Source organism: Ambystoma mexicanum, chromosome 4q, assembly GCF_040938575.1.
Source record: "Ambystoma mexicanum isolate Mex_15411 chromosome 4q, UKY_AmexF1_1, whole genome shotgun sequence".
Taxonomy (NCBI): domain Eukaryota; kingdom Metazoa; phylum Chordata; class Amphibia; order Caudata; family Ambystomatidae; genus Ambystoma; species Ambystoma mexicanum.
Window position 1 is genome coordinate 360,366,987 of NC_090928.1, and position 72,089 is coordinate 360,439,075.

The window sequence follows — 72,089 nt, forward strand, 5'->3', positions numbered from 1 at the left end:
AACATAGAAGAGGAATGTTGAAATGTTCCAGGTACGATATTAGAGGGGAACCAATTGGATTCAGTATGTGGTGAAAGAGACAATAACAGCTCTGGTTCCTGCCTGATTTCCGTGGGAGATTGTGCCAATGTTCTTGGAAAAAGCACTGCACTGCAAAGGAACATCCACCCTGTCTATTTCTGGGGAACATGCGTGAGCAGAGCAGGATTTGGAATGCTGATCTTACTTTCCTGGTGGGATTACGACTCTTGCAGCTAGAAGTAAGGTAGCATGGACCTTTGTTAGTTAGGCGTGTGTACCTAATGTGGAGGGATGTGCAGATGACTCTGTATTCTGCAGGCATCAATGTCGGCGCTGTATGCAAGAGGACATTTGCTTCAAGAGGCAGGCCAGGGAGGTCAGCTGTGGGAGGGCGGGACCAAATCATATGACTTCTGTATTTGAAGGGTTGAGGCAGTGATTATTGTCAATAGTCCAGAATTTAAATGTATGGAGGAAAGGGGGATGGTTCAAGGTTGTTGGGTCCTGTCGGTAGGTTGAGCATCTTCTGGGGATCATCAGCCTATATATGGGAATAAGGTCCAAAAGAGTGTATTAGCGTTGCCGGTAGGGCTCACATGAACGTTACACAACCATGGGGCGATTTTAGAGCTCTGTGGGACGCGACAAGGACGATGAACCAAAGCTCACGTGAAGTCTCCCAGTGTGACCTGACAGAAGCAATGATGCATGTACTTTCGGAGCCATTTGACAGCCAGATTATCTAATGTCAGTGCAAAGTCTGTTGTTAAGGATGTCGTGATTGACACTGTCAAACCCCACAGAGACACCTAGAATGATAAGGGTGGCCTGGGCATTCCTGTCAAGTGTGGCTTCCAGGATTTTGTTTCTCATGAAGAGGAGTCTGGTTTGCAGACAGACCCATTGTTAAGGAGCAGATTGTTGATTTCACAGTGAGCCATCCGTTGGGATGACATGATTTCCTCCTAAATGTTCCCATTAAAGAGAATATTAGAGATGGGCTGTGGCAACTGCATTGCATGCTTTGGCTTTGTTGAGAAACAGAGAAACAGAGGCTAATTTGAGAACGGTTGGGACCATACTGCATCGATGAACACAAAGGGCAATAATTGGATCAAGACTAGACTACTGCAATGCCCTCCTTGTAGGGACCTCCTGTAAAAACTTGGCTAAACTCCAACTTGTTCAAAATAACGCCCTTAGGGCGGCCACATGAACATCAAGAAAAGACATCTCTGAAGTTAGAAGGTAGGCTCACTGGCTCCCCGTCAAAGAGAGAATTGTTTTTAAAACCCTATCCCTCACGCATAAATGCCTCCACGATCTGACTTGCTCCAAAGAATTACCAAACACACCTCTGCTAGGCCTTTGAGACAGGGATACACCAACATGATCACCACTGCCAAGACACGAAGAGTCTGTGCTCGGGGCACCAGCTTCCCCACGATAGCTGCTTCTCACCTAAGGATGATTGATTCCCAAGTAGCATTCTGCAAAGCTATCAAAACAAAGCGTTTTGTCTGATTGTGTACTTTGTACATCTCGCCGTACTGTGGCCAGATGCTAGCCCCTTCTGAAAACGCCTTCAAACACTATTGTAATGATAACTGATGTATGCTAACTAATAAATTCCTTTTTCACTTCTGTTGTTATCACCAATGTATATGCAATCATGAGAGCACCTGTGTCATTTGTAACCATTTAACCAAGCTTACTTACAATTTCCTGTAACAGCACCTCAATGCCTCTGGGTTGCAAGTGTCCTATACAAATATAAATAAATAAAAAAATAAATAAATAAATAAATGAATGAATAAATAAGTCTGAAGCGCCACCTTGCCTGATTGTGTTTGTTTCAGCAGAAAGAAGACATGGCATATTATACTGGGTTTGAAGATCCAGCTGTATAAGAAGCGCTGTAGCCCTTGCTGGAAATGGCACAGCAAGTAATCAAGTGACTTGTGGTGGCATCACATTTATTTCAAAAGATAAGAGAGACTCAAATCAAATGTAGAATGTTCTCTGGGTGGGCAGAGCAACTACTGCAGCCTTTTCACAGACATATTGAATGACATATCTACGGGACTTTTATGGCACTTGTTTTTTTTTCTCCAGAACTGTGTGCTGTAATAGAGGAACAAAAACTCTATTCTAATCAAAAAGACTTGACACCAAAACATTAAAAGCCTCGACCGCAGAGAATTATTGAGCTGTGTAGCCTTTAATCATTCTAAAACCATAAAGCGTCCTGGTGGGTACGACTGCTACGTGCTACTTTACACTAAGAAGAGCAACGTGTACACGTGAAATCTAATGAACACTCATTAAAAATCCGTTTCACCCCCTGGACAGAAATGAATATTACTGTTTGCCACCCTTTTAATATTCTGATGAGCAGCAGATGAAAGGTTAGTACACCGGTGATTGGCTTCTGGGGAACAGTCTGCATTGAATTCAGTCCTGAAGCCGTTCTGTCTCATAGTAAAGAAGAGTGCTGCATTTGGTCGAGGAACGCTGGGGAGAGGTCACGCATACGAGCTGCATGCTCCGTTTGCCTTGAGGCACGTGGATTGGGAGTGTTTAAAGGTCAAGAGACGAATGGTGGCTTTGAAATATGTTTGAAGGAACTATGGCCATGGTCAGAAAAGGGAGAATAGGGCAGTCAGCATCTTTCTCCCACTGGTAGGATAGAAACAAACATGCATTTTGCTTTTTTTTTTACTCCTTTATTTTGTAATTTATTTATTTTATCGTAATTACATTTTTGTCCTACCAAGGAGTCATTTACAAAGTTCAAAAGGGAGAAGGTAAAACCTAAATTACACTATCTTCAGGATAGGATATGACGATCAGGATAGACAGAGGGTGGCATAGATTTGTTCTGAGAAAAGAGGTTTTTTTGAGGCTGTTTAGGAAAGTGAAAAGGTCGAGTGAGGTATGGGTATGGCATGGTAGGGCATTCCACCCTGTGGGTGTCAACTGGATGAATGCTTTCTTTTTTGTGCAGGTTAGTTCGCGGAGTAGAATGTGTAGGAGATGTTGATTGTTGTGTCTAGTGTTAGCAAGGTGATGGATTTCAGTTTGTTGTGATGGTGCGTTGTGGTTATGAAGTGGACGGCTGTGTACATGATGCAGAGTCCCTTGAAAGAGATGATTTGGGGTACAGGGAGCCACTGGAGTGGGCAGAGAGCTGGGGTGATGTGTGAGTGCTTGGGTTAGTGCAAGATGAGTTTTGCCACTGCGTTCTGTATGGCTTGCAGAGGGGGGAGAGTGCTGTTGGTGAGTCAAGTGAGGATAGTGTTTTAGTTGTCCAGCTTGTAATATGTAAAGTGTGTCTAAGGTAGGCGAAAAATACATGACAGAAAATTTGACAGCTTGGACAGGACTATAGTGTGCACTGCAGGCCTAAGTCCTCATGGGAAAGAATGTGTCCTATCTTGCTTAGTTGTAGGTGTCATGTTTTGGTAACAGCAGCTATGCGATGTGTGATGGATAGGTGCAGAATGAGGCTGAATCCTAGGGATTTGACAGATGGAGAATGGATTGTCTGTGGCAAGTTCTTTGATCTAGGGGGTTAGGTCTGGTTTGTGCATGGGGTGGAGATGAGTAGGTAGTCCATTTTGAATGGGTTGAGTTTGAGGACTCACTATGAGAGATGATGGCCACCATACCCTGAACTCAGTTGTGGCTTATATTTCCAATTTAGTGTGCCACCAGGACAGCATTTGCAATGTTATGTCGTTTTTGGAACAGGGGTTCTCATTTTAAATGCAGCCCCTGTGTTGCAGAGACTCGGTTGTCACTGCAGCTGTCAAAGGGCACCTGTAACCACATAACCTTGTCTGGGACACTTTAGAGCAGGTGCTGCAGATCAGATTACTGATGCAGCTAGGCAGATGTGTACATTCTGCTTTTGGTTTCGAGCTTTGAGAAAGGGGGTCCTAGTTAGCATCAAGGTAGCAGACCTGGTAATCCACAACCAGGGGTGTTTCTGGGTCTGGAAAAGATCTGGGGCTATGCTAATGTTGCGACTGTTGGGACTCGGGGCTAGCCAGCCTTTTGGTTGTAGCCCCTGATCTTCTATCCGGGGCAGAAATCAAAAGATCTGGGGCTATAGCCCCCTCAGCCCCTCCCTAGCAAGGCCTCCGTCCACAAACCCTAATACCCATTTCTTTTTCACAGAACCCTGCTTTATGCCACCTCACACCACTGCTTTGACATTCCAATTCCACACAAGTATTTCAGTGCGCAATGGATTCTGAAGTAATTGCTGACAGTGGTGAAGAGCAATCCACACCTTATTGACTGAAAGCGTTAGTAATCTTCCTGTAAGATCGTTGGCCTCATATTACCATGGAAAATATGTCCCCAAATGTGCGTCATTTATATAGATAAATGTGAGCTTCCTAATGCCTGCCAGGAATATAATAGGAAGTGCTTTCTAAAATTCCAAGTGCATCATTTCTACAAATGAGCACGCTGGGTTTCATTTGCGTCCTCCCGAATTCATACGAAGAGAACATTGAGTTCAGAGCTGCGACAGGATGTCTCTCTGCAAAGCCGCGCTTTCAACATGCTGGCAAGATTCATTTGGCAAGGAAGGGATGTGCGACATTGCTAAATGTATATCATATCCCCTTTGATTAAAATGTGATTTACTACAGTGCACGTTTACTCAAATTGTAGCAACCACTTTTCACATCATTTTAGCAGTGCTTTGGTGAATGCATTTGCTGTCATTATGGGTCACTCATGCGCGCACTCAAAAGTCATTATTGGTCATTATTTGCCAAAAATGAGTGCACCATTTTTCAGTGTGATCAACTGTTGAGAACATTTAATTTGATTTTTAAATGATGCACTAAATGCGGAGACGCCAGGGACAAACCACTGCAGCAAAAATGCGTGTTCATGGTTTCTGAGCAGGAAAGCGCCGCCAGCCTTTCTGAATAGCTTTTACTTTCAATATTTTTCAATTTTGTTGAGAAGTTGGAGTTAAGAGGCAGAAAGAGAGAGGATAAACGAAAGGCCTTTCCCTTTTTTTATTTTTAAAAAACACATTAGGTGCCAGGCAGGCTGGGGCTCAGCCATAACAAGGCATGGAGAATTTGAAACTGGTGACAGTTGGACATGACTCAGAGCCTATCATTAAAATGAAGGAACGCCTTTTTGCTGCTGTGATTGCTGAATAACTCAAGCACTGGGTAGCCAAGGCACAACTCTCCGCAAGTCACGTGGGACATCGGAAACACAATATAAAGACTTTGCTATCTTGAATACATTACTGCTTACTTGTCTTTAGGTAAGTGTGACACATATCCATAGAATCGGTCAAGCATTTCACATTGCCTGATGAAAAGAACTATTTTGGAACAACTGTTAGATCAATACCGATTGACTTGGGTTAAACACCAATACAGGAGCCGAAGAGAAGCACAGAAAGCCACATTTCTCCTGTTTGGGCTGTACATCCAAGCTCAGTACATAGTTCAGCTCTTGTTAGCTGTACAATGATCACAAAACAGCAGAATCCTTTGGAAGGTTCTCAGTTACTACTTTTGTGGCTGGAGTGACTTGAGGATCATTTCTAAGGGCACAATGGTCCTGCCCTCAAAGAAAGATGTGCAACTGGAGTTGTTTGACAACAGTTGTGTTAGTTGCAGCTGGTAAACCTATTCAGAGAATAGGTCAATGTTACAAGAAGGAACTCACAGTTCAGACTCTAATGGAACCTTAGTCTGACCCTGGGATCTGAATTCACAATGTAGCAATGCAATGTGCCAACAATAATGCAGTTAGATGAGCAGAGTATTCAGTAACTGCCAGTGCATCCATTCAATAACGGCTCATTCTTAATGTTTCAGCCTGATGCTCCTCTTGGGTATTTCGCGGTTGGGTTTCCTAGGATCTCTTTACCCGGTCCAGTGTTCAAAGCGTTCCCGTCACTGCAATAGCAAGTTTCTTTCGCAAAATCATGTAGTTGCGTGCCCGTTTAAGCTGTTTCTGAATCAATGGTTTCTTTTGATGCTGGTGTGTGCCACAGGGAAGCTAGACTTTTGGCGGCCACCCAATAACTGGTGGGTGCCACATGCAAATAATCCCAAACAGCTTGCCATGCTTTCACTCTCACGAGGATTCATTCTCCTGCTGAATCCTGATAGGATGTAGATATCCTGCCAAATTAGGACTAGTCTCTGAAGCACTTGCTCATCTGAGGCAGGCAGAAGCCATGGCCATGCATGGCATTATCTGTGCCCACTCACTGTTCAAAATGTTAGATTGCTGGACTCTGCATTGAATTCTACACCCGTAGCTGGTAGGGACACTCAGAGAGTGCAGCAGGGTGTCCCCCCACTTACTAAAACACATGATAGTCGGTCACCAACTTGTGGATCCAACACTTGCACAGGAAGACTCACAGAGGGAACAAGGTGCATGTGTGTCACTCTAATCCATGAAAGCCATAGGTCCTTCTGGGGCACATACAGGATTAATGTCCCTGATGAGGCATTAGATGAGGACTGAACAGGGACCAGTCAGAATAGATGAAGGAAAACCTTCATTGACCACTTACAACAGGTGAGATTTAGTACTATTGACCTGACAATGGTGTTTATGTTACATTATGTAGTGCTTATGGTTCTTTCTATGGTGTGTCCTTTGCTATTTTAATGCTATCTTGGTGCTTTGGCTCTTGCAAGAAAAGCGTGGAGTTTTCAGGGGAGAAGTAAGAGTATGGGGAGCAGAGCAGAATTTGCTATCTGATTGCCTGTGCAAGATTGGCTGGGTATTACAGTTCTGTGCGTGTGTTTGTGTTTTTGACTGTGTGTTGGGGTGTAGCAGCATTGAGACCTTTGCCTTTCTGTGGCTTTGTGAAGGTGGCATATTGTGGTAGTAGGAATCAATGGTAGATGTCGGGAGACGTGCAACAGTTGATTGTGTGCTTGTTTTGGAGGATGCATACTGCATGAGAACATATTTTTTTAGAAAGATGAGATCAAAATCCGTTTTGATACATCAGAAAATATGCAAAGTGAAGATGTCACAGGGTTTAGGAATATGTTGGCTTTTGTCCCCCAGATTTCTCCATGGCCTCAGAAGTTCTCACATATGAAAAGAAAATGATTTGATATAGACATACGAGATTATATGACAATAAAACAAGGGCAACAATTTAATGTAGCTCTTGATGAATAGTCAGCCATGAAATCTCTGAAAATAGAACATAACTTTTCTGTTAAACCATCAGATAATGGGACAGGCAGAAATATAGCGATCCTCAATGTAAAATATGATCAGCTTGTATGTTTTTATGCACTTATACAGAACTTCCTATGATGAAAATTAGACGCCACTGGTCAAGCAATAACAAAATGCTGTAATTCTAGAATGAAAATGTAATTCCTGAATGCCACTATTCCATTCGACCTAGTGTTTACATGAACCCAATCTGCACAAGCTGTTATCGGACCCCACCCCGATAACCCCCTCCCATCGCCCTCCCAGATGTCCCATTGTCTTTGAATGGGGGTACATTGGTTTCTCCAACAGATAGTGTAGTAGATCGTTTTTTTTAATTGGATTCTCCTAATATCACTAATGTGGTCACTTTGAAATTGTAATGCTTTGGATATATAGGTTATATTAGATGGTGTGGCAATTAATAGAATATTTCTCAGGATCAAGCCATAACAATGCAAGAAAAAGCTCTAGAAGAAATACCAACTCCACACAAGATCTCAACCAAATGTATCTTCAATGTAATGATTGCCTTTAAGAGAAAACATTACACGGCCACAGGTAGTGGGCGTGTAGTTATGGTTAAGTTGCTGTTTCCATAGGAAGAGCACTTTTTGGGCAGCTTATAACTTCGCTCCTCCTGGATGAATCCTCACCAAACTTTGAAAAAAAAATATATGGGCCACTCTGAATTTTTTTGCAAAGTTTGGTGAGTGGAGTGAGGCGTGATGTGCATCAGATTGTTTGGATACGCCCGACATCTTGGATCCGCCTACAGCGTGGCGGCAAACAGGCGAAATGCAGTTTTGGGGAGTGTTTTGGTGTGCCAAAGTGCTTGGGGAGGTTTAGAGAGTAAGAGATGGGTGAAATATTGTATTTGTTTAGACGACAGTTGCTAATGATGTATTATTTGCCATGCCCGTGCTCTCTGGGATGTTTGTAGTTACGGAAAATGAGGGGTCTCGGTCTCAAAAGGATAGCATTTCCATCTGTGCTGTGTGCAGGCATGTTGAAACTGTTCTAAGGACACGCGTGGTATTAGCGGTCATTAAAATTGAGTACATGCCACAGTTAACATTTTTGATTCTATGGGTGTGGTACTGAGTTATAAGCTGCCATGGGTGTGATATGATGTGGTGGTTGTGGCCAGGGCCTAGAGTCTTGGGTACATGCCCGTAGGCCATCTGCCATACACCCAAGACTCTAGGCTCTGGCCACAACCACCGCACCATATCACACCCATACATCACACCCATACATCACACCTATACAATCGAATATCTATCTGGTAGGTGTGGGCAGGGCCTAGAGTACTGGGTGCAAATTGAGTATATGTTGAAGTTAAAATGTTTAATTCTATGGGTGTGCTAATGACTTATAAACCACCATGGGTGTGATCTGCTGCAGTGGTTGTGGTCAGGGCCTAGAGTCTTAGGTGCATGGCTGCAGGCCGTAGGCCGTAGCCCATACATCCAAGACTCTAGGCCCTGGCCACAACCACCGCAGTATATCACACGCATACATCACACCCATAGAATTGAATATCTATGAGGTGGTTGTGGGCAGGGCCTAGAGTCTTGGGTGCAAATTGAGTATATGCCGCAGTTAAAATGTTTCATTCCATGGGTGTGACAATGAGTTATAAGCCACCTTGGTTCTAATATGCTGCGGTGGTTGTGGCCAGGGCCTAGAGTCTTGGGTTCATGGCCACAGGCCGTAGGCCATAGGTCATATACCCAAGACTTTAGGCCCTGGCCACAACCCCTGCAGCCTATCACACCCATAGATACACCCATAGAATTGAATATCTATCAGGTAGTTGTGGGAAGGGTCTAGAGTCTTGGGTGCATGGCTGAAGCCCATGCACCCAAGACCAAAGTTATAAGCAGTGAAGTTATAAACCAGCATGGGTTTTATATACTGTGGTGGTTGTGGGCAGGATGTAGAGTCTTGGGTGCATGGCCAACACGCACCCAAGACTGAAGTTATAAGTCAGCATGGGTGTGATGTGGTGCGGTGGTTGTGTGCCTGGCCTAGAGTCTTGGGTGCATGGTGCTACGTAGCTCATGCCTTCTTTAAAGACTGTGTTCCCAATATCTATCAATGCTTTGTCTAGGGTAAGACCTTGGGATTTATGAATGGTGACTGCATATGCAAGAGTTAGAGAAAATTGTTCTCTACGTACATACATGTCTTTGAAGAGAAGGAATCGAGCTGTTGAGCGCCCTATCCTTTTTACTTCTGAAAGTTTGTCAAAGAGAATTTTGACAAACTGAATGTTGTTGTCATGTAGGTATGTTTGAAAGCCAACAACTTTACCCAGTTCTCTTAACTAGTCCTTGCTCCACTTCAAGGTTATGTTTAAGCATTACTGTACAATTTAAGGATAGTTTTAATATTTTTACCAACCCAGCTGTGTTGGAGATTGAAGTTAGTAAGGTATTTAGTTTGTTGTGGCTTGTTGACACATGGTTAGTGTCATACCATATACATCCAGTTTGTCTGTGGAGCAAATTTAAATTATTGGTTGCATTTCTTTTTTTAACATTGTATAATTGAATTTGGAGCAGCTTGCAAGAGTTGGCATTAAGGCCATACAATTGAAATTTTGTGCGCTAATTGTTGCATAACATCAGTAGCACATGCGTTATCGCCATAAAGTGAATGGATGTGCCGGGTTTTCAATATTGTTTGTACTTCTTGAGATAGTACACCAACTCCAATACTTTTTAAAATGTTGGCGTAAGTGAGGTCTGAAGATTAACGCATGTTTTCTGTTAATTCTCTGTATTGGAAATTTTGCCAAAGGTTGACATTTTCTATGCTGCCAACAGTTTTACGGCACAGTTTGTGTCCTAAGGGTTTAAAAATAGGTTCACCTTTTACTGGTGTCAATTGCAGAAAATCTCCGAAAACAATGGGCCTCATTACGACCCTGGCGCTAATCGCCCGTCATTACCGCCATCGCGCACGAGCATTACGCCATGGCGGTAATGCAATCAACGCCATGGCGTAAAAGGCCCCTACCGCCATCGTTGAGTGAGCAAGGCGCCCTTCCGCCAGCGTAAGTAGCGTCCACCGTAGTTTGCGGCCACCGTAATTAGCGGCGGCCGTAAATTACGTTGGCCGTAAAAGGCCAAACCGGAAATAGCGTCATCGCGCCGGAACGGGAAGCATCCCGTCGGCCATCTTTAAAAACACAATCCATTGCCATCCTACCAAACAACACCAGACCCAACCCTGACACCTGTCCCAACCAAACAACCACCCATCCAACTCCCTGAAAATGCCGAAATGCGTCAAAAAAGCATGTGACCGCCAGCGCCAGGAGCGATTCAGCCGGGAGGAACTCTGCATGCTTGCAGAGACCCTGCAGGACAACGCAGGTGTTGTGTTCTCCCCTGAAATGACCAGGACAGCAATCGGGAAGAAGAAGGCCATCTGGGCCCTGGTGGCTGAGCGCGTCAGCGCGGTGGGGACCGTACCCCGCACCCCACAGCAGTGCCGGAAGCGCTGGGATGACCTGCGCATACGGGTCAGAGCGGTCATCTCAGCAAACCGCAACCTTGCCCAGGGAACCGGTGGAGGGTCGGAATCCCCCCTGAAACTCCAACCGTGGGAGGAGATCTGTGCTACCACCATCGGCATGGAGTCCATCGAAGGTGTTGGAGGGATGGAAAGGGGAGCCCCGACATCAGGCGATGAAGGTAGGTGCCTCTGACAAGACATGCCACAGTCACAGCAGTCCAATCATGTGTAGCACAAGGTTGCCCTAGAGTGTAAATGCAACACATATCAATACTGGCCATAGCCACATGCGAGCACCACCCTGCATACACTGCTGGCACCCGCATACCTGCGTCCACACACCACACTAGAAGGAGACACCCTGCATGGCACTGCCTGTAATCTGCCTCATCCACTGGCCAAAATAATGTCAACCATTGTCATTCCAAAGTCCGTAGACCCATCAATAACGGCCTCCCACCTTTGCTCCACCACAGGCACTGAATCACACCCAGAGGACCAGGACACCCCTGCGCCGAAGAGGGCGAAGTCCAACATCAACGTCCCTGCACCCTCAACCTCAGCTGCAGTGAGGCAGACCCCACGACAAGCAGGTCCCACTGCAGGCATACTGGAGGTCCCACCGGCAAGCACCCCTGTCGGCAGCAGGCCAGCAGCAGCTGCTCCACCTCCATCGACATTGCCTGCCACAGAAGGCAGGGGGTCAGCGGCCAGCAGCAACATCGGGGAGACAGCTGCAACAGCTGCATGTTCTGACTCGGACATGGAGCAGGAGGTCAGAAGCCCCACTGACCAACTACATTCCCCCTGTTTCTCTGACGCCAGCCCCCATGAGGGTGACACACAGGGGCACACTGAGGCAGAGGAGTGGCCTTCCACCCCATGCCCTGTCCACACTCCACAGGAGGGGAGCAGCCCCTCCATCACTCCACCTGCACTGGCCATGGGCCAGCACGGCCAGCACTCCCTAGAGGAGATCACTCAACGGCAGCATCAGCTGTCGGCAAAGCTGGATGAGCATGCCGCAGAATGTGTGGGGGCTGGGCCCAGCATTGAACAGGCCACGGAGACCCTAAGGGCCGAAGTGGCGCAGAGCACTGCCACCCTGAGAGATGCCATGCAGGCCATGTCAAGGGACATCTGTGCCGAACTTGCGGGCTTGCGTCGTGCGGTCACTGACCTCAACCACACACTACAGGAGCAGCATGCACAGGGGCAGCCAGGGACATCCTCCACTGCCAGTTCTGTGCAGAGCAGCCCCGTGCGACGGTCCGGACGCAACCTGCGCTCCACAGCCAGGGGTGCCCCGGGGGCCGGGAGAGGGGCCTTGTGAGGGACTGTGGACACTGTCACAGGCATCTGTAGACACCTACATGGGGTGTGTTGGGGTGTGCAGGGGGGAGGGGGGAGGGGGTGTGTTGGGGTGTGCAGGGGGGAGGGGGGAGGGGGTGTGTTGGGGTGTGCAGGGGGGAGGGGGTGTGTTGGGGTGTGCAGGGGGGAGGGGGGAGGGGGTGTGTTGGGGTGTGCAGGGGGGAGGGGGGAGGGGTAGTGACACGACAGTTTGTTTTACCAATACACTTTTTTCTTTCCTAAAAAGTAATGTGTGGACATTTTCATTGCGTATGTGTGCTTTATTGGTGTACAGTCCACAGTGTCCATGTACCAGAGTGCCCCAAGTGCAGTCTCCATGCGATGAACACCAGCCGTGTGTGCTAGAAGCAGTGGTCGATGCTACTTCGGCGCATGGCAGGCCCCTCCTGTGCATCGCCTCCTCCATGTGGTGGCGCCCCATCTGCACCCTCCTCATCCTCATCGTCAGGTGGTTGCAGTTCTGCGTCAGGGGGCAGGGGCACATTCCGTCTGACGCACATGTTGTGCAGCATGACACATGCCATGACGATCTTTGCCACCTTCTCATGGCCATACAGGAGTGGCCCACCAGACCTGCTGAGGCTTCGGAACCGTGCCTTCAGGAGGCCGAATGTCTGCTCTATGGCCACACGAGTACGTGTATGTGCATGTTTGGAGTCCTCCTCGTGCTGGTTCTGCGGGTTCCGGACTGGTGTGAGGAGCCACCTCTTCAGGGGATAGGCTGCATCACCTGTATGTAGGCGAGAATGATTGTGTCAGTCATGTTGTCTGATCAGGAACATGGTGTTCAACCCTGGCTGGCATCGAACTGTTACCTTGGCTAACTTCTACATGCACTAATTGATTCACACAATGCAACCAGTATATGCTCATTGCTGCCATGGCCTGTTTTGCATGCCATCACCCTATGCATGCAGTGGGGTTGTGTGCATTGTGGGTGCCCTTCCTCTGTCTCCGTTCTCTGTGTTACTCACAGCCAGGTGGAGTATGCATCATCCCCCCCCCTTTCTGCCAGGTGGAGTATGCATTGGTACGTCATTCCCATGCCCACTTCCATGACATTGCACTCACCGAGTAGCCAGGATTTTGGGCCTGCATGTCGCTCCATGTAGCGTGGTATTGTGGAGTTCCTCAGGACCATAGAATCATGGGTTGATCCGGGGAATCTGGCACAACAATGTGTGATGATCATGTTGGAGTCACAGACCATTTGCACGTTGATTGAGTGGAACTGTTTCCGGTTGCGGTACGGTACCTCCATGGCACGTGGAACCACCAATTCCACATGGGTGCAGTCGATGGCACCAATGCATCCAGGTATGCCGGCTAGTGCATGGATACCCACTTTGGTGTTTGCTATCTCCTGGCCAGTCCGTTGTATTGAGATGTGGTCGTCTGTGTGCTTGAGGAGGGCATCGAGCGCTTGGATGAGTGTTCGTGAGAATAATGGTTGTGAAATGCCATGCAGGTGCCCCACTGTGTGCTGGTAGGTGCCTGTGGCCAGGAAGTGGAGTACAGCCACTACCTTCAGTAGGGGGGGGATGGCGGTTGGACTTGCTATCATGCTGACGATGTCGTCGTGCGTCATGTCTACGATGGCAGTGATGGTGTCCCGGTCCAAACGGTACAGGGTGTGGATCTGCTCAGCAGTGAGGTTGTTTGGATTGGCTCTGATGCGTGGGATTGGGGGCTGCCTGCGTGGTGGCACTGGCTGTGCTGGTGGGGCTTGCTGGCCCTGCCTTGCCCTCCTTCTCCTCCTGCGTCTCCTCTGTGCTGCCTGTTGTTGTTGTTGCTGTTGTAGTAGCACATGCATTGCTACCAGGTCCTCCAGCCCCAACATTGCTAGTCGTATTGGCATCATTGTGGAGTGTGACTGGGTGTGGTTAGGGGTGGGGTGTGCTCTTTTTGTACTCCCCTGAGTCTGTATTGCCTTCACCTGTGCTGTTTCTGTGCACCTGTGGCAGCTGCATACACTTGACATGGCCCTTTACGGTTGGTTCGCGATGGCGTTATTTGCACCATGGCGGTAAGGTACTTAGCGGCCTCGGTGATGGCGCTAGGTGCATGTCCGCTTGGGTCGGCATTCGCGTACCTTTCCGCCATGGCGCTAAGTACGGTGTGGGCGGTCGCGTGCGCGCACCCTTGGCGCAGTTAGCGGCAGCGTTAACTACGATGCCGCTATTGGCATCGTAGTTTACGGTCACGAGTCATGATCGGACCTGGCGGAAAACGATGGCGGTAACCAGTTACCGCCATCGTTTTTCACTTAGCGCCAGGGTCGTAATGAGGCCCAATGTGTTTTCCTCCAAAGAGTTCTTCGTAGTTTGTTTTAAGTACTTCTTGCAATCTGAGGTGAATCAAAGCCAACATTAGGTTGGAGATCATGCTCACTTCATCTATTAGTAGCATTTTCATTTATTTTAATACTCTGCGCAGTTCCATTGCAGCGGCTGTAGAAAGTTTGTAATAGTCTAATTTGCTATGGTGTTCTACTGGAAGGAGTAGTAATCGGTGTAAAGTGACAACGCCTATGTTGTAGGCAGCTAAACCTGTGGGGGCAGTTACAACAGCTGAAAGTTTGTTGTTTGTCAATTGTTGAAGTAACTTGCTGATGATTTTGATTAAGAATTTTTTGCCTGAACCAGCTTCACCACTGACGTACAGCAGTATAGGTTTGTAATTTTGACAGGTACATTCTTTATTTTCGTGTTGTACACCATGTGCAATTTCTTTTGTTACTTCTTCAAAAATGGTGCGCTGGTCTTTGTTAAGTTTTGATTGTAGTACAGTTAAGCCTTCTGTATCTTCTTCATAGTGACACATGGTGTTTTCTACTTCTGTCATAGCTAATTCTGCCTCATTTGCTATTAGTGGCTGTCCTAGTGGTTGTTGGCTTCCTGTTACAGAAGGTTGACTACTGTCGGAAGTGTCCTTATCTAGTTGGGCCTGGAGTTCTTCTTCGTGTTGCTGTTGTGCAACATTGTTTTGTACTGCGTAAAATTAACATTGGTGATAGTGCTTTCATTTGCTTTGAAAGCTTCTTCATAGCAGTCACAGTTATCTGGTATCTCTTCTTCTTTTCTCCATGGTTTAAAAAGTTGTAGCAGGGCTATGTAATATAGTTCTTTCTGTTGAGGCGTTTTTAATGACAATTTGACATGATTAATTAAGCTATGTTTGGTAAGTTTCATTAAGCTGCCTTCACAATCTGTCACTCTATATCTACCTTTGTTTTCGTCAGGTTTTATATTATTTCTGTATGCAAAGTTTTGGGCTACGTGGTATAAACGCATGGTTTCCAAAGTGGTACTCCTGTTCGGGTAGCATGTGACTAGTAAATTGTTTTTCAAAATGTCTTGGCTGTTGGGATCATGTTTGGCTATTGTTTCTATGTCCTCATATGATTTAGCAGGACCAAGACTTAACCATACTATATTTTCAGATTTTCCATACAAAGCAGTACCGGTTAAACCATCTGCAGCTTCATAGGCGCCACATTCTCTGAGAGAGCATTTTTATGCCTAGGCTGTAGAATTTCTGAGATAGTGTTTTGTCTGATGATAGGTCATTCCAGAGGTCTTGAAGCTCTGTTCTTTCGGCTTTTGTTAAGTAGGCTGCAACATATCGTGCAACTGCAGTGAAATTGTCTGCAATGTACTGCACATCTATGTTTGCATTCCATAAGAGGGCAATGATTGCATTGTAATCATTGATATATTTTGATTCTTCTATTCTTTTTATGTAATACATGTTCTTAGGTGATTTACTTTTAACACTATATTGAACTGAAGACAAGAAGTGGTTCACTTCACCTGTTTCTGTAACTGGTCTGGGGAAACTTAAGCAGCATTTGGTGTAGTATTTCCCTTTGTTTTTGTATTTGTGACAACAATATTTGCCACATTTGTGTCTTTGAAATTGTACAATTTGAAGCCCTGCAGGTGTAAAGGGCAGAGGCTGTTTGTGGCTGCGAGTGAGGACTTGTGCTGGCTCTGTGGAGCTTTGAATTGCACCACGACTTTGAATTGTGCTGAACGGAGAGTTAAACAGAGCGGCGGCTGGCAGTAAAGAAACGCTGACCCTTTTACAATGCTGCAGAGGATTGGCCACGCTCCCTCTGCACGCGCTATTTCAGAAGCAACAGCTGACCCTTGTGGCGTGAAGCCCTACAGGTGTAAAGGGCAGGGGCTGTTTGTGGCTGTTTGGCACGGGGGCGCGGGTGTTGAGAGTACCCGTGACGGGTTGCTCTGTAGGGAAGAGCCTGCTCGAATCCCCTAACATACCCAAAATATGCTTCAGACTAATGTGCCCCCTGGAACCTTGTTATCATTGAGGACCGGCACGCGTGTAAAAACACGTGCACTAGTAAAACAAGGTCAAAATCTAGAACTACCAACCCCTAGTGGCAAAGCCCCCGACAGAAAACCTCAATCCCGAAACAAAGCTGCCCGAGATGCCAAACAAGAAATGCCCCTACCTGCTCTCCTACCCTCATTGTGCCCTCCAGTGAAGCGATTCACCAGAGGGCTGGATTGGATCGGATCCTCGCAATTACAGCCGGAGGACGCCGAAGCATCCGAAGAAGGTGAGAGTGAGAGCGTGAGTGAGAGCGAGAGTGATTGCGAGGCTGACATGGAGGAGGAGATGGTTGGCGGTTGTGATGCCAACAATAAGGAAACCCCTTCAGTAGAAGCTCAAGCAATACTTCGGGTCGCGGCAGCAAGGAGTGAACAGTGGGGAGGTGGAGGGAGGGGGGAGTTGCTGTAATGAAGTTTATTGTTCTGCCTTGATTCACCGAGACCAAATACCAACAAAGAAAATGTCCTCTGTTGTGACTAATTTGGAAGTTAAAGGTTCACATGAAAAAAATATGTATCATCTAGGAGCAAGTGATATGCGTGGCCCAATAACAGGAGATTGTCATGCCCATGAGCACAATCTGGCAGAGCAAAGAAATAAAGGACATAAAACTGGATCAGATGCTCTGAACAGTGAGGCTGAGAATTTTTCATATACTTCAAACCCCATAAACTCTGCGAACTGTTGGCCTAACTACACTCAGGTCGAGCAGGAGGATCCTGAGTTGTTAGTCGCCCCCTAGCCGCTCCCCCAAAAGGACTGAATACATGCACAAATAGTGAGCCTATAAAACCGGTCTCTGCCACTCAAACGAGGAAGTCTGAAGAGCCAATGAGACCAGGCCCTACATTAAAACTACTGGCTTGGCTAAGGGTTGCCGAAATGCACAAGCCAGTAGCGAAAAGAAAATGTCATTTACCTACGAGTGCTCTTAGGGACGATCAATCAGCATTAGAGAGGCTCGAGATAAACTGCAACCAAATATTGGACCCAGGAAATATCAGCAATAGACATGAGGAGATAACAGAAGGAGGAGTCATCATTCGGGGTCATTCTGAGGTCTGCAAAGAGAGTCCGCCCGACTCAAACGTAATACAACCTCCGCGTCGGAGGGACTCAATTGGCATTGCAGATCAGGTGATAAAAGATCTGGTGGAGTTTAACAACAGAATAACGAACCCAAGGAAGCCATCGCAATCGAGTGTAAAGAAAAGCGCATTACTTCAGCCTGAGCTGGCGAAAAATATAGAAAGGGAAATCCGAGAAGTAATGAGTCTCGAACGTAACACACCAATGTTTGAGATCAGAAATGAGGAGATTTTGGCCTCGCAAAAAAGGATCAGGTGTACAGTGAGCTCTGAGGAGGAGTTTAGAAGCAACTCCAAATGCTTCAAAGGTGGTAAAATCAGGAGTGCTACTGAACCTGAAGACGAGGTCGATCCTTTACCATCCAAAAAAACAAGGGATGGCTCACTTGGCTCAACCACATCTGTATCAGAGGATAGTGCCTGCGCCACAGCAAAAAACAAGAACAAAGGAGTTCAAAGGACATAGCTCCCCACCTAGATATGATATTCGCAAAATTAAGTCCTATCTTGATGTCGGCTTCAACGATAGCGGTGGCCCCTTTACTAAAACTATATGAGACCCTAAACGAGAACTTCAAAGACGAAACGACCTTGATTGCTCTACTCAACTCCAAGATTGCAAAACTGGAGATGGATTTGAAAGAAATTATGTCACAAGTTGCAGTGACGAGGAGAGGTAATGATATTTCGTTAGTAGCCCTGAATGAATCTATTAAAAACAGCTCTGAAGACAAGAGGCTTCTGGCAGAAGTCACAAAACAGGCACTCCTACTGCTACAAAAAGATAATGAAGGAGCGAGTAGACACGATCGGAAACGACCTTCTAGCGACAATCACCCAATCGCTGAAACAGTGATTGAGTTAGAATCACTGAGTATCACAACAAGAGCGAGGTGCCAACAAAATCCGCCTGAAGACACAAGAGTAAGATGCATGATAAACCCATGCAAGAATTGCTGTGACGAAGAAGACCTTGTGATCATCTCAGACGCCTCGAACACACCAATAAAGGCGAAAGCTCAAGAAGAAAAGACAAATCAAGCTTGTCCAAACATTTCTAATGCTCCAAAGCCACAGATCGCAATAGAGGTCTCTTTGGCCACTCATTCGACCTCTGAAGAGATTGAGTTAAGCACTCACCCATTAACTGTAGAAATAGCCGGACAAGGAGCCAGCATTTCGCACAGGCCCCCTCAGGAAAGTTTACCTGAAGTAAACACCAAAAAAAGCAACGATGGAGAGTGGTTTGACATCTTTGAAAAACCCAAATCACAGAGAGAGGCCTCTAAGTTGCCAAAAAACGCAACAAACGACATAGCTAATGGCAAACAAAATAAAAAAACAAAAAAACAAAGAATCAGCAAATACAAAAGAACAAAAACCCTCGAACCTCTGCAAATTTCTTCAGAAATATCAAAGCTCTAAACATCACAGTGAATGCCACTGAACCAAGAACTTAAAAAAAAAGAAGAGGCAACGAGAGAGCCGGGGCTAAGTGATCGATCGAGGGAAGCAATGAAAGTTAAGTCTGGAGTGGGCTTGGAGGCTGCCACAGTTGATGAGCATGAAATTGAAGAGCTACTAGATATGTCAACCTACAGCGTCTCTGGTGAAGACGCGTTAGAGGACGAATGCTCAAGAAATGCAAACAAATCAACTGAGAAGAACATCAGTCACGGGACTCAGGGCGATGACCAACAACCCTTATGGCTATCGCCGCGAGAAGAGGTGAAGGCTAAAGGAGAAGTCCTGAAAGGAAAAAGGGTCTTCATATGGCCCGAATCACCATGGAAAGCTACCTCCCTGACGATGAGTGAAAAAGTCAAGGGTATCGAAAACTAAATATTCCTCATCCTTAAGGAGAAACGGGAGCGGAGCCTGTGGAATATGAAAAAAGCAATAACTTGCTGAATAAAACACATTTGAAAAACGTGGAAGAAAGTGAGCAAAATATAATGAATGACAAGTCACGGAAACCTGAGCAGAGGACTGTGAAAGAGTCAGGTGACTCAATCATGAAACCAGCAAATACAAGTGAAGGTCAATCGGATAAGTCAACGCTCCTCTCTCAGAAAGCTCCATCCCCGAATCAACCTTTTAGAATTCTTGTTGAAAAAATTGAGAACAGGAAAAGTGACACTCCATTGAACAGATACTCCATTCTTCAATTGTTTGGAACAATTCCAGTTCTGAATTCCATACAGAGCTCTCAAATGGACAGAGTAGAGATCATATCCGACACAAAACAAAAATGTATGCTGCTACACTTCGTCGAGAAAAAAGTAGTTTTAGCAATTATGATGTGTGAGCGTCAACTGCTGAATGCAGGATATCAAATCTATGTGGCTGACAATGCTCTAGTGTAGGACAAATCTGGAAATGCAAAGAATATAAAATCACTGCAAAAAAAGGAGATGGACTCCAAATTTCTAACGTCCCCTGCAAAACCAAAAAGAGCGGAATGGAAAGCCAATGCAAATCTGAATACAGAAGCGACTGTTGATAAAACTTCACTTGCTTTTGAAGAATCAAGACTAAAGGAAATCAAAATAACAGTAGAAAATGTTGAAGGCGGGTGTGCAACGACTCCAAAGAATGAAGAAAAAGAAAGCGATCTGGGCGAGAGCTACAATTGGGCATGGATAGCCAAATCTTTAAATGCAGCAAAACAGAGCTAATGCCATGGCCAAAAGTCAAACTTAGTGATAGCTAAGTGGAATACGAGAGGCCACTCTCCTCTCCTGAAATCAACGCCAGAGGCTCTAGCAAATGCAGATGTGATATGCATGCAAGAAACCTGGCTCTCAAAAGTGCCATGTATTGAGGGCTTTGAATGCATATTTAATCCAGCCATCACCAAAACTAAAGGGCACCCGATGTCAGGACAATTAATCCTCATTAAGAGAAAATGTGGCCTAAGAGTGAAGCTAGCAGAGTGTCTGTCACCGTTCCTACAGATAGCATTCATCGAACCAGTGGAGAGAAACGAGATGGCGAATTTTGCATTCCACCTATTAAAAGTATATTGGAATACTACACCAAAAACCCATCAAAAATTTGAAGATGACCTATTTGATGCTATTGATAAAATTTTAATAGAAGACCCGAAAGCTCTCATAATTTTATGTGATGATTTCAATATGAGACTAATAGGAAACAATAACCTAAAAGTTGTGTTAAACTACAAAGAGAGGCCTAAATGTGAAAGTTGGATAGAAGAAATGACATACAGAAATTTAATTATGCTGAATGGAGCTACAAAGGGCGACATCCCCGCGAAATCAACTTGGACAGGAGGCCTCCAAAACTCGATACTAGATTACATATTCGTCTCTGAAGTCCTACTGAAAGACATTGGGCCTCATTACACGGTAGGCGGTAAGGGTTTACCGGTACCGGTAAGGGCACCGGTACCGGTAAACCCTTACCGCCTTACTACGAGGTCCCTTTATGGGACCCGACCTTAACGGCTGGTGTAGACCAGCCGTTAAAGTTGGGACCCGCAAAGGGACCTTGGTGCTAATTACGGTACCGCAATTTGCGGTACCGTAATTAGCTCCTTCCCCATTCCCATTGAGCCCTATGGGGCAAAAATGGGAATGGGGAAGGGCCATGGAGAAAGGGGGAATTACCGCCCCGCCAACCTTGGAATGGGGTGGTAATTCCCCTTTTCTTCATGGTGGTACCGGTATGGTACCGGCGGCAAATAGCACCATGGTTTACCGCATTACGTGTAATGAGGCCCATTAACTCTTTGAGAGTGAGCATGGCCAACCAAAGTGATCACAACATCGTATCACTAGAGTGGTGTAGGCCGAAACCCGCTAAACGAGACCAATGGAGGCACCAATTCTCACTAGAACCTGGTAGGAATAGGCTACGTCTAAAGAATGAAGACATCACAGCTGTAACAAACCTTTTAAGATTGCAAGAGTGTGATGGGAAGACAGACTGGATTGAATACCAACACCTGTTAGAAATATACAAAACAAAAAAGAAGACCGACCAAAATAAATCTAACTATCAAAAACATCATTATGACCCGGAGGTGACTCAAAAAAAAAGAGACATAAGGAAGTCAATAAGGGGTATCATTGTGTCAAAAAACCCAGAATGCAAGACGATGATAAAGAAAGTGAAAAATCGATATAATAACTGGTGCAAAGAACGTAGAGGGAGAACGGAACAGAGGGACGCTGAAATAATGTTGACGGCACTGAATCAAAAGAACTCAAGAGGTTTCTGGACAATTATAAATGAGTCGATGAACCAGGAAAAAGCATTACTATCAAACATGGTACCTGAAAAAGAGTGGGAAATCCACTACACAAACCTATTTTAAAAAGTGAAAAAGTCAAGTTACCAGAATGTTCCCGTAGCGAGTCCCTGGGAAATAAAGTTTGATCGTGATGACATCTGATCCATCATCAAACAAAGCAATGCCTCAAGGGCAGCAGGACCAGATGGTCTGTCAAATGCAGACTTGAAAGCAAATATCAAAGAGTGGGTTGAATTTTGCTATACTCTGTTCCATCTAATAATCACTGAAAGACGGATATCCTCATCCTGGAAATCAGGGATCATTGTCCCAATCTACAAGAAAGGACCCCGTAATGCTGCTGTAAACTATCGGCCCATAGCCTTATTAGACGTTGTGGGGAAAGTGTTTGCTAGTTTTCTACTTATCCGACTTACATCATGGATCAAAAAACAGAAAATCTACGACGAGCGAGAATCTGGCTTTATCAAAGGAGTTGGTTGCAGTGTGAATCTCTGTATCTTGAATCTACTGAAAATTGACGCCATCAGAACAGGGAAAAAGGTGTAGTTGGCGTTTATAGACATGGCAAACGCATTTGATGGTGTCGCTGTGGTCCAAACTCAAAGAACGAGGATGTAACGAAAGTCTAATTCAAGCCATCAAAGAATTATACTCCGAAACGTACATCAAAGTCCTACTCGATAACGATGGAAACCTAACAAACCCTATAAGAACGGAGAGGGGAGTGAAGCAGGGTTGCCCCCTTGGAGCAACGCTCTTCAACTTCTACATATTAGAAGTTGGAGCATCCCTGACAAAAGTGGTTTTGTTTCCACCGCTGATAAACGGAGTGCAGGTACACCATGGGCCTCATTACGACCCAGGCGGTAAGTTACCGCCTGGGTCGTACCTTTACCAACATGGTGTAAACTACGTTTACGCCATGGTGGTTGGTGGACTTACCGCCCCATTCCGAGGTTGGCGGGGCGGTAAGTCCCCAATCCCCATTTACCCTTCCCCATTCCCATTTTTGCCCCATACGGGAGTGGGGAAGGCGTTAATTACGCCACCGTAAATTACGGTGGCGTAATTAACAACAAGGTCCCTTAGCGCCATGGATTTTAACACCTGCTAGAAGCAGGTGTTAAATCCTCCATGGCGCTAAGGGACCTCGGAATCAGGCGGTAAGGGTCGGCGCTGTTTACGCCGCCGTAAACCCCTTACCGCCTGGGTCGTAATGAGGCCCCATATATTATATGCGGATGATATGGTCATCATGGATTGTGCACCCATTGGCCTACAAAGAACATTGTCAGCATTGGAAACCTTTAAAAAAAGATCTGTGTTTAGAGATAAACGTGACAAAGTCTGAAATCCTTGTCCTAGAAAGCAAAAGGGGAAGGATGAAAAGTAATCAAAGACTAAAATGGGCTCTCGGGCCAAAGAAACTGACAGGCCGATTCATGGAATTAATGTGCACTGAAATTTTTGGTGCAAGCGTGTGAAAGCGTGCGAAAATCGCATCGAAACCCGCGCACAGCGATTCATGGAAGTCCGTGCGCGTGTAAATCCCAGGATGTGCGCCAAAATTCTGCATGGCGCATGCTGTCCCACACATCTCCAAACAGCGTGCGCTAAGTAGGCGGAACAGGGGGTGTGACACGCGAAATGGGGAACAACGCGTGAAAATGTGGGTGTCACGGGGGAAGTACAGGAGGCAAATGCACGGAACGCCCCCACGCACGTTCAAAACACGTATTCATGGAATCGAACGGGGCAAACGCGTGTGCCAAAGAAGACGTGCTAATCCGGAAACACGTATGTCAGCAGAAAGCAGGCGTACATGGACCTGCGCAGCATAAAAGTGCGCGCAAACAACAAACAAGCTCAGACGCCAGCATGAATATACCGTTCCTAGGTCGTGGGATACCGCAGGAGGAGGAGGAGGATAGTCAGGCCCAGAATTTTTACACCCAGAACCAGCCTTTTTGGGATGCCTGATGACCAGGTGTATGGGAGGTACAGGTTTCCACCTCACATAATACTTGAGCTGGTCAGTGAGTAGGAGGATGACCTCACATCACCCACCCTGTGTTCCCAAGCACTCAGCCCCCTGGAGAAGGTCCTCAATGTACTGCACTTCTTGGCCACTGGATAATTTCAGCGGACAACTGCTATAGTGGGGGGGTGTCACAGGCCACGCAGTCACGCTGCCTAGACCAGGTGTTGGCCATCATGACTGCACGCCCATCAGTCCGCAGGCACATATACGTGCCCAGAACACCTGCAGAAAGGCAGGCTGCCATCCAGGATTTTTACGGGGTGGCACAATTCCCCAAAGTGCTAGGTGCCATTGATTGCACCCATGTGGCTCTACGTCCCCCCAGGGCATCTGAGCACATCTACAGAAACCGCAAGTACTGGCTTCCATCAACGTCCATGTAGTATGTGATGCCAAGGGAATCATCACCTCAGTATATGCCAAGTATCCAGGGTCCACCCACGACAGTTTCATTTACAGAATGTCAACCCTAAACCGGGACCAAGAAGCTGGGCGGCATGGCGATACATGGCTGCTTGGTGAGTAGAAATGCCTCTGCACGTGCATGCATGTCACATACTGAGTAATGTCACAACCCCACTAATGATACCCATCATCACCTCCCCAGGGGAAAGTGCCTACCCTCTGAGCACCCACATGATGACGCCAATTCGGAACCCCGCCACGCCACCTGAGGTAAGATACAACACAGCCCATATTGCAACCTGGGGCATAGTGGAGCGCACATTCGGAGTGCTCAAGTCACCCTTTCGCTCCCTTGACCGTTCTGGTGGGCAGCTACTATACGCTCCACCAGTAGTGTGCAGGATCATAGTGGCAGCATGTGTCCTGCACAACGTTGCAACACCCCAGGGCCTGCCGGTGGACATGGTGGTGCCCGCACATCCCCAACCACATGCACGCCCGCTGTGCATGGGAGGGGAAAGGGCACGTGGTGAGGCAGCCCGTACGCAGCTGGTGGCTAATTACTTCACCTAAAATCACACCCCTGCGGAGTGCACACAGCCCTGGCACATACCAGCTGACAATCAATGATGATGACATAATGAACAGTCAATTGTCACTACCATACCAGCCTGAGATTGGTCACCTGGAAGTGCTACATTGTGTGCATCCCTACCTACCTAAAGACAACCAATGATGAGTGATAAAAAGACACACATATTCCTGCTGCATTAATGACTACCCCCTTGCAAAATACAACATGAAACTAGTGCCATGTCACCCAACCCCTCCCCATCTCAGCTACCCAACACACCATGGCATGTCATGCAATGTGAAAGCAACCAAATGAATGCACAACACATGACACAAGTGTCACAAAGTGCACTGTCCGAAATGGAAACAGGCCACAGACAATATGCTCCCAGTAATCAATAAGAAAAAGCACACATGAACAAATACTTACCAGCAACACAATACAGAAACACAGTTTGAAACAGTGGCAAAATATGACAGTACAAAATCAAAGAAGTGCAAGTCTTACAGCCTGAATACGCCAGCACATCGACCCCTTCCAACTGTACAGTGTTACTGCCACGCAAATGTCTCAGTGTACTGCATACAACATGAACTCCATCTGCAATGTAGACGGCCTTGTGAAGACATGAGGAAGGAATCTGCAAATTAGGAGGAAGACATGGATGCACAAGCACATATCACTACACCATGCAGTGTACAAAACAACAAAAATGTCCACTAGGAATGTCTACACAGTATTGACTACAGACTGCCCACACAGCTCATCGGAGCCCAACGTCACTGTGTAATTCACTGTCACTTGGTCACAGCCTTTGCAAGCCCATGGAAACAGGAAGCAGGAGGGGTGTGTGTCTCACGAACCCAAGCATCTAACCCAAACTCAGGACAAGGCTGCATGTGCCCAGCCGGAATACAGTGGATGCCCACGGGAGCCACACAAGGCAACACACTGTAAACAAAAAAAACAAAAAAATCAAAAATGGCCATGTGGGGGCCATGGGGGCTGGGGGAGGCCACCCAGGAGGTTCGAGGACAGGGTGGATGTTGTGAAAAAAAAAATACCTCCTTGGGCTCATGGTCTGCACGGCTATGCCATTGTGGGAGAACTGCTGTCGCTCTCCTCACCCTCTGCCGCTGCATCAGGAGGTGGTGGCACTAAGGGAGGCAGCCCACGCAAAGCCCTGGTATGGTCCTCCATGGCAGTAAGCATGCGGGTCTGGAAGGTCTCATTCTGGAGGATTAATATGCGGAGATCCCCATGCAGCACCTCACAGGTTGCCTGCATTTCTGCACGCATGGCCTCGCGTGATCAGCTGAGAGCGAACGTGTGAGCTGCTCCAGTTGCTGTTCTGCCCTAAAATTAATGGAAGCCTCAAGGTCAACCAGAGTCTGCCTGAGGGTACGTAGCTCTTCCCTCAGGGCTTCCCTGTGGGCTGGGGACTCTATTGATATCGATTGGTGCAGAGTCTCCAGTGCCACCCATCGGTCCCTGTTGGATGCCAACATGTCTTCCCTGTGTGATTGGCAAATGGAGTCTGTTGCCTGCTGTTGTTGCTCCATCTGCCTTACAGGAGGCAGAATGGAAGTGGCCACCCTCTCCATTGCCTGAGCCAACATTTCTACTGATGCTGCCTGTTGGGTTGCAATACCGTACATGGAGTTTTCCCATACAGTATTGCCTGGTGGCGCACGGCCACCGTGTCGACAGGCACCACACCTGTTTGGGGCAAGGCGATCTGCACCTTGCTGTGCTGGCACTGCCTGAGGCTGCAGGACTGCATTCCCCCTCTGATCTGCTAGCCTAGGAACAGGATCAGATGCTGTGGAGTGTGACCCTGCATCCGTAACCACCAAAGGCGGACCTTCCAACAGTGACATCCCCATAGAGGGTTCTACCCCTGGTCCAGGTGGGTTGGACAGAACAAAATCCCTGCCAGAAACACTTACCTGCGACTGCACATAAGTCTCATCATCCGACTAAGCACCTGAATAGAGGTCTGGGGAGGTGCACCCAGAGGCACCCCTGGACAGTATGGTCTGCAGTAACATAGGGTTTTCACCCACCACCACACCACATCCCCCACTGGTGCCCGGTCGTGCCTGAGATTCCTCCTGGGTCTGCACCATCTCCTCAACCTCAACAGCACCAAGTGCGTCATCATCTGCAAAAACATGAGAGACAACAAATGGAAACAGGCATGAGCACCTTAGCACACACAGAGGCCGTGACAAGCCAGAGATCCAGTACATGAATTACACATGTCCCACATGACTATAACCCTGCATGCATGCACTGTCAAAGAGTTGGAAGTGGAGTCAAAAAGGCAGACACTGGGGAGAGCAATATGGATATGCAACACATTTGCAGCATGTTGGGTAGCACTGGCATCACACATCAGGCTGTGAGTGGCATGTCCAATACACATACATGACACATGCCACCACACAGATGTCATGTAGCATAGCCACGGTAAATTACAAAACTACAGCAATATGACAGTGAATGAGAAATGTCACACATCCATGTCACATCGACATGATGCGAAGATTGATGCTGAATAGTGTTGCAAAATATGCATGTGCCACACACTGAAACACATCCAGTGTCCAATAACACAGTCATTGTGGGCTGATGAATGGTTGGTCCCTTTGATATCACAGGAAACACCTGTCATCTTCCACATGCAAACAGGCCCTTATGAAAATGTTGAATGGCCAGAATGGTCTAATCATTAACATAACCATTTGAAAATAGTGCCCCAATGTGGGCTGTGAACAATGACCGAAACATAGAACATATGTCGCAATAGTGCAGAAAAATGTCTAGCAAAAAGGGGAGAGTGGAAACAATCAGCCTGAATGAATACTTACAAAATGTGAACTATGTAGTTGCAAGATCACATTTTAAGGTAAAGTGCACTAATGTGTGTCTAATTGGCAACTGTGGGCCGAAGGGATACAGTCATACCCAAATCCAAGGCACGTGAATGTATGGGAGGAAGCAAATGGGTGACCCATAACACTCAGGAGTACACACCCTCACCTGGCACTGAATCAGAACCCGTCACCCAAACAACAATACACATGGATTACACACACACGCATGGCCACTCACCGGACAATGCTTCATAATCAGGTAGATCTCCCACACCTTGGATCTGTTCCTCTGTGACGAAGGTCCCAGCAACAGACACATGTTCAGTGAGTTTGTTGTCGGAGACCCACCGCCAGTCACCAGAGTAGCGGTATGATTTGAGGCCAGCTTGTTCTTTGCTCTGCGTTTCAGGTCATCCACCGCTTGTAGCAACCATCAGCTGTGCGCCTCACAAGTCCAAGGGCACTTATGCGGTCTGCAATGGCCTGCCAGTGTGCCCTACATTGACCCGGTGTGGTCTTGCACCCCGCAGTCATCAACATTTTGCGGCTATGTGCCGACACATGGGTCACAAGTGCATCAAGTTCCGGGTCATTAAAGCTAGGCTTCCTTGACGTGCCGGAGTGTGTAGCCATGTCTGGGGTCTCAGCCTGTTGTGCCAGAGCACCCTTCTTCCTCTTCTTCAAAGGTGGAGCGGATCCTTAGCGGCTTACGCCATTCTGGTCAGTAGGGGCAGAAGCGCAGGTGGACTGGGTACTGGGAGTGTGCGAATGCACAATGACCATAGGTCTTGGTGTAGGCATTGGTTGCAGGGTGATGTTGGCAGGGGGAACGTCAGTTTGATGGACCTGGACCGACACTGTCCTGGCTGGGAGAGTCAGAGCTGGGGCGGATGGAGCTGCAGCTGCCCCTGCAGCCTCCCCACCCTGCCTACTTGGGGCAGCAGATGACATAGCTGCCCCAGATCCATGTGGCTTGGTGACAACAACTTGCATCGCCACACGTGGCCTAGACTTGCTGACCTGGAAGTCAGCCTGGGAGTCATCCTGTGCCAGGTCAGGCGCCACAATGGGCTGGTCCATCAAGGGCTGAGCTGGGATGGTGTCAGCCACGTTTCCTTCAACCGTGGGGGGGGCATGGGTGTCCCTGATTGGTCCTCCACACATGGGGGTATAAGGGCACCCTGCAAATCCCAGCCACGTCCCCTACCGTGCCCAGCAGGGCCACCTTTTGAAGGTCATCCACCTTTGCCTCCCTTACCGCTTGGTCGCCTCCCAACCATGGCACTGATGTTGTTGTGCGTATGGGAGTTGCAGTAAACAATTGTCCTGGGCAATTGCGGTTCAAAGGGGTAGGGTACTAGATGGAATTCGTACCCTAGTGCTCTAACAAGGCTGTCTGTGACCCCTGGGGGAAGATGACGGGTCACGCAACGCACAGGCAGCCCAAAATCAAAAAATAATGTGCACGCAACCCCTCCTAGACCACGTGCATGAAAAAATGGACCCGCACTACGCTGTGGCACCCAGAAACACAAAAATAAGCGTCCGCGTAATGCACACAGCCTACATTGACCTCTGAAGGGGTACATGACACACGGGGCAAGCACAGTTGTTAAATACGTGCGCGACTCACCATCTGCCTGGAAAAAGAACGTGAAAAATACGCGCATGTGCGCGTTGGCAACACCCCCACCAAAAGAAGAATTGTACGCTGTCTGAGGAGACAGGACAAAAGAAGAAGTGAACGCTGTTTGAGGAAACAGGCCCAACAGAAAATCAGAGAAAAGCTGTCAGAGGTAACAGGGAGTACGAACTAGAAACGCTGTGAAGTAATCGCGTGTGAACTGACAAGAAGTACAGATTTCACCCACTCGCTCTCCACGAAAAGCACGTACAAGGAAATGGTGTCCTACACGTAGCTTTTAAACCGGCCCACATGTACACGTCACATACGCGTGTAGGCGGGCCCTTTCCTTCAATTTCACGCGATGACACTCGGACATGCAGTTTTTCCACGTGTGCTCTGTCATCACGTGCTATGAGGGAAACACCCACGCGCGTAATGTAACTTACGCGCTTACGCGCTAAGGGCCTTTGGTCCAATGAAATCGCGCATACGTGTGCTGACACGCTTACACGCTAAGGCCCTTTCCTCGATTTACACACTGACGTGCAATTTTTTCACATGCCAAATCACTTCGTATCAAGCTGGCCACGCAAAAACACACGGAAGACCACGCTCCTGCCCTGAAGGCCGAATTACTGCCCCCCAGAGCCCCGAGCACGCTCCCACCTGCCATCTGCTGCTGCCTGACTGCCTGCTGCCCACATGCCCTTCCATTTGCTGCCTGTTAGGGAGAATTCTCTGTTTAGGCTGAATTTCCTAACCTAGTGAGTCCCCCAGCAGCTTTGCTGGATTTCTGGAGTTTGTTTTTTCCATCCTGCCAAGAGTGAGACTCTTAGTCTCCCACTCTTGGACATGAATGTGTGTAATTCCTTTGAATGTCAATGTGTTCTATGGGCTATGGGGTCTTTTACTCCATAGGGTCTCATATGTTTTGCTATGTGTGTTACACCGCACCCTCCGTGCCGTAGCACTGGGGCGTCCTAGCGGACCTCCATCATAGACTCCATACCCGGGGACTGACTACTGTCTCCCCGGTCATGTAAAGTCACCATTGGCTTTACTAGACCTAAATTTACTAACAGAACTAGTCCAAACCATCCTATTGTGGACGTACTAGTTGGGGTAATTCGATTACTCCTAGGTCTGTTATTCCAGGGGGCACTGTCCCATCCCCCCGGGTCGAGTTTTGGCTGGTGGCAGTGGAAACTACTTGTTATATTCGACCCCGAATATAACCCTATGGGATTCTTCCCATTGTTGGCGATTGATACTGTCTTGATATGGGCAAAATCTTCCTCGGGGCCAGCCCTTTGAGAGCAAAAAATACCCAATTCAGCCCAAAATACAGGTTCTATTGTGCTGAGCAGTGATCTCATGCTAGTGACAAATGACACCTTCAATAAGTTTTAGTATTTATTCTAAACAGTGAATTTCATATACATTTGGTATTCAAGTTAGAGAAGATTACAAAGCACAAAACTTGGAGAAATGCAAAATATAGAGAAACATAGAACTTAGATAAACAGAGAAACATAGAGAAACATAGAGAAACACAGTTTTACGCCCCTTCAATCAGCACTGGGAACCCTGGCCCTCATAAGCTAGCTGTAACAAGCCCCGCTCAGAGGACAGCGCTGTCGGGATGCCGTCAGAGTTCCAAATTCCGGGCACTTGATCTTGCTCGAACCAAGTCCACAGGACGATCTCCCACCCGAGTCATGTGAGCATGTATATTTTATAATCTCGTGCTGCCCGTCCGTGACGCACAGTTCCAGAACTTTCCCTGTGCAAAATATAGGCTGGCTCATGGAAAAAACCCAACTCTGTTAATTTCCACTGCCCCTTCTTCTGAGCCCCTCCCTGGCTCCCTGGAGCCCATCTTCCAAAGCTCAGAAATGTCTTATCAGTGCCTTCCCAGAGAAAAGGAGATTAGCTTGGGGCCATGCAGGGCTACCGTTAGTGAGGCAGAATATTCTAAGGGAAGCAGGGATGTATTAACCCCATCTGCAAGCTCTAAAAGGCATGCACTCATAGCTTAGTGTTTATAGCGCTTCAGACTGGCTATCTAAGCGCTATATAGGTGCCATAATGTTCCAAACACTCCAAAAATACCTATTAGCTACAGAGCTAGGGCCCTCTCCCTGCCTGTCTATCAACAATGCATAATGTGACCTATCACTCATACTAGGCTTGCATATTCCTTGTAGCTCACTACTGCATAATGGAAGTGCTACAACAGACTACTGTCAGCATTTTTAGCACATACTTTGAATACACTATTGGCTTTCAGCGGCTAATGCTGTCATCTAAAGCCCTGATTGGCAAGGTTGCAATTTTGTGTATCACTACATTCCACCCCTATTCAACGTGTGTGCGACAAATGCTGACTAATACACATCAATATAGTATTTCGTGCAGTGATAAAGACCTTGGGGCTTTGCAAGAGGTTTAAGCAAACTACCTTCTAGCGGTTAGTTAGCGTGGCATGCAAGGTTAGTAAAAAACACTACCTAAACAAAAATGTACACAAAGTGAACAGTGACATATACCCTTGCCAAAACCTGGCCTACACAAAAATACCTACACAAAGTGAACATGGACATTTACTCTAGCCAAAACCTGGCCTACACAACAATACCTAAATAATTTTGTCAGTTAAAAAGCAGCATGCAGTTAGAATGTCCAGGCAATCCAGTGTAGTCTAATCGACAATGCACTATTGCATTTATGTATGGTTACCAATTCTAAAACCTGGCAGCCTTTAACTCTAAGGGCCTACCCTCCCCCTGATCCCAGGGCATTCAAACGTGACTATGGGCTGTGTGATTAGACACTTCCCCCATGTATGTGGAACCCAACCAGAAACCATCTAATTTCGTGAACAAGGTGAACCCATAGGCACCAGGTTATCTAAATAAAAACAATTCTACTAATTTACATCAAGCATGGCATGTGTTATTCATGCAATCAAAAGCAAGCAATTTGATCCATATGTATGCTGGTAACTGTAGCTCTGTGTGCCAGTGTGTGGAGGATGGTCGCCCCCACTCAGTAAAAAGCCAACACCTGCTGATTTAACAATGTTTGCCATACAATGCATCATGTGTATTTAGCAGTCTTGTTGACCTGCTCTATGGCAGAAAAAATGTCTTCATACCTAAAATTCTGCCATCTCCAGTGGTTGCCAATACTTGTAGCAGTGTTGGGCGCATCAATGGGCCCCACTAGGCCAAAAGTTCTATAGCAGAGCTGGCATCAGAACCCATAGTGGCTAGCTTATTGTGCACAGTTTCTATGTCACAAACATATAAAGCTCCTGCAATTAATGAATCTAGCTCCCTAGCTACGCGCACTCTAGTGATGGGACATAGAAATGGACTCCATTTGTAGCAGCTTGGTAGTACTAAGGAAACATTGCCTCATGATAAATCTATGTCTAAGTGTATCACTGTAATAATGGAGGTGTGCATTGCCAACCTATAATTTAAATGTTGCCTTACTACTGGACAATCTAACATGTTCACAGTGTCTACCTATTGTGACTTGGAGAATACCCTTCTTCAAGTGGGATATCTACCATATACTATATTAGTTTTTGCTACAAACACCATACTACCCTCCGGCAGTGGCTGTTTCATCACACCATTATGTAAAATGCATTTAGTCAAGTTATAGTCCATAAAATCTTGGCGAGAACACTCGCTGCATTTCTTCGTCAGAAAAACCACATTAAACAAATTAAACAAATCGTTGTATCCATTCACTGAAACATTTGGGCCTATGACTTCATAGACACCAGTCATATGAGTCAGTGACAAAAGATGTCTGACAATGTGCCAGGCCAGTACGCTAGCAATTCCATGTGGATACTCATTTGTAGCGCTTTTCCAAAGAATTATTCCAAATGTCTACAATCAAAAGGTGACTCTTTGCATTAGTGTGCTGAGACAGCTGTCCCCACAAAAACATGAAACTGGTTGGTTTAACAAAAACCGTGTCACACACTGTGTCACAAAATCAAACATCAAGTCAGTCATGGTTTCATTTACCTGCCTTAAGCTGGCTGTAAAAGTATCCAGTGTTTCAAAGGTTACCATCTCAAATTAGAGCTCACACACTTGGCAGCATTACTTCAATTAAGGATCTTAACCTACGCACAGGTGACTTTGATGTGCGCACTCATCTTATCTCAAAATAAATTACACTCCTGCTTGCATATTTCTGCTGCCCCAACAATTCATAAATCATGTTCCTGCCTACGTGCAACGTAGAAGTTTTTCTTTTTCAAAAAGCAAAACATCTCTGGTTAAAGCAATTCAGTTGGAAGAGCAAAACCATTTCGTTTTTTCAGATTCATCTCAAAAAGTGCATTTAAAAACCATTTTTCAATGTGTTAGCATTCAAGTGCTGTGTCACACAGCTGTTTGTGGTGCATGATCTTACAGTCCACAACTCATTGTCCACAGTCCTTTAAACAAGAAAGGCAAGACATGTCAATTAAGTTATTTCCAGCAACTGAATCATTTGAATGTGCAGCATCAAATATTTGATAACTAGCCAAGTCTGCACCGTGCAGTTCAGCAAAAGTTATGACTCTGTTGGACACCTTTTGCAGGTTGCAGAACAAATGTCCTCATACGTCATGCATGTTAGCAGCATTGAGTGCGGTGCAGGACACGTTTAAAGTTGACTCGCTTTCTCTGAGCACAGTTTGCTTGACTGATCAGTGTCACCCACAAATTGAACACATCTATTTCTGTTATTGTCTTGCTTTTTTGCCTAGGCAAAATACAAACAGATATGTTAGGATTTCATCAAAACTTCAATATCAGCGTTATCCACCCCTTCCCATAATACCACCCCCATCTTCAGACTTCTCATCAGGTACCTATACACTTTATCATTGCTACTGCAATTATTTATCACCCTTCTGCATGTTTTCTGGGGGCTTATTTACACTCAACCATACGGGGTGTAACTGCCTAATCACAAACTCATTTGTGCAATGCGATCATAGTTGGTCAATGGTACCTCAGACTAATCTGTGCTTTTACATAAGCCATATGATAAGTACCCAGGTCGCACAATGCTTTTCTTTTTCACCAAAGCGATCACGAATGCCAGGCGCCAACTTGCTTCCAGTGTCTCATGATCTTGATTTAGTTTGCCCTGCTGGCATCACTCCATTTTTCAAAGGTAAAGTCTTTCAGTCCAATATCGCCTGCAGTTGCACAAGCAGCTTTGTTTATTTTTCTCCATACAGCTAGTGTCTTCCAAGCCTCTGGTTGTTTCACTTATCATTTTTCTCAAAGGGTGTTTGCTGATTTCTTGGCCCACCCCTTTGAGCGCGATAGTCTAAGTCAGTTTCTTTTGTTGCTTCAACAAATCATTCATTCTTGCACTAAGCCGTGAGGCTTCTGGATCATGGCTAATGTGCAGTGTTCATGTTGTACTCCAAAGCCCCGCTCTGCATGTTGTCTCTTGCAAAACGGCTAAGCGCTTTTGTCAGTTTTGCTTCCATCTGGAATGCCATAATGTCTTTGTCAGTTACTCCAGCCCTGGCAATGTAGCTTGCATTTTGCCAGCTGTGTATTTTCTTTTCTCAAAGCGCCTAGAGGATTCTTCTCCAGTGCATAGCGCTTTACTTCAGTTCACATCACATGGAGCACTGGGATGCAGCTTGCACAGCAATAGCGTTTCACTTCACATCACATCACATGGTGCATGGGAATGCGGTTTGCATGGCAATGTCTGTTGGAATGGGCAGCTGTCTTTTCTTAGCCCATTCACAGATGCACAGGTTCCCCAATGTTCAGATGTAATGTGCCCATCTGCCATCCTGCATGCAGCCTTTGTTTTCCTTCCAGTGTTACTGGGCAAATTCTTTACTTCTGATCAGCTCTGTTATTGCATGCCGTTAGAAAGCATGCGTACATCAGCATTTCTGTCTTTGCACCCCCTCTCCTCAGTTTTTTGCTCACGCTGCGGTGTCTCTCACAGGGGATGGAATGCAGGAATGTCATTGTTTATCTTTCGCGCAGCAAGCTTATCTCTTTGCCTATAACTCTTACACTGTGGCAGCTTCAATGGAAGGCACTCGTTTCAGACAGTTCATCCAGATTAACTCTTTCTTGCACTGTTCCAGCAACTCAGAAAAGCTCCCATATCTGAAACACCATTTCATTAAACAGGAGTGCAGTATTCTGCTTTTGTTTGCCTTCCTGCACCTCGCCCAAGACAGCTTTAAGGCACAAGCTCTGCACACACAGCAAGACTCTTATTTTCAAAAGAGGCACTTTTTATTCTCATCAGATTCTACTCCATGTAATTTTGCAAAATGTCAAAGCGTCTTTTAACCCTTTTTTAAACTGATTAATGTCTCATTAAAAGCATACGTTTTTTTTTTCTTCTTCTTCCTCGTAACCTTGTAGTTTGGCTTCACGAGCTCACTCCAATGCAATGTGCGATCTTTCAAAAGAACCCGCAACCCACTAAAACTTTGTGCTATCTTATCACACACAGATTTTTCATTCTGTTGTACCATTGCCAGAATATAACCACTTATTTCAGTGCATTTAAAAAATGCCATGTTTAGTGCAGCTCCCTGCACGGTTTCCCTGCAAGAGCAACCCACACTCTATATTGCTTGTGGGCTGTTATTGTGTCAACAACATTTTTCACCATGTATCACAGTCAACAGGTCACTATTTCCAAACATGCATCACTTATAAGGCAACAGTACAAATCCATGGCATAGCGTGGGAACAGTCAAAAATACTCCAGGGGCAATTTAGAGGCAATTTAGAAAAATATAAATTGTTTTTTCCCCCCAAACCATTGCAAACTGATTCTGCAATTTCAAATCAATACACAAAAATCGAAAATCCAAATAACATTCACTCACTTTCTTTTTTAAGTGAGTCTCTCACCCATTATAAGCATGGCACAGCTTAAAATGGAATATAGTCGTTTTAGTGTGTTTCCTTTAAACAGAAAGTACCACCACTAGCACATGGAATTTACAGTTGCCAAAAGAAAAACAAACCCTTTAGGCTCTCAGCACAGATGTTACTCTTTCTCCTAAGCACGGCTCATTCCCCACGTTATTTTTTCAGGAATGTCAACACTTCAAAAGCATACATCAAAAAAGCGAACCTTCGCCTCCGAACATTACAGCCCCCCACTGGCTAGCACACTGGGGCTGAGTCAATGGTTAAATTACTATTCACAATTTGCATGTCAAATCCTTGCAACTATTTTTCCCTGCCCTCATGACAGAATAGAGATGAGAACTCCGTCTCACTTTGCATTTCAAATTACAACTTTAAACTGGGGAAACCGCATGATAAAATTCTTTCCTAATTGAACATATATCTTTCTTGACCATTCATCAGAGCGCTTTAAACAAAGCCATTTCCCGCTTGTTTATCGCCTTGTACTCCCTGGCTCCATTCCCAAGCAATAAGTCAGTCACGACTGATTTACTGAAGGGAGTCTTAACCACACAAGCTATCGGCCACGGCAAGCCGACACAACACTACTGTCTTTTGAAGTCTCAGAGCTGCAGTGAGACCACCAAGGAAATGTGACAGCCTGCTCCTCACTCTACACTGTGTTCTCTCACACAATTTGTCATTTCACAGCAAGGCACTGCTCTGCACAAATCCCACAAAGCTGCCACCAAATGTCTTGATATGGGCAAAATCTTCCTCGGGGCCAGCCCTTTCAGAGCAAAAAATACCCAATTCAGCCCAAAATACAGGTTCTATTGTGCTGAGCAGTGATCTCATGCTAGTGACAAATGACACCTTCAATAAGTTTTAGTATTTATTCTAAACAGTGAATTTCATATACATTTGGTATTCAAGTTAGAGAAGATTACAAAGCACAAAACTTAGAGAAATGCAAAATATAGAGAAACATAGAACTTAGATAAACATAGAGAAACATAGAGAAACACAGTCTTACGCCCCTTCAATCAGCACTAGGAGACCCTTGCCCTCATAAGCTAGCTGTAACAAGCCCCGCTCAGAGGACATCGCTGTCGGGATGCCGTCAGAGTTCCAAATTCCGGGCACTTGATCTTGCTCGAACCAAGTCCACAGGACGATCTCCCACCCGAGTCATGTGAGCATGTATATTTTATAATCTCGTGCTGCCCGTCCGTGACGCACAGTTCCAGAACTTTCCCTGTGCAAAATATAGGCTGGCTCATGGAAAAAACCCAACTCTGTTAATTTCCACTGCTCCTTCTTCTGAGCCCCTCCCTGGCTCCCTGGAGCCCATCTGCCAAAGCTCAGGAATGTCTTATCAGTGCCTTCCCAGAGAAAAGGAGATTAGCTTGGGGCCATGCAGGGCTACCGTTAGTGAGGCAGAATATTCTAAGGGAAGCAGGGATGTATTAACCCCATCTGCAAGCTCTAAAAGGCATGTACTCATAGCTTAGTGTTTATAGCGCTTAAGACTGGCTATCTAAGCGCTATATAGGTGCCATAATGTTCCAAACACTCCAAAAATACCTATTAGCTACAGAGCTAGGGCCCTCTCCCTGCCTGTCTATCAACAATGCATAATGTGACCTATCACTCATACTAGGCCTGCATATTCCTTGTAGCTCACTACTGCATAATGGAAGTGCTACAACAGACTACTGTCAGCATTTTTAGCACATACTTTGAATACACTATTGGCTTTCAGCGGCTAATGCTGTCATCTAAAGCCCTGATTGGCAAGGTTGCAATTTTGTGTATCACTACAGATACTTTTTCTTGTTAGTCTCTAACATACCACCGGTCTACTTATCTTAAATAAGTCTATCGGATGGTATTTTCTGCCAGAACTCAGATTTTTAAAATGGGGGCTGTGTTCGTCTCTGTGACTCCTAAACCAAAGGTTGAGCCCTTTGTTCCAATTTTGGCGGGCTTCTGTACAGAGACCCTCCAAAGTGGTGCCATTCTGTCTGGGTTACCACAGGGGTGTGGGAGGGGGTTTAGGCACCCTGGACCGAGTTGCCTTGCCAACTCCGGTCGCACTCTGGTGTGATTGGCCCAAGTGGTGAGCCTCCCCACTCACCACTTAGCGTGTTTGAGTGACAGCTAGGCTGAATGAATGGGGGTTTTCTGCATAAAAGCAGGGTTTTTGGGACTGGATCTTCAGAAGTCGCCACAGGACCTAAGAATCCGACGAGGGTAAAGCTGAGCCGACCTGCAACGATGACACCTCCGGTAGAGCCCTGCTGAACCGACTCACCACTTCCCGACGACAGAGGAGATCTCCCTGCCGGAGAGTCTCTTCCCCTGCCTGGTGGGAACAACCAGTCCCCTTCGCTTTTCTTCGCCTCAGGACGCAGTGGTCGAATTGCCCGTGCAGAGCACCTCGGCAACCGGATAGCCACTACCAATGTACTGCGACCAAAAGGTGGTGCCTTGTGACGGAGCACTCTGCGGCTGGTCTCTTCCCTGGTGGTGCAACGATCTTCAACTTTCCTTCGACGACGAGATCATCTCTTCTCTTGGCAAAGACCGGACGTGCATCCACCACCAGGAACAACTGCCCCCGCCGGAGCTGTCTCTCCACAATCAAGGTACTGTGTCCGCCTGGCTTCCCTTGTTGCCGGATAGAGTGAGGTGTCTTAATCCTCGCCTCTCCATAGGGTCGCCTCCAAGCTTTCTCTAGCGTATTGTTCTGAACTGGTCCAATCTGCCGATAACAATTTGCTACAAAGACTCGAACGCATTTCCACTACGATACTTTTTGGGACATATCGCCTTTCCTCTCTCTGAGTGGGCCTGGCCTCTGAACTTTATGATCTACAGTGGTTCTTGTCTTCTTGCCTTGCATTTGTCCGTAAAGTATTGGGACCGTGTTGATTTCATAAGCTGCCTTATTTTTCTCTCTCGTCCTAACAAATACTAGAGTGCCATCTAGGTTAAAGCATACACCTCTGTCTGCAAATAAGTGATGCTGGCAAACCTAGACTTGTCGAACTATTGTTAGGGGGATTGATCTTTTCTTTCTGCGTAGAGTAATTGCAATTGAAGTGTTTGCCGTATTAGTGCCAGAGTGTTTTCAATAGATGTGTCATTATAAATAAATACCTTTATATCTTTACACTGAAGCCTTGTTCCGTGTTTGCTTGTTCTACTGTGTAGATTGCCCTATTGTGTATACTCCACATACTGCCTAACTCTTCTTGAGGGAAGTCTGACTGCTCAGCCACAGCTACCAAGTGAATCTGTGTGGTACAGACAGCTACCAAGTGGGTTTACTGCCAAACACCTGTAGTCCTAAATCTTTTGCAGTGGTCCCAGAGGGAACTGCACAGGTTTCCGCCTAACACTGCCTGCACGTCAGCCAGGGGTGCAGTTGCTGTGACCACCCCTGCTGGAACCGAAGACTCCTGACTGGGATTCCATCGCTCCACAGCCCAGCCCCAGGACCCAGTTTCCCACCCACTCCTGCCTCTGGGATTGCCATGTCCAGCACAACACCATCTGGCAGCACTGGCAACCCCCAGCCAGAGAGGCAGAGGGCCACCAGATTCAGTGCCAGGGAAGTTGGTGTCCTGGTGGAGCAAGTCCTGGGACAGTATGATGCCCTCTTTGGAAGTTTGTGCGCCGACAATGAAGGACGGACCAGGATCTGGATGGGCATCGTGACTGCCATCAACGCGGAGGGGGTGGCAGTCTGCGACTTACATCATGTCACGAAGCGCTGGGAGGACTTCAGGTCCAGGACCCTCAACAAGGCCCGGCGCCTCGCTGAGGCAGCAGATGCCAAGGGGCGCCGGGGCCAGCTGCCGGACCACCAAATGAGGGTCCTGGAATGCATATGCCCAGCGCTCTACGTCCAGATCCTTGAGAGACAGACCCGTCTGGAGTCGAGCAGTAAGTGTACATGCATGGTGATTGGATGCTGTGTGTGTCGTGGTGTGCCAGTAGTGTGAAGGTTGCACATGTGTTTTTGTAGGTCCATGTAGGGATGTGTATGAACATGGGCGTGAGGCTGCCACATGTGAGTCCTCTCAGGTGTGAGACACATTGATGGTGTATGTGTTGGTAAGCATGCTGGGCAAATGCAGGTGTGGGAGCACACATGTTTGAATTTCTGTATATGTACATTGGCATGGTTGTGGCATGGATGATGGTTCATAATGCATGTATCTGCACTGTGTACATGTGCATCTATGTGGATTTGACAAGTGTGCAACTCTGATGCAACATGGATGCACGTGACACTGATATGTAGAAGGCTGAATGTCCGATGTGACATGTATGGCGATCTCATCACTGCGACAGTTGGAGGAGATGTACACATGCATGTAAGTGTGCTGGCGTGTGTGCATGTCAAGCTCACCTTTGGCTGTACATGCTGTTGTATGTGTATGTATGGTGCTGCCTGGTGCAATATTGCTGTGGAAATGCTCATGTGTTTGAGTTAAAATGACATGTGTGTCGTGGAGTGTGATGCTGTGTCTGAAGTTTGACAATGCCACTCATGTACAACTGTCATGTGTGTATCAGTACAATGTACTGTGCCCTGATGACTGTGTTTTATCTCTCCCTGTCTGCAGCATCGACTGATGAAGAGGGCGGAGAGGGTGCTGTGGAGCACAGCGGCAGGGATCGCACTACCAGCCATAGACGCAAGGCCCGGCTCCCCTCCCAGATTGTCATCTCATCGGGGAGTGAGGAGTCTGGTGCCGCGTCCCAGGCCGCAGCTGCCGAGGGTAGGTCCAAGATGCGGAGGTTGGAGGTGGACTCCTCGTCAGCAGAAGGGGCAGCTGAGACCCCGCAGGGTCCGACGGAGGAAGATGGCATGGAGTCATCCAGTTTGTGGGGGGGTTTGGTGGAGGAGGAGGCCGTGGAAGGGACACACACGGGTCTAGAGGTGTGGATTCCCCTGGTGCTAGTGGTGCAGTGCAGGACCAGGGACAGGAGGCAGCACAGGCCGCCGCGGAGGTGCCTGTGTGCAATCCTGTCCCTGATCCTGTCACTGCATCATCTGGCACCAGCAGGGATGCCTACGTCCAGACCCGTTTTCAGGGAGGGGATGAGCGCACAACAACTGGCCTTCCTCTCTCTGCGGACGTGGCTATCTGGGACCGTGTTGAGCCTGTCCTGGCCAGTATAGCGTTGCGTCAACGGGGCATGCGAGTTGACGTGCAATCTTTTCGTGAAGAGACTGCACATCATCTTGGGTGCCTCTTTGACCGCGTTGACCTGCTGAGACGGGTCACGAGTGCTGGATTCCTCCGTGTGTTGGACCTCCTTGCGACCCCCTCCTCACCTGAACCCCCTACGTGCCAGTCGTCGTCCATGACATCTTCCCACCCATGTATCACCTGGGTACCCTGTGGAGCTGTCTCTGACCCTGCGGCCACGCTGGTAGAGGACACATCCCTGCCACAGTCGGGAGCCGGACGTCCAGCAGGGGTGGCCACCTCAACAACTGCACCCCAGCCGGAGGAGGATGTGCAGGCAGCAAGAGCCAGGGCAAAGGCAGAGGCACAGCAGCAGCAGCAACAAGGTCGGAGCCATGATGGCTCGGAGCCTTCGACATCAGAGGGGCAGGCATCGGCCAGAGGGTAGGAGGACCCAGGACTGGAAGTGTCTTCCATGTGGCAGCGGTTAGGCCATGCTATAGATGCGGAGCGGCAGCGGGCAGAAGAGGCACAGCTCAGAATGGTCAGGGCAGAGAACTCCACGCGTAGGGCTCTGAGATGGGCCGAGTGCCTCGAGTCAATTCGCAGGGAGTTGGAGGAGAACATGTCATCGTCCCTGCGAACCCTCTGGGCCATGGAAGAGGACCGCCTCCAGGACATTGAGCAGGTGTTCAATGATGCCCTGGCCCGGGACATCCAAAAGTGAGCCGTTGGACTAGCCCGCTGCCATTGTAAATAGTTTTTAGAGTTAGGTTTTCTTTTCCTTTCCCTTTTATTTGTGGTCAATGGACAATGCCACACACATTTGTATATAGTTTTATTTTTATTTAGGTAGTTTCTTAGGTAGGTTTCATTTGTTTGGTTGGGCTCATGGACCCTTTACATCGTTGGACAATGGATTGATTTCTTTTTTGTAATTTTGCATATGGATTAGATCATGGATTAATTTGGATTTTTTTTTCATTATGGACATGGAGTAATGGATTTTTTTTTCAGGACAATGGGCCTCATTACACGGATGGCGGAGAACCATGGCGCTATTAGCGCCATGGTTCATGCCGGTAAAATACCGGCACCGCCTTGGCGGAAAGGGGAATTACCGCCCCATTCCAAGGTTGGCGGGGCGGTAATTCCCCCTTCCACCATTGCCCTTCCCCATTCCCATTTTTGCCCCATAGGGCTCAATGGGAATGGGGAAGGCGCTAATTACGGTGCCGCAAATTGCGGTACCGTAATTAGCTCCCTGGGTCCCTTTGCGGGTTTGTTTTTAACGCCTTCAAAAAGCAGGCGTTAAATCCCCCAACCCGCAAAGGGACCTCATAGTAAGGCGGTAAGGATTTACCGGTACCGGTATTTTACTGGTACCGGTAAATCCTTACCGCCATCCGTGTAATGAGGCCCAATGTATTGTAAATAGTTGGACTATGGATTGATTTCTCTTTTCTATTTTTCATTATGAACATGTAACAATTGATGTCTTTTTTTTACCTTTCCTTTGGATTTGCGTTGGTGAAGGGAGAGTTTGGACTGTTTTTCTTTCAAATTTTTTTGGATTGGTTATCATTTTCATTCACTCTTCTTTTTCACATGCTTTTAATTTCATGTTTGATATTTTGGTATGCTTTCATTTCATTCATTTATTTATGTACATAATACATTTTCATATTTTAGTTCCATGTGTGGGATTCGCTCATTGGGTCGATACATGTGAAAATGTGGGTTTACACAAGCAATGCCAACCAGTGTATGTGTGTGATGGACGTGTGTTGATGTACATAGTTGAGTTTTGGTTTGTGTCTTGAGATAGGCATGTCAGTGTGGGGTGGATTGGGAAATCATTGTGTCTCAAGAATGGGGTGGCGTGACGTGGTTTTTTGGTGTAGAAGTGGGCCATGATTGTGCATCTTTATTTTGTGTAGGGGGGGACATGAGTGGGACATGAGTGGGGGCCTGCTGGCAGGTGCCCCTGACTGCTGGGGGGTGCGGGTGCAGGGGGACATGAGTGGGACATGAGTGGGGGCCTGCTGGCAGGTGCCCCTGACTGCTGGGGGGTGGGGGTGCAAGGGGACATGAGTGGGGGCCTGCTGGCAGGTGCCCCTGACTGCTGGAGGGTGGAGGTACAGGGGGACATGAGTGGGACATGAGTGGGGGCCTGCTGAAAGGTGCCCCTGACTGGTGGGGGTACAGGGGGACATGAGTGGGGGCCTGCTGGCAGGTGCCCCTGACTGCTGGGGGGTGGTGGAGCAAGGGGACATGAGTGGGGGCCTGCTGGCAGGTGCCCCTGACTGCTGGGGGGTGATGGTCCAGGGGGACATGAGTGGGGGCCTGCTGGAAGTTGCCCCTGACTGATGGGGGGTGGGGGTGCAGGGGGACATGAGTGGGGGCCTGCTGGCAGGTGCCCATGACTGCTGGAGGGTGGGGGTGCAAGGGGACATGAGTGGGGGCCTGCTGAAGGTGCCCCTGACTGCTGGGGGTGCAAGGGGACATGAGTGGGAGCCTGCTGGCAGGTGCCCCTGACTGGTGGGGGTGGGGGTGCTGGGGGACATGAGTGGGGGCCTGCTGGCAGGTGCCCCTGACTGCTGGGGGTGGGGGTGGAAGGGGACATGAGTGGGGGCCTGCTGAAGGTGCCCCTGACTGCTGGGGGTTGGGGTGCAAGGGGACATGAGTGGGAGCCTGTTGGCAGGTGCCCCTGACTGCTGTGGGGTGGGGGCGCAGGGGGACATGAGTGGGACATGAGTGGAGGCCTGCTGGCAGGTGCCCCTGACTGCTGGGGGGTGGGTGTAAAGGGGGACATGAGTGGGGGCCTATTGGCAGGTACTCCTGACTACTGGGGGGTGGGGGTGCAAGGCTACATGAGTGGGGCCGGCTGGCAGGTGCCCCTGATTGCTGGGGGGTGGGGGTGCTGGGGGACATGAGTGGGGGCCTGCTGGCAGGTGCCCCTGCCTGCTGGGGGGTGGGGGTGCAAGGGGGCATGTGTGGGGGCCTGCTGGCAGGTGTCCCTGACTGCTGGGGGGTAGGCGTGCAGGGGGACATGAGTGGGGGCCTGCTGGCAGGTGCCCATGACTGCTGGGGGGTGGGGGTGCAAGGGGGCATGTGTGGGGGCCTGCTGGCAGGTGTCCCTGACTGCTGGGGGGTAGGCGTGCAGGGGGTCATGAGTGGGACATGAGTGGGGGCCTGCTGGCAGGTGCCCATGACTGCTGGGGGGTGGGGGCGCAAGGGGGCATGAGTGGGGGCCTGCTGGCAGGTGCCCCTGACTGCTGGGGGGTGGGGGTGCAAGGGGACATGAGTGGGGGCCTGCTGGCAGGTGCCCCTGACTGCTGGGAGGTGGGGGTGCTGGGGGACATGAGTGGGGGCCTGCTGGCAGGTGCCCCTGACTGCTGGGGATGAGGGTGCAGGGGGACATGAGTGGGACATGAGTGGGGGCCTGCTGGCAGGTGCCCCTGACTGCTGGGGGGTGGGGGTGCTGGGGGACATGGGTGGGGGCCTGCTGGAAGGTGCCCCTGACTGCTGGGGGGTGCGGGTGCAGGGGGACATGAGTGGGACATGAGCGGGGGCCTGCTGGCAGGTGCCCCTGACTGCTGGGGGTGGGGGTGCAGGGGGACATGAGTGGGACATGAGTGGGGGCCTGCTGGCAGGTGCCCCTGACTGCTGGGGGTGGGGTGCTGGGGGACATGAGTGGGGGCCTGATGGAAGGTGCCCCTGACTGCTGGGGGGTTGGGGGGCAGGGGGACATGAGTGGGACATGAGTGGGGGCCTGCTGGCAGGTGCCCCAGACTGCTGGGGGTTGGGGTGCAGGGGGACATGAGTGGGGGCCTGCTGGAAGGTGCCCCTGACTGCTGGGGGTTGGGGGCAGGGGGACATGAGTGGGACATGAGTGGGGGCCTGCTGGCAGGTGCCCCAGACTGCTGGGGGTGGGGGTGGAGGGGGACATGAGTGGGACATGAGCGGGGGCCTGCTGGCAGGTGCCCCTGACTGCTGGGGGTGGGGGTGCAGGGGGACATGAGTGGGACATGAGTGGGGGCCTGCTGGCAGGTGCCCCTGACTGCTGGGGGTGGGGTGCTGGGGGACATGAGTGGGGGCCTGATGGAAGGTGCCCCTGACTGCTGGGGGGTTGGGGGGCAGGGGGACATGAGTGGGACATGAGTGGGGGCCTGCTGGCATGTGCCCCAGACTGCTGGGGGTTGGGGTGCAGGGGGACATGAGTGGGGGCCTGCTGGAAGGTGCCCCTGACTGCTGGGGGTTGGGGGGCAGGGGGACATGAGTGGGACATGAGTGGGGGCCTGCTGGCAGGTGCCCCAGACTGCTGGGGGTGGGGGTGGAGGGGGACATGAGTGGAACATGAGTGGGGGCCTGCTGGCTGGTGCCCCTGAGTGCTGGGGGGTGGGGGTGCAGGGGGACATGAGTGGGGGCCTGCTGGCAGGTGCCCCTGACTGCTGGGGGTGGGGGTGCAAGGGGACATGAGTGGGGGCCTGCTGGCAGGTGCCCCTGATTGCTTGGGGGTGGGGGTGCAAGGGGACATGAGCTGGTGATCGCTAGTGCAAGCTGACATGTGGCTTGGCTGGGTGGCATGCCCATGATGGATGGGCTGCCTGTGGGACATGACCAGGGGTGCAGGGAAGTCCCCTGTGGTGTGGGCTGCCTGCAGGGGCCGTGGAGGGTGTAGAGGGATCACCTGGGAGGACCCACACTGCCAATTCACATGTAGCACTCCCTGCGCACCCCCGAAATTCACGTACCCCGCTCTGACAGCAAAATCGCGTGTGAAACTTCCCACACACCCCAGGAATACACGTACCCCACTCCCACAGGGCCAATCGCATGTGAAACTTCACACGCACCCCAGGAATACATGTACCCCACTCGCACAGGGCCAATCGTGTGTGAAACTTCCCGCGCACCCCAGGAATACCCGTACCCCACTCGCAGGCCCTTTCGCGTGTGAAACTTCCTGCGCACCACAGGAATACACGTACCCCACTTGCACAGGGCCAATCGTGTGTGAAACTTCCCGCGCACCCCAGGAATACACGTACCTCACTTGCACAGGGCCAATCGCGTGTGAAACTTCCTGCGCACCCCAGTAATACACATACCCCACTTGCACAGGCCCTTTCACGTGTGAAACTTGCTTCGCACCCTAGGAATACACGTTCCCTACTCGCACAGGGCCAATCGCGTGTGAAACTTCCCGCGCACCCCAGGAATACACGTACCGCACTCGCAGAGGGCCGATCGCGTGTGATGCTTCCCGCGAACCCCAGTAATACACGTACCCCACTCGCACAGCCCCTTTCGCATGTGAAACTTCCCGTGCACCCCAGGAATACATGTACCCCACTCACACAGGGCCAATCGCATGTTAAACTTCCCGCGCACCCCAGGAATACACGTACCCCACTCGCACAGGCCCTTTCGCATGTGAAACTTCCCACGCACCCCAGGAATACACATACCCCACTCGCACAGGGCCAATCGCGTGTGAAACTTCCTGCGCACCCCAGGAATACACGTACCCCACTCGCACAGGGTCAATCGCGTGTGATACTTCCCACGAACCCCAGTAACACACGTACCCCACTCACACAGGCCCTTTCGTGTGTGAAACTTCCCGCACACCCCAGGAATACACGTACCCCACTCGCACAGGGCCAATCGCGTGTGAAACTTCCCGCGCACCCCAGGAATACGCGTGCCCCACTCGCACAGGGCTAATTGCGTGTGAAAATTCCCGTGCACCCCAGGAATACATGTAACCCACTCACACAGGGCCAATCGCATGTGATACTTCCAGCGCACCCCAGGAATGCACGTACCCCACTCGCACAGGGCCAATCGCGTGTGAAACTTCCTGTGCACCCCAGAAATGCACGTACCCCACTTGCACAGGCCCTTTCGCGTGTAAAACTTCCCGCGAACCCCAGTAATACACGTTCCCCGCTTGCCGTGTGCTTTGTGGCGGCCATGTATACTGGTCCAGGGTTATCGCAGCCCTTTGCGCTGGATTGGGGATTTTGGTGGCTTTTCCTTGTGCAAGGGGCGTTCTTGGGGGCGTAACTGGCGCTGCTGCAGGGTTGCTGCGCCACTGTGCGCTGCGTCTGGTTTTGGTAGCTAAAATCCATGAATACGCTGTGCGCGGAAATGGATTTTAGCGCACGCGGCTGGTGCAGAAATTCGCACGCGCATACTGTGCGCCAGCCGCGTGCACCGCTTGTGCGCTGAATACTATGAATTACCCTCTGAATAAGGTCTTTCAAACAAGATATCTGGGAACAATCGTCAATTCCAGCATATGCGACGAACCGATGAAAAGAAAACTACTGTGCTCATGCAAACAACAAACAGCGCAGGGTGCAATAATACAAAATAAATATGGTAAATACTCATGCCTGGCTGTAATAAGATTCTACGATAGTAAAGTAACTCTGATTTTAACATACGGAGAGGAGAATATGTTTGGATGTGATGCAACGACATGGACAAGATGTGAAGGTGTCTTTTGGAAGAAAATCTTGCAGATTCCACAAAGTACACCGACTGCCTGTATTCTATATAAAATGGGGATTTCTTCCTTAAATGCGAGAATAACTTGGAACAAACTAGCGTTATTCAGAAAAACCTATATAGAAGCAAGCCTACCTCCTCTGGAAATTCTAATGGATAACGAAACAAGAAAAAAATCAGCACTAGTCGAATGGAAACATCATTGTAAAGAACTTTTGAAACAGCTGGAGACTGACGAAAATACACTCTGGTATAATCCAGACACAGTAAAAAGAAAGCTTCTAGATCTTGACTGGATCAACATTGGAGAGAGAAGAATAAATCATAAATCTATGCAACACTCTCCTCCAGAAGTTAAAAAGAGCTCCACCTTGCAAAAATACTTGATCATTGCACTTGTAAACACCTAAGAAGGCTATACCTAAAATTCCGGTGAAACATCTTTGAAACTAAGGAAATAAAATACTGAGACGTCAAATCTCATCAAGAAACCCAAAGTGCAGATTCTGCGATGCAGAAGAAGAAAATTTAAAACATCCTGTGCTCAGTTGTCCTGAACTAAAAGACAAACGGGAGAACTGCTTAAGGAGAGAGATGAACTGATACCAGACATACAATGAAGAAGATTGGTGGAGACAATTACTCATCACAGAATGCAAATCGCTGCTGATAGCAACGATGCGATTTTTAGACCAACTCCAATCTTTGCTAGAGCAGTCCTCAGTAAATGACATTTGACAGCAAATTGTTCAAACCGGGAAGAAATTGTGGTTAGAATCTATCTAACCAATACAACACTCAAGACAACAAGTAGAGAAAGCTCTTTTGTTGTGTTGTGTCTTTCCTATTTTTTTTTTGTGTTCTCTTTACTGAAAAATAAAGGACTCTTAAAAACAAATCCTTAAAATGAGTATTAATGTAAAGTTTTGATTTTAGTTCTGATTTGAGTTTTTACATTTGAAAAAGTTTGTATAAACTAAATGAAATTAAAAAAAATGTTTTTTTTTAATAAAATTGTACAATTTGTCCATGAATGTCACGTTTGTGAAGGGATTTCACAAGTGACATATTTTTGATGAACTGCAAAACAGTGGCATCACTGTCCTGACCAAAATTAGGTGCACCTTTAATCCATAAAAGCATGTGGATATGTGGTGCTCCTCTGGCTTGGTATTCTTTTCTCCAAAAGAAGTCTTGCACTTCTCCGAGGGGAGAAACAGTTTTATTACAAATAAAGTGTAGCATAGCAATGAAACAATGGTGGAAATATCTTGAAACATTAACAGGATCCAGAGAGCAAAGTTCTCCAGGTGTTAGTATATCTGTTGGTTTTGTTGTTGTTTGATATGCGTAGGAAATCATGTAAATCTTCCCATGCATACTCTGCCCAAATTAATGTAACAAACCAAGTGGGTGGTCCAAGGTTTCTGATCATACAACGTACATCTCCGTGACGTCGGAACCAGTATTCTTTTGTACCACGCATGTTTGCAAACAGATTTGTTATGCTTGATTGTAAAACGTCATCTTTTTCTTGCACTTTTTGTATTAATTGCGTAGCAGACATATGTTGAAAGTGGGTTCCAGATTTCAGTATGTGTGCAAATCCGTATCATAGGGTTGCTAGTTCACTTTCAAAGAGTAGGTGGAATATGTATTCCACATTTTGTCTAAATCTGGGGTCTTCAGAATACATTCGTAATGAGCGGTATTCGGATGCTGTTATCTGAGTGGGTCTATCATTGTATCTTCTCCTTTGCCAGTAGGAAATAGTAGTGGAAAAGCACGTGCTTCTATACTTTTTTCCCATATTCTCATTGGTGAACCTTTGGTTTGTCGCATTTGGTAAGTTTCTAGTGCATCATCTATGCTGTCATTAGAGTGCATTGGATGAATTGTATAATGGTCCAAAAGAGTGGATACTACAGCAGGATCCAGAAGTTCAAATTGACCAGTTTCTGATGACTCTTGAATTATTTCAGTTGTTTCCCTTAAGCTTTCTTCAATATTTATTTCTTTGTAGTATTCATTATTGTCTTTCAGATATTGCAAGGCTTGTCTAACTTTATGTAAATCGGCGAGTTGTTGCCACATTTTTTTGTCTTTTGTTGGTATACCATTTACTAAGACAATTAAAGTTTGCTCTATTGGACGTTGCACTCCTAGAGTGTGCACATTTTCTGTCAGATCTAATGGTAAATAAACTACTTTGCACCCAATTCTGAGGGAGGTAATTTTGCTGTTTTTGGCTGAAGGCGTATTATTGCTTGAAATGGGTGTACTGCTGTTTAAATTATGATGCTCTCATACAAATTGAGCTGTTGCAGGGGTTTTGGTAGTGGGAATAATTCCAGGTTATCTGTGACAGCACATGAAGGAGCTTGGTTGTTGTCAGGTTTTGTAGTGCAGTAACAGCAACATATTAAGGGTTCCCTTATTTCATAGTTGTTTTCTGCTAAAAGGTAGAGAGCTAATTCAAACCATTTGGAGTCTTCATCGTCTTCTGTTTTATATGTTACGTCCATAGTTTTTGTGTTCCTTTTGTAAAACGTTCTGCAGCAACACACACACACACATGGTTTGGTACTTCAGCGGATGTACATTTAAATTTTCGGGTTTCTTTTTTGTATGTGTGTAATAGAATGTTGCCATGTGCACAATTGTTGCTAGTCTGTTCTAAAGCTATTGCATTTTGTAAGTGGCTTTCACTTCCAAAATATTTTCTCTGGATACAGTTAATTTCTTCTCGTAGGTATTTGGGTGTAAAAGAGTGTTATTTAAATTGGCTAGTACCAAAGCAGGACTTTTAGCATAGTACAGTTTATACACTAGATTTCTTACATTTGAATGATGTGTTGATATCATTTTGATATCATGGAAGGTGCTTTTGCAAATAGGTCCTGAAATGCAGGCTAATGAATGTCCTTGTAGTCCTGTGTATTTGCACACTGGACAGGTATCCATATTTTGCAGTACTTTCACTTTGATTTTGTCTTTACCTTTCACATACTGATTGAGGAACTGGCGTAAAGATTTGAAAGATTTGTTGGGAATGTTACACATTGACGTGCATGGCCATTTGTATACTGGACGTTCAGGTTCAGTCGAATGGAGAGGTAATTCTGAGTTCTCTTGGGATACTTCTGTAAGCAGTGTTTCTTGTTCCATGATGGTATTATTGATTTTTTCATATCCTCGTCCACTGCTATGGATGGCAATTGTGTTTGTTTGGTTTTGTTTGTATGCTTTTTCATTAAAATATGGTTCTGTGGTCGTGGTGTGACTCCATTCTCCTCCACAGATATTTAAGAAGTTATTTTTGTTGACATTCCGTTTATTAAGAAGTTTCTTTTGTAGTTTAGTACTTAGTTTTGTTAGTGGTTTCATCCTGTTTAAAACTAAAATAGATAACTTACTTTTGAGATTGATTGCACTGTCTACAAGATCTTCTAGGATTCATTTTCTACGGTAGTTTTTAAGGGTTGTCGATGATTTCACTCCTGTTCTTATTAGATTCTGAAGCACTCTGTGGCAGAACATTTTTCCTAAAATACTTTTTTTTGTATGGTTTCTTGCTAGTATATGAAGATTTATAGGAGCACTGTTAGAAGTAGTGGTATCCTGATTCTTGTTAAGCATTTTCTGTTTTGTTTCACATTTTGATAGAGGAAGCAAAGTTTCTGTAGTTGAAGCTTCTTTTGTTTCGCTAAATGACAGCATTAGCTGTTTTGGTTGAACGTTTTGTACAAACTCTGGTAGAGATGGATGCTTATTTTGGAGGACACTTTTATTTTCATTTGCTCTATTTCTGCGTTGCTTTCTGTTAGGCGGAAACCTGTGCAGTTCCCTCTGGGACCACTTCAAAAGATTTAGGACTACAGGTGTTTGGCAGTAAACTCACTTGGTAGCAGTCTGTACCACACAGATTCACTTGGTAGCTGTGGCTGAGCAGTCAGACTTCCCTCAAGAAGAGATAGGCAGTATGTGGAGTATACAATATAGGGCAATTCTTCACAGTAGGACAAGCAAACACACAACAAGGCTTCAGTGTAAAGATATAAAGGTATTTATTTATAACGGCACATCTATAGAAAACACTTTGGCACTATCACAGCAAACACTTCAATTACAATTACTCTACGAAGAAAACAGATCAATCCCCCTAACAATAGTTCGACAAGTCTAGGTTCTACCAGCATCACTCATTTGCAGACAGAGGTGTATGCTTCAACCTAGATGGCACTCTAGTATTCGTTAGGACGGGAGAGAAAAATAAGCCGGTTACGAAATCAACACAGTTCAATACTTCACGGACAAATGCAAGGCAAGAAGACAAAAACCACGATAGATCATAAAGTTCAGAGGCCAGGCCCACTCGGAGAGAGGCAAGGCGATATGTCCCAAAACGTCTCTTAGCGGAAATGCGTTCGAGTCTTTGTAGCAAATTGTTATCGGAAGATTGGACCAGTTCAGAACAACACGCTAGAAAAAGCTTGGAGGCGACCCTATGGAGAGGCGAGGATTAAGACAGCCCACTCTATCCAGCAACAAGGAAAGCCAGGCGGACACAGTACCTTGATTGTGGAGAGACAGCTCCGGCGGGGGAAGTTGTTCCTGGTTGTGGATGCATGTCCGGTCTTTGCCAAGAGAAGAGAGGATCTCGTTGTCGAAGGAAAGTGAAAATCGTTGCACCACCAGGGAAGAGACCAGCCGCAGAGTGCTCTGTCACAAGGCACCACCTTTTGGTCGCGGTACAGGGGTAGTGGCTATCCGGTTGCCGAGGTGCTCTGCACGGGCAATTCGACCACTGCGTCCTGAGGCGAAGAAAAAGCAAAAGGAGACTGGTTGTTCCCACCAGTCAGGGGAAGAGACTCTCCGGCAGGGAGATCTCCTCTGTCGTTGGGAAGTGGTGAGTCGGTTCAGCAGGGCTCCACCGGAGGTGTCGTTGTTGCAGGTCAGCTCAGCTTTACCCTCGTCGGATTCTTAGGTCCTGTGATGACTTCTGAAGATCCAGTCCCAAAAGCCCTGCTTTTATGCAGAAAACCCCCATTCATTCAGCCTAGCTGTCAAATAAACACACGCTAAGTGGTGAGCGGGGAGGCTCACCACTTGGGCCAATCATACCAGAGTGCGACCGGAGTTGGCAAGGCAACTCGGTCCAGGGTGCCTAAACCCCCTCCCACACCCCTGTGGTAACCCAGACAGAATGGCACCACTTTGGAGGATATCTGTACAGAAGCCCGCCAAAAGTGGAACAAAGGGCTCAACCTTTGGTTTTAGGAGTCACAGAGACGAACACAGACGCCATTTTAAAAACCGAGTTCTGGCAGAAAATACCATCCGATAGACTTATTTAAGATAAGTAGACCGGTGGTATGTTAGAGACTAACGAGAAAAAGCATCAATCTCTAACAAGGGGAAGATTCCCATAGGGTTATATTCGGGGTCGAATATAACAAGTAGTTTCCACTGCCACCAGCCAAAACTCGACGAGGGGGGACGGGACAGTGCCCCCTCGAATAACAGACCCAGGAGTAATTGAATTACCCCTTCTAGTACGTCCACAATAGGATGGTTTGTACTAGTTCTGTCAGTAAATTTAGGTCTAGTAAAGCCAATGGTGACTTTACATGCCCGGGGAGACAGTAGTCAGTCCCCGAGTATGGAGTCTATGATGGAGGTCCGCTAGGACGCCCCAGTGTAACGGCACGGAGGGTGCGGTGTAACACACATAGCAAAACATATGAAACCCTATGGAGTAAAAGACCCCATAGCCCATAGAACACATTGACATTCAAAGGAATTACACACATTCATGTCCAAGAGTGGGAGAAAAAGAGTCTCACTCTTGGCAGGATGGAAAAAACAAACTCCAGAAATCCAGCAAAGCTGCTGGGGGACTCACTAGGTTAGGAAATTCAGCCTAAACAGAGAATTCTCCCTAACACTCGCCCTCCCCCCCCAGACTAAGGGACAGGAGGATTTAATCCACTCCTGGATGAATCTCATACCTCTAGTCGATGACATATATCCTAGAGAGACCATCAGCATTTTGGTGGTGACACCCTGACCTGTGCTCAATGGTGAAATCAAACCCTTGCAGGCAGATCGACCATCTCAGTAGTTTTGGGTTTTCCCCTTTCATTTGCATTAACCATCTCAAGGGTTGGTGGTCAGTCTGAATAACAAAAGTAGAACCATACAAGTACGGCCTAAACTTCTTCAGAGCCCACAAGATAGCAAAGCACTCTCTTTCGATTGTTGCCCACCTTGTTTCAGGATCCTTCAGCTTGCGGCTGATGAAGCAAACGGGGTGCTCCCTACCTTTCCCATCCAGTTGACTGAGTACGGCACCTATTCCTACATTTGAAGCATCTGTCTGCACAATGAAGTGTTGGCGGTAATCAGGAGCTCTGAGTACTGGGGCTTGGCAAAGAGCCTTTTTCAGGTTTTCAAAAGCCTGATTGCACTCCTCGTTCCATCTAACCTTTTTAGGAAATTTGGGCGAGGAGATGACATTCAGTGGAGAAGCTATGGTCCCATAGTTCTCTATGAAATTCCTGTAGTACCCAGTGAGGCCTAGGAAGGCTCTCACTTGGGTTTGAGTAGTAGGTGTTATCCAATTTTGCACAGCTTCAATCTTGCTGAGCAAAGGCCTTATTTCTCCACCTCCTACCTCATGTCCAAGATAGACTACCTTACCCTGCCCAATTTGGCATTTCCTCGCCTTTATGGTCAGATTGGCTTGTCCAAGAGCCTGCAAAACATCTCTCAGGTGGGTTACATGTTCTTCCCAGGAATTGCTGAACACTGCGATGTCATCCAAGTATGCCATGCAGAAGTCCTCCATCCCATTCAGAACCTGGTTTACCATCCGTTGAAACGTAGCAGGTGCATTCTTCAATCCGAAAGGCATTACCTTAAACTGGTATAAGCCAACGGGGGTAGAAAATGCAGTTTTCTCCTTGGCATGGTCTGTCAGGGCTATTTGCCAATAGCCTGACGTCAAGTCAAAAGTGCTGAGGAACTTGGCAGCGCCACGTTTATCCACCAACTCATCTGTTCTTGGCAAAGGGTGGGCATCAGTCTTGGTGACTGCATTAAGAGCTCTATAATCCACACAGAATCTAAGTTCTTTAGATCAGGCCTTTGGTACTGACACAACTGGGCTAGACCATGGACTAGTAGAGGGCTCTATTACCCCGAGATCGAGCATCTTGCTGACCTCACCTTTGATGTGGGTTTGTACGTTTTCTGACATTCTGTATCTTCTGCTTTTGACTGGCAGACAGTCACCAGTGAGTATGTCGTGCTGGCCCCAAGGGGTCAAGCCTGGTGAAAGCGACAACAGAGAGGCAAACTGATTCAACATAGTTTTGCACTCTTCTTGTTGCTCGGGTGTCAGATTGGAGGAGAGATTTACTCCTTTAATTTTTTCGTCTAAAGGTAAGCCTCTGAGGAGATCCGGAAGAGCTTCACTCTCTTCTTCTTACTCGGATGATGCTAGAAGCAACGCTCCTACATCGGGTCTTGAGACATACGCTTTGAGTCGGTTGGTGTGAAAGACTGTCGGAGCCTCCTTGGGATTGCCCAAGTCCACCAGATAGTTAACCTCTCCGAGTTTACCCACAACTCTGAAGGGTCCCATCCATTTGTCTTGCAAGGCCCTCTGCTTTGTTGGGATCATAACGAGAACGAGCTGGTCTTGAGCGAGCTCAACCATGTTAGCTTTTTGATCGTGCCGTGCTTGACCAATGCTTGTCCAGCTTTCAAGTTATCGCTTGCTTCCGTCATCATGTGCGACATTCTCCTCCGGAGACCTATCACGTAGTCAGTCACTCTGACTGGCTTGGGGGAAGGAGCACTCTCCAACCCCTCCTATATAATCCCATAGGGTTATATTCGGGGTCGAATATAACAAGTAGTTTCCACTACCACCAGCCAAAACTCGACGAGGGGGGACGGGACAGTGCCCCCTCGAATAACAGACCCAGGAGTAATCGAATTACCCCTTCTAGTACGTCCACAATAGGATGGTTTGTACTAGTTCTGTCAGTAAATTTAGGTCTAGTAAAGCCAATGGTGACTTTACATGCCCGGGGAGACAGTAGTCAGTCCCCGGGTATGGAGTCTATGATGGAGGTCCGCTAGGACGCCCCAGTGTTACGGCGCGGAGGGTGGAGTAAAAGACCCCATAGCCCATAGAACACATTGACATTCAAAGGAATTACACACATTCATATCCAAGAGTGGGAGAAAAAGAGTCTCACTCTTGGCAGGATGGAAAAAACAAACTCCAGAAATCCAGCAAAGCTGCTGGGGGACTCACTAGGTTAGGAAATTCAGCCTAAACAGAGAATTCTCCCTAACACTTTCTACGGACTTGCTTTTTGGTAGGCATTCTTTTGGGTCTGTTAAAAAAAGAAGGTATGGGTTGGTCTGTTTTACAATGTATGTGTGCTGTGTGCATGCGTGTATGAGTTTGATGGGGAAGTTGTTTGTGGTGGTGTGTGAATGTGCATTGGGCAGTTACAATGAGTGGGAAGGCTATTTTTCTGTTTGTATTTTACTACACTCTAGTTCAGATGAGAGTAGAAAGTGAGCTAGTGGTGAGGAGAAATATTTATAGAAAACATAATGGTATAAAATTAAAACAGTTATTTGTTTTGCAGTACTGATATTCTAAGGCTTGAGTATGTTTTTTGTGTTCCAAAAAAACGAGGATTTTTGTGGCATTCTGCTTGCTAATCTGTATTTACTAAATGGGGATTTGTGGGCAGAATGGTTCAGAAATTGATGTTTTTTTTGCTGCGCAAATTACATGAATCAACCACGCAGTCTCTTTGAGGAACAGTAAGAATATAAAGGTAGTATTCTACTTACTTTTTTTGTGGAATGAGCAGGTTTCTTCAGATATGTTGTTTGTAGTTTAGATGCTGTTGATTTTCAGGAGTGTGGTCTTCACTGCAATTGTAAAAGGAAGAAGTTAGTACTTTTGTGTGTTTATAGCACTGATGTTAATGTACACAATAACTTTTATGTTCTTGTAGTAGTATTCTCGTTTGATATCTGAACATAGTGTATGCACGCATTTTATTTGACTATGTGCACCCTCTATATGTTATTTGCAACATGTTAGTTCAACCTGCTTCGCAAATTAGTACAATTTTAAGTTCATGAAATTCCCTTGTTGTTTTACAGCAGTGTTGTAGATAGCAGAGAGGTTTGGAAGTGATAGTTCATTATAGTAGATGGGAAACATTTAAATAATTTCATATTATAGCTAAACAGGCGAACGATCGGGAGCACCTGAGAGGGAGATTTCACCACAGCAATCGGGAACGTTTATTTTTCTCACACGATTGCATTGGGATTAGCATTAATTTAGGCGGGAGACACCAAAAAATTGTGACTTTTTTAATGATAAATCAAGTTTTGCACGTAAATCGGGAGGGTTGGCTTGTATGTATAGGTTATGAGCGAGATAGTAAAAAGTAGTGCTATTTTTCAATGAAAAATCAGGAGTCTCGCGCTTAAAGCGGGAGCGTTGGCATGTATGTATTGACTATGCAGATTTAGTGGCATTACTTTGTTTATATGGATTCATAAGAGTTGTACATGTACTGTGAATAAAATATGCATACCTGTACTTTGTAATCATGCATGTGGATATGCATGGAGCTGTAAGTAGGAATCTTCGAGACTTGCGCAGTAATTTTTCCAATTATGTGAGACTTGTATTCAGAGTGATCAACAGTACATTTGAAGTGTGGAATTCTGATGATGGAGTTAGAGGCAGAGGTCTTGGATGTGATTGGTGGATGTTTGTGTGACTGCTTAACTGTGTCCAATGAGGGAATGGATTCGCGAGTGATGTGGAAAGGGTAGAAGGGCTGGCTAAGAGTTACGTGCCACGCGGACACCGCGCCTGTCCGTGGGTAGGGCGTGCCACATACAGGGTTTTACAGCTAATCCAGCACTGAACGGGGACTGTAGAGATTAGCCAATCAGATGTTGATGTTGTTGATTTGTGTAGAAAGAGAGTGTGTGTGGTGAAGATGGCAGAGGTGGAGACAGTCAGGGTGTTGGTGCTCGGAGATATGTTTGTCCATGGTTTACAGCACTATTCTCAATGCAGGCATGTGGCAAACAATTTCGATGTTAGAGGAGTGGAGGTGGTGTGGAGCGCTAAAACTGACTGCAATGTAGATGCAAGTGGAGTGGAGAGTGGAGAAGGGAGAAGGGTCTTGCTCCTCGTTACTCATTTCTTGCTCCTTTCCCCTTGCTCTTTGCTTCTGGATCCCATTGACCATAACAGGAAAACAGGAAACAGGAAAAGGCAGGAAGGAAAGCACTGAAAGGAGTGATGTTAGAACAAAGCTCATTGTAAGCTCATTGTAACTCTCCTCCCTCGCTCCTGTCCAGCCCCATTTTGACCCATTTGATCTCTAACCTTGTTACTCTAACAACTAAAGCACAAGTCCCACACATTATTTCAAAGACATCTTGTCAAACAGCTCTTGTCCCTCAGCTCCGCATAGAGCATAGGCCATAGGGCACAGCACATTGAGCTGGTAACAGATCAGCAGATACGTGCTAGGCCGTCATTGGCACTAAACAAAGACCAAAGAACAACAGCATGGTCCAAAAACTCAGTGTACGGGAGACCATCATGAAAAAGGGAGGAGCATCGACCTCATGACAAGGGAAGCACCCCAGGCAAGCAACTATTGATTGAGTGGCAAGAAGCAAAAAGGCCACAAATCTTGCTCATTGCGCGAACGATGGGAGGTCTGAACTAAGTCTTGGTCTGAGCGTGATGAGGGATAACGCCCTCCTCACAATCCCCATAGCGCCCTCCATACCTAATGCTGCTACGAATGCAATTAGCGAAGCCCAAACACAAGTTTATGCAATGGTGTATGAAGAAGGGACTGTGATGGTGGCTAATGAAAATGGAGTATTACACTGTCCATATAATATTCCCCCTGAAGCGGGGCCACTAACAACTTCTGAGACCTCTGGAATTACAATTGTAAACACACAACAGGCAGTGTCTGGATAGATACAACACCCACGGCCTGAACACAGATCTGTCAAAACATTCCAGCAAAAAGCCTGGCAAATGGACTGGCAAACGAACCAGCATAATGGCATGGATCCTACCTGGGAACAGGACCCCACAGCCGGGGCTGTTGAAGCAGATGGGGCGGCAACGACAAATGGTCACCTGTTCAACGTGTCAGACCTGGCAGCACTGGAGTGCTCAATTTACCGTTATTATGCAGAGAACTGTTTGAACAACCCATGCAGGGCACCCGTGGATACAATGAAGAAAGGGGTACGTCATACCTAAAAGGTGGCCCACAGCATCCAAGAGAAGGAAACTGAAATGGACAAGGTTATGGAGAATCTGAGGCTCAACATATCCATTGAGTCAGAATCAATGCTGGCTAACACCTTGCCTGGCCAACCGGATGACAATGATGAGGGAGACAAGACATGAAGACGAAGCCGGAGGAGAAAACATATGAAAGAAGTTCTGCCTATTCCCATGATAACTAGGGATTCATTTGGTGCTCATTGTGCAACCCCTTATCCAGCAGATAGAGAGAGATACTCACCATTGTCGGGGGAACTCAGTGACCAGCTACACGGTATGAAATGCACAGATGAAATCATGGGACCAACCTCCTGAGAATATTGCAGAGGAAACCTTAAACCCAACCGGGTCATCCTGTCACCTTGCTTCCCAGAATGTCACACCCAGGGACACCTATGATTGCAGTATAATCTTTGGAGGCGATCCGACCGGATGAACCAACCATAAGCACAAACATGGAGAACTTGCTACACTTCTCCAGGCATATAAACAGACTTTCCAATATATAAATGGAGCTGATATAGGTAGACAGACAGCTCTTGGATAGTTCTGAAAGGGATGCTGAAAAACTGGACACATGCCTAGAAGCCATTAGCACCTTGGTAAAATGCATGACAACAATGCTGGGAGGAGAAAGTACAGCTGCCAGGGGGGGTGCAAACAAGGCACCACAATAGTGATGAACACCCATCAAAGGGCCCCATTGGCAGAGCTAGGAACCAGGCTGAGGTCACATTAACGTTGGCACCATACGATGGCCTAGGGTGAACTAAAGGGGATGAATTTATAAAAATAGACCACTCACTGAGCCCATACTCTCCAACGAAAAAAATAAAAAAGGGCAATGCCCCACAAACAGACCAGCACAATAGGAGGACCCAATAACATAACAAGTGGGAAGCAAACAGGGGCCGCAAGAAATGACACAAGGTTACCACGAGCATGGATGGCGACCAAAATTCAACCCGAACAGCAGAAACGCCATCATCCTCATGAAGAGGAAAGAGTCAATAATGAGAACATTTCGTACCCCCTGGCAGGATGGAGAAACTTGAATCTTATCTGTTGCTTCAAAGCCCTAACACATGGAAACAAAAATGGCCACAAGAGAGCATTGGCGAAGGCGCTATCTGAGGCACTGCGTGTGAGCGATATCTCGTTCAACTTATTTCTGAACATTTGCATCCTTTCAGACTGCATGTTCTGCAAGGGGTGTAATGTTCGCTTTTGCTTTGAGAACCCAAATGGTTGCTTATGCATACTAAATTGCAGAAATGCACTATCCATGAAGGAGATAGAGGTGTTTGAAGATACAAAGGCAGACCTATGCCACCTACATGATTCTTGGTACTCTTGGTATATAGAAGGGGGCAGTTGTGAAGAGTGGTGACAACTGAACAAATGTGTAGGGGGAGAACAGAAAGGATACCAAGTCGATCCTAATCATCTAATCATAGATCTGACAAGACCTGAGCTAGGGCAGAAATTCAGGCATGGTGTACTGGCACATTATCAAGTATCCAAACAGGCAGGAGAGAAAGTTTATGGATTTGTGACACAGATCCCACCAGAAAAGCAGCTCTAGGGGAACCGGGGCCCAAAGACAAGACGCTGAAGAAGGCTGGGAGACCGAGTTTGTACGAGGATAAGCATCTATGTCAGGATAGAATAGGCCATACATCCATATACAACCAGCCGGTCATACACTGGGACACATAACGGAAGGCACTACCACTGTCTCCTTATTTTCATAGAATATAGCAGGGACAAAGCACAAGTTTCAAAGGGAAGGCATAAGATGTTTGATGCAGCAGTTTGAATGTGTTCTCCTACAGGAGACATGGACACAAGAACACTGTACCTGGATGGCTTTCCATCATTCCAGATCCCAGCATCAAAGGACAGATGGGGTCACTCATAAGGCGGGAAAGGCAATCTTTAGCAAGTCCCAGTATAAATGTGATCACATCAAACAAAATGCAGATTATCATCGGCTGCAGGTGGTAAAGGTTAGTCTGGACGTTAATATGAGATAGTCCTAGCTAACATTTACAACAGCCCACATAATTCAAAAAGGGTCAGTGTCTTATCCAACTTAAGCAACTTTTCAATGATCACATTGGTGACCTGGATCAGAGCACACATATGATCCTGCTGGCAGAGGACTTTAATGTAAAATGTGGCAGCGGCCTCCCACCACATTTATTAGATAACACAGAAGACCACCTATTGGGAGTCCAAGATCCAGAAATGATGGATCCCAGAATGTGTGGAGAGGGGCTCAAGCTAACACTTTGGTTGCATGAATGGGGGCTGAGAACAATCAATGGGCGGGCCAAGGGTTATAGACCGGGAAAAGCAACCTTTAAAGGCACTAACGGAAGTAGTACCATTGACTACTGCTGCCTCCCAATACGTTTCTGGAACCCGATCAAGGAGTTTCACGTAATAGAGGATGAGTTCAGTGATCATCATCCTCTTGTGCTGGAACACTAGATCGGCAAGCCGCAGGATGACATCATCATCCAGCACCTCGGAGCAAATGTACTGGAGGCCAACAAGCACACGAAAAGGTGGCACACTAATAACAAAGACAAATAGTTGCTGAACATCTATAGTAATGTTGCATGCTTTCTTACTCACATGATAGAGGAGATTGTCAAACTCCTGGCGGGATACAACATGTTGGCAGATTTCGACCAGCTATGTAGAAGGCTGATGGCAGGGTGCTATGAGGAGGTGACGAACAACGCTTGCAAAAAACATGATGCCTGGTTTGACAAGCATTGCAAGCAGGCAAAATCATTATTGCTAGCTGATTAAAAAGGGAAAGTATTGATAGAAACCTGATCAGACTAGCCAGAGCAAACTACAAGCAGGTGGTAGTGTACCGCACGTGAGATCTGGATAGGGAAGCATGGGCTAACTTGGTGCAAGCAGCTAGGTCAAATGATGGTAGGACGTTCTGGTATCTGGTCTCATCAGGTCCCAAATATAAAAGACCGGGTGATGGGCTAGAAACTAAGGTGGCGGACGCAGATTGGATTAAGCATTTTTCCACTCTTTATAACCCACTCGAAGTAGCTGCGGGTGAGATAAATACCGAGCCTAACGAGACACACAACCCTCTAAATGATAGACCAGGTAGAGGGAAAGTGTACTTGGTGACATTTTCAACCAAGGAAATATCAGATGCAATTGCTCATCAAAAACTCGGCCGATCCCCAGGCTCAGACAGCAGCCGGCTGATTTGTTTAGAGAAGAGGCCGATCTATGGGGCCCAGTATTAATGGCATGCTTCAACGCCATGTGTGCAAAGGGACAATTTCCAGGATCATGGTGGAAGGCAATCATCCAACCAATTTACAAAAAGGGCCCAAGAGATATGCCGCACTCGTATCTCGCTCCTTGACTCTATGTCTAAAATCTTTGGAAGAGCTCTACTGGGGAAAATCGAATCTTGAATGGATACCAGTGGCACTCTCAATGAGATACAACTGGGCTTCCACCCAGGACTAGAAACAACCGAGCAGATTCTCAATATCTACCTGATTTTGGCAAATTCTCTCCTCTGAGAGGTGAATCCATATATCTTGCTTCCATAGACCTAAGCACAGCCTTTGACAAAGTGAACAGAAAATGCTGTGGGCTGTGCTTGGGTCACAGGATGCCCGGTGGGGATAACAGACCTATAGATTAGTTTGCATAATAATACCCAGGCCTGCTTGAGAAGTGACTCCTATGGCCGCTGTACTGCTTACTTCCAGGTCCAGGCGGGAGTGGGTCAGGGATGCGTGATGGCTCCTGTCTTGTTCTCTTTGTACATCAGTGGGTTGTAGGAGGCGTTGATGCAAGTCACATCTGATATGCAGAAAATCATCTGGAAGTCATGCCCAGTCTTGGCATATGCCAATGACACGGTCCTGATGGCATGCACATCAAGAGCCTTGTAACATCTTGTCTTGGCGTATACAGACTTTATGACGTCATTGCACCAGAAGGTCAACGCCACCAAGTCAGCAGTAATGTCCTGTCATCTAAATAGGAACAGCCCAATCATGGCACCGATCTGCACAAAAGGTGTAATAATCCTGAGAGTCATGCACTTTGACTACCTAGGGATTCGCTTAATCTCAAACCTGAAACTGGCAGCTCATATCGAGAAGCAAGGGGCTAGGTTTAATCATTCCCTGGGGTGAGTCAGGAGATTTATGTCAATGTCGAGCTCCAAGCCATTAGATCTGATAAAGACGTAGTACACAAGCAAAGCGTAAGCAGTGGCGAAATATGGAGCGTAGCTTTGGGGATATGGGAACACAAGAAAGATCCAAGTCTCAGAGAACCATTTCCTGAAACTCATCCTGGGTCGCCCCATATGGGCCCCAAATTACAGTGTCCACACTGAGCTAGAGATTCCGTTTGTGAAGGATGAAATAGAGCTGGAACCAGTCCTGCACTGGCTTAGGTTATGGGCTAACCTGTAGGCGGGGGTAACACACTCTCTGATAAAAAATCTGATATGCAGAGGTGGTCACAAGATAGTCCCAATGGCTGACGAGGTGAGGAAGTGGTTGGCAAAATTGAGCGCTGAACATCATCTGACGAAATGCCACGTTAATTACCAAAGGCATTCGGACAAAGCTTAAGCTTCAGGCATTCTCCATATCTAGGGCTGAGAGAGAATGTCTGGAACTGGAGAAGGACACTAACAGAAACCTGGCAATAATCTCATCAGAGGCAATCCAAAACAACTTACTATGGGCAGAAAAGCCAGCTGAAAGAAACATCATAACTCAAGCAAGATTCAATTGTCTCCCACTAAGATCTACACTATCCCGATGATCAGGCGCTAGGGAGAGCAATGTGTGTCCTTTTGGTTGTGATGCCATGGAGGATACTTTGCATTTTGTGTTGTTCTGTTCAGTTTTTAAGGACATCAGAGCAAGAACATTGGCTCAGGTCTTCACAAATGGACAATGCACACAATCCCACCAGCCTTGTTATGTCTCCTATGGGCAGAAAATCAATTTGTGAGCTGATCACGTTATCCTTCTTGAGACAAGCAATGGCCAGGAGGGCATTTGTGTTATCCTCTATCTGTGTTAGTTGATTGGCTCACAAAAATGGCCCAGTTCAGAACAATAATAACAAATCGGGTATGCACATCCTAATATTGATCATTGCTTGTCAGATCGAATGTATTCATGCATGTTCACATGTGTTTTACCCTTTTTATGGTATATATTTATGTGTTTTATTCTTTTATGACACTTTGCCAAAATAAGGTGATTTTGATTACAAACTGTTCTGTTTTCCATATGCATCTACCATGTTAAATATTGATATGTAAAAATGAATTTGCTCATGGCTTTCTGTTTTAGTGAATTGTATCTAAGACTTACAATCCTTGAGCCATTGAAGCAATTGGTCCAATAAAGCTTTGTCAACTTTCCAGATTATGAATACATTAACAATATTTCTCTTCAATATTTTAATATTTTGCTGGTAGGGATGTTTTCTTGTTAATGTATACTTTTTAGATATTCTGATATATATAATATCGATAAGCCTGAGGCAAAATCAGTCACCAGGGCTAAACACTAAGTTTGTAAATAAAACTCATCCTTTAATTGAAATTAATTATTCATTAAATCAGTGGACATCAAGAGGTTAATACTTAATATTGTCTCCTATAATGTAAGTGAGTCACCAACAGGTCTGTCTAATTAAAATACTGCATATTAAGGATGGTGTCTGTGTAAACTGGCATTAAATGATTTGATTATTCTTTTCCAATATCTAAATCTTTGCAACATTCACAATAAATTAACCAGAATAATGAAAGTGTTTCTTTAAGTAACTCTTGCTAACCTCTAAGAGAGCAATGGCTATAATTTCAAACAATGTGATTATTTTCATAATAATAGTAATGTTTAAATATTTGATTTTCATATAGCATCATTAATTATTCTATTAGTAGTACTGAAAAAGACATTCAATAAGATCACACAGAAACATCTTGTGCACGTCGACTCACAGTGGACAAATCATTGATGTCAGGTGGATACATTTTACATTTCCTTAAATAAATTAATAATAGACATAGATGTTTATCGTTCATATTTTCCTATTTACATGGTAAAAAACGTTTCATTGATATTTCATGATTTCATTGCTAATTATGTTGTAGATTTTCTTATGTGTGGCTTTATTATTCAATGTATATATGTATTGATTTCTTGATATTAATTGTATGAATACATCTTTCTTACATGTGTGCATATTTTACTGTTTATTTTTATATAATTGACTTTGTTATATTAACATATCATATTTTTTGGGGGTGTAGCCCTGAGCCTCTTTTACCGGCTCTTACCATGAGTTAAGCGTCCTCTAGCCTGTGACACCCCACTCTTCTATTTTTATTTTATTTTGTCCATTTTGCGCTCTTGCGCACTTCAGTCCCCCACCCTGCCTGCTTTCTTGTTTGTTTTCCCCCCATCTCCCATCCCACCCACTGCCCTGTGATTGGCCAGAAAGGCCCTTTTAAGACACTCAATCTATACAGCCTCTGCCTTGGCAGCCACCGGTTAAGGGCCACAATGCATAGGGCAGCTCCTGACCAAGCAGCTCCAGTCCGTGTTTGCCCGTTTTTGCTAAGGAAGCCTGCCGCAGTCAACCAGCAGTGACTGATAAGGTAAGTGTGGTCTCGGCGGGGAGTATAGCCATTACTGTTCTCAAGTAAACCCCTACCACTCTTACTACCCACTAATACATAGCCCATTTGTGTCAGCCATATCTCACACCTAGCCCATTTCTGTTAGTCAGCCATATCTTGAATTTAGCCCATTTGTATTAGTCAGCCACATCTCACATTTAGCCCAGTTGAGTTAGTCAGTCATATCTCGCATTTAGCCCAGTTGGTTAGTCAGTCATATCTCGCATTTAGCCCAGTTGGTTAGTCAGTCATATCTTTCATTTAGCCCATTTGTATTATTCAGTCATATCTCGCATTTAGCGCATTTGTGTTAGCCAGCCATATCTCGCATTTAGCCCATTTTTGTTAGTCAGTGATATCTTGCATTTAGCCCATTTTTGTTAACCAGCCATATTTCGCATTTTTCCCAGTTGTGTTAGTCAGTCACATCTCGCATTTAGCCCATTTGTATTAGTCAGCCATATCTCGCATGTAGGCCATTTGTGTTAGTCAGTCATATCTTGCATTTAGCCAATTTATGTTAGTCAGCCATACCTTGCATTTAGCCCATTTGTGTTAGTCAGGCATATCACACATTTAGCCCATTGTGCTAGTCAGCCATAGCTCGCATTTAGCCCATTTGCGTAGGCTAGTCTTAGTTTGCATTTCATCCATTTGTGTCAGTCAGCCATATCTCATATTTAGCCCAATTGGGTGTGGTAGATGGAACACAGGATGTAGGCATTGTTTGTACAACTAACCCATTTTCTCCTCCCACAGCCCGCACCTTTGTAACTAAATGGATGGCACAGGCTCATCCCACACACCCTGCAGTCACATATAACACAAACACTATTGCACAACACTTCTGCCATAAGAATGAAGCTACCTTAATGACAAACTCGAATTGGAGCTTCCCACATAATTCCTTGCACCACAGAAAAATGCATTTACAACTGAAATTTGGTGAAACGGGTGGCTTATTCGTCTCTAGGGTTCCAAAACTGTACCAGGAGGACAGGGCCTCGCAAAAGTGCCTTATTCCAAAGTTCAACGGTTCAACAGTGTTCTACCAGGCTTTGAGCTGTACAATGGTCAAACACAAAATTTGGGGGCCCCCCTGTGAGCCATGCTGATGGCCCTCACCACCAACTGAGCAACAAATCATGGGTTGCGCCACACTCTGGGTCGATCTAGATTACCACGCTTGCACAATACGCACAAACGTGCTGCTGCAGTGGTTTGCCGCACACTGCACTAGGAGAAAGAAAGAAATATGTGTTTTAATGCAATATACAGCATACTTTCAGAGACAAATTTGCTAAAAAGCATGGGTGTTTGCAATTGTTTTGTAGGGTAACTCCAATCCAAAAATCCAATACATGCAAGTCACCAACAGTGTGCAGGAACATTACTGCTTTGCTATTAAAAATGCCATGCCACAATGAAAACATGTCAAACTGGCTGCACAATGTAGACCAGTGCAGACACGTAATAACATATTACAGTAAAGCATGCCAAGCCATATTTAGACATACCTGGACTGGTTGCACCAAAATGCCAGTCGAAGCATTAACACTCATCATGGTTCTTTTGTCACAGATGGCCAGAAAAATATACAATGCCACAGTAAGAAACAGCTAGACTGACAGTACCCAAATGCCAGTCCGTGCAGGTAATTGCAGTTAGCAGGACTGCTTTATCAGAAATGCTCCAAAAAAAAGTCAAGCCAAACTAAGAAATGACTAGACTGGCTCACCAAAATGCCTCTTTAGCAACTAATACCACATATCATGCCTGCTTAGCCTGGACATGGATGACCATCATGATTTATCGCACAATTCCGCCTGTCACACATCCCCTCTCCCTCCCACCCCCTACCACAATCTCCAAAATCAGCTCCTTGGCCCAGAATTACCTCCATGCCCCTCTTCCTTGTCCCAGTGCTTACCTATGAGGCTCTTTGCCTCAAAGCTAAGTACTGAGATGAGGAAGAGTGGGACTAGAAGTAATGAAGATTACATGTATCTTAGTCAGGCATTAACTCCATGTACCTGTACCTCATCCCAGGACTTGTGTATGAGGCACAGTGCCTCATACACAAGTACTGGACGAGGAATAATAGGGCTAGGAGTAATGAAGATCACCAATAGGTAATCAAGGCATTAAACACAAGTAGTGGCACACACCATTGAGCTGACTAAACTTTAGCACTCCCCCCTACCTGAAATGTTGGGCTAGGTTGACTCGACCTGGCTGAGCTACAGAGCAGTTGCCAGAAAGAACAGGACACAGTTGTTAAACAACACCTGGGTTTCGATGTTAACAAAGGCCCAGCAATTATTAAGATAAAGCATTTCACTATTAGTACCTGCATTCAAATGCATAATTTTTCAGGCAATAGAAATCGTGATGTGGGTTTAGTACTTGCATGCCAGGGGAGTGATTGGAATGGTATAGAGGGAACAGGAGACCGTTCATTCTCACAGCAGTCCATAAGTGGGTGCTTTCAGACTCAAAGGAGAGAGTTAACTGCTTGTCACATTGAGGATGTACTAAAATAATCTCATTAAAATGCATAAAGATGTTAGATGAGCCCACACAAATAGGTCTGCCCCTCCCCCACTGTCCAAGAAGTTAGTGGAGTGTAGCAGATTTACGACAGAGCACACTCCAGACCCGGACTCTTTCCATTGGCCAGGGATATGGCGCACAATAAAAATGCTTTTACTGTATTTATTTCGGATTCTGTTTTGAGAAGGCACCCAACCCGTCTCACACACCCCTTACAAACACCCCGGTCGCAATGGACCATGAACCAGGCCGGTGTGTAAAATGAAATATTTATTTATTTTTAAAATACAAATGCAAAATCAAACCAATCAAATGTAGGGCAGCAATCAACAGTGTGGTGATAATATAAAGCAAAATGTTATAATACAATTGATTTCACTTTCTGACATCAGATAAATCAATGTAAATATGAATGGAAGCAAGATCACTTTTTAACACACTCATAGATGGCACGTATGCTATGTACTCCCCCTTCAACACTCCCGCAAACTCCTGCTGACTAAATTCTGTGTGGGTGGAAAGGAGTGGCAAGGAGTCGCAAATAAGATGGAATAATCAGATTTTAAATTCGACCTACCATCCCAGAATGGGAGGCCAAAACGAAATTGAAAACCTTGAAAAAGAAGCTAAATGCCACACTTGGAGTTCAGTGGATAATTAGAGGTGAGTAGACATGTGTGGTAGAAGAGATAGGACAGGAATTTGTGTGGCTGTACTAAAGAGGCAAGAAAGCTTACAAGCTACTGAGCAAGGTACTAAAGCAACATGAACACAGGCGAGAACATGGACTTTGGGAAGGAAAACAATGCAGCAAAAATCACACATGGCAAAATTTCTATGTCTTTTTCTACACAGACTTCAAACAAGCAAACAGCTAAGAAAATAGCTAAAACTGTCAAAATCCAAAATCGGTTTTTATGGTGGGGTACAAAGGCACAGAACAGATGGGATACTGAAGTGAAGGATGACTCTTTCTGGGGTGGCAGTATGGGTTTCTTTATGGGAATGAAAATCGGATTTTATAATGAAAGCAATCACACGGGCAAACATCGCTTTTGTTAACAAAATGATTTGTTCTACTGAGACTGTATTTTAGTGGCTAGATTATTAAAGAAAGACACTGCACGCAAGGGAGTTAATTTGCCATTTTAACCAATTCAGGCCATGTTCCTCCCTATAGGGGAATGAATTAGTTTATTTCAAAAATGGTACTAAGGACTTACTGAGAGGACGGAAATGATTTGAAAAGAATTACGCTAACACAGAGAAACTAACACTGATTCTTCTAAGGACCAGATAAAAAGAGGATGCTGACAATTTGGGAAATTACTAGGGTTCTTATGGGATTTTTATAGGATTTAGACAGAATGCAAGGTAACAGAGCGGTGAATGCAGCTTTTTGGTACTGTGGAGTTTGATACTTACAAAATGCACCTGAGTTGGGTAGTTTGGACAGCCAGCCGGCTCTCTGGACAGCAGGACAAGGATCTGGTCACTTGGGCAGCGGCTGGGCTCTCCTCTATGGGAATTGCGGGGCAACAGGGGTCTGGTCACTGTAGACAGTGGGATACATCAGCTGGGCAGAGGGTCTAGTTGCTGGGTTCTCCCCAAGGGATTAGCAGCCTTTCCTCCTTTCTCCCTGAATTATTGGGATGACTCTTGGTCTGGATAGGCGGTTAAGGACAGGTGGTTCTGCCTGGATCTGGATCAGCTACCTCTGGCCCTGGTTCTGGAGTCTTGGAATCTTGCAGTGGGAATTTTCAATGTTGAATCTCCCTGTGCCTCCCTGCCTAGCTCTTATATAGGCAGAATGACATCAGAGAATTTACAAGGTGGGCGGAAATAATCTGAACATACCTCTTTCACTAGGATAGGTCAGGATATTCCTGTCGCCACCTCCCTCTGAGCTGATTGGATTGAAGGAAGTGACCTCCTTTTAGGTGTATGCATTCCATGACTCCTTCTGTTCTACAAGCCTAATCTTTCACAAAAAGGAGTTATGGAATACAACTTTATATTTACAATAGTCACCATCATACAAATCAGATAGGCAGATCCCATATTTCACAAGGAATATGCCGGTTCAAACGCCAAGTCTGTACGATGCTGCTTTGCCCTTTGGGCACCATTTCACAGTTTTTCATGAGAAACATTTTATTTAAAATTCTACAAATCGCTACACATAAGCATAACAGTGTCTGAAATATTTTCTCCAAATGTAATATCTGTGCCATTTACGCTTTCCCCAGATATGCCTTTTGGCTACCATTCACGTCCACCACATGCCCGGAATGCACACATAGGGCCTCATTACGACCCAGGCGGTCTGGAAATAACGGTGGCGGTAAACCCTCCGCCACCGTTGTTTCTGGACCACCTGAGTCCGACCCCTGCAGGCGGGAGGTGATGTTCCCGCCAGGTCTGACCTGGCAGGTTTAACACCGCCCGCCTGCAGGCGGACGAGGAAACACCGGCAGCATTATGAGATGCTGCCGGTGTTTCCATGATCCCCATTTCCATCGAGTCCCATAGGACTCAATGGGAATGGGGATTTACACCAGTCCGCCTCCGTGAATCCCGGAAAACCGGGGTGGTAATTGTCATGATCTCTGCTTCCAAAAGGTCAGGACTTACCCAACTCCCTTGGAAGCAGACCCATAACCCAGGTTCCGAGTGCCAACTAATCCCAATTGGGACCTTTTGGACCCTGTCCTGGCGCCAGTGGCACCAGGCTCATAAATATGCCCAGTCCCAGCGCTGGAAGCGCCGGGCTCATAATGCTTGGGTGGACTTACCTGCAGCAGACCATGCTGCTTACTTACCTGCCAGTTGAGCCTCTAATCCTCCTCTGTTTGGGACTACTTTTCCTGTTGGGTGGGGCAGGAGCCACTCCCTAGGTTCAGAACACTGGAACTCTTCTGGAAAGCAGGAACTCTTTTCTTACCTAGGCGAGGCTGTGGAAGGAGACACCTAAGCACCACAGGAGGCTATTTAAACCACACCCGATGGATGAATCTTGCTTTGCGTTATTCTGCATCCTCTGCAGCAGAACGCTCATCGTGTCTTCTGCATCTGATCCTGGGCCTAAGGGAAAAAGGCTTACCATCCTGAATCCAGTCTTCAGCAACACCTATAAAGACAAGAAAGAACAGGTTAGCATTACGGTCTTCAGTGACAGCACTTCTCTTACCTGGTCCATCGGCTGTCACCAACGCCTCGCGCTGCATTCCGGCATCTGAAAGACAAAGGCTTACTTACTCTTCGCGTGCTCCGGAGGTCTTCGCACTGCATTCCGGCATCTGAAAGACAAAAGCTTACCAACTCTTTGCACGCTCCGGAGGCCTTCGGCGCTGCATC